Source organism: Sturnira hondurensis, unplaced genomic scaffold, assembly GCF_014824575.4.
Source record: "Sturnira hondurensis isolate 20B ecotype Veracruz unplaced genomic scaffold, ASM1482457v3 Scaffold0021354, whole genome shotgun sequence".
Lineage (NCBI taxonomy): Eukaryota > Metazoa > Chordata > Mammalia > Chiroptera > Phyllostomidae > Sturnira > Sturnira hondurensis.
In genome coordinates this window covers 34,879,463-34,940,410 of record NW_028093985.1, presented here as the reverse complement: position 1 = coordinate 34,940,410, position 60,948 = coordinate 34,879,463, and the positions used below count along the sequence as shown (strand labels likewise).

Here is a 60,948-nt window from a genome sequence, read left to right as displayed (position 1 = left end):
TGTGGCCTCCCCCCAAAGTGAGTGTGTTGGAAAATTTATACTGAGTCATTCCTGTTTTTATATACCATATCTCGTTCTTTAGGTCCTTGATCTTCTCAAAGCTAACTTAAAACTACTGATATTGTGCTCCCTCCCTAATATCGAAGGAGTAGAAAAAGTTTGGTCGTGCGTCACCTAGGAAGAAACCGGGGCAATAGAGTGCCGCGTGTGACTTCCCGTGGACGATACAGTAATTGCCCTCGGTTCGTGGGTAGGGGATTCTTAGTACCGCTCGCCAATTTCTTCCGGGTCAAAGCAGACGTCGCTTCCGGAGCAGCATGGCGGCCACGGAGGACGAGCGGCTGGTGGGGGACTGTGAGGGAGAACGTCTAGATTTTCTGCGGGATCGGCACGTGCGGTTCTTCCAGCGCTGTCTCCAGGTTTTGCCGGAGCGGTATTCTTCGCTTGAGACCAGCAGGTAACTGGTGACCACAGTCAGTAGGGCCGTCCCGGGCCCCGGGCCTCAGCGGCAAGGAGCCCTGGAGCCCCATGGCTAACTAGGCGCCCGCAGGGGGCTGCGACGCTGCCCACTCGGCACTGCTCGGTCCCTTTTCTCGCCGGCGGGCCTGTGGTCGCTCACTTCCCTCCGAAGTACGGCGGAAGGGTTTGGGAGCTGTAAGTCTAGGGGTTGGGAATCACCAGTTTCCGCCTTTTTCACTTCCTATTTTTCTTGTCAACTTTGAGCTTCCTTTTTACCCCGTCTTTCCGGCCTCATTACTTTCTAGTATAAACGGAAGAAGAGAAATTTGTCATCTTATTTTAAATAAACAGTCTCTCCTGTGTTTCCCTTTTCTAATTCATTGACTCTTTTTTTTAAAATCGAAGTAACATTGGTCAATAACATGCAGATGCCAGGTGTACAACATTATAATTCGATTTCTATATAAGCTATTGCGTGTTCATCACTGAAGTCGGTTTTTTCCCGTTATTATATATTGGAATCATTAATTCTTAATTGAGTGACGGTATTGTGTTTGATGTATAGGAGCAGAAGGGATCTTCTGGGGTTTGAGTAGAAATTAACTTTCCAGGAACTATAAATCTATAGAAGATTGGCAAAGGAATTATGTTGCGTGAAGCAGCCTGGTGTGTTTGCAAAATCCTTGTAAGTTGGAGGTGGCTGAGGAGTGTGATCTGGTAGAAGCTAAGAAACTATGAATTAATCATTCAGAGTAAAAGTCTGGGGATAAGAAAAGAACGAAAGGAGGAGGTAGTCTCTGCTTTGCATTGCTGTGTTGAGAAGTGAGGCTCCAAAGCTGCATGGGACTAGCTGGGAAGAAAAAGCAGATTGTTCTCTCCACCTTTTTTGAACTCGGAGTCTGTGGTGAATTTTGAACACTGCGCGACTGGATTCATTTTGGAAGTTTTATAGAATGCTTCTGCGTACTCGTTCAAGAAATATTTGTTATGTTAGGTGCTGGAGCACAGCTGACCAAGACAAGTAGTTTCAGTAGGGTCTATGCTCTGTTTAGGGCTCATGGGGGCATATAGGAAAGGCAGGTACCTAATCCACATTTCTTTAGAGATGCCTTTCCTAATCACCTTTTGCAGAAGACACCACTTCCAGTCACCACCCAAAATTGTATATTCATTAGCTTACTTTTTAATACTTTTTTTCCACAGTGGATCATAAACTTCACAAAGGCAGAGTCTCTGTCTACCTTGTTTGTTTCTGTGCCACTAGGGTTGCCCTGTCCAATGTGGTAGCCATAAGCCACATTTGGCTATTTAAGTTTGAGTTAGTTAAAATTGAATCAAATTTAAAACCCAGTTCTGTTTGCAGTAGCCACCACAGTACATCTGCTCTGTCACCACATTGACCAATGGCTTTTGTTTCTATTTCAGTATTTCCGTCATCTCAGAAAGTTTTATTGGACAGCACTGGGACATTGAACAGTATTTAGCATATTAAGTAAATATTTGTTGAATACTGTGAGCTGAGCCCTGAAAGATGAAAAATATTCTTGTTTAAAAAAATAAAGCATTATTTATATGCCTTTCTCTGTCCATAGATACTGATTGACTAGCACAGCCCATGCCTAGACTTAAGATTTCTATTTATAGAATGTCATTAAGCATTGTTACCTCAATAAATTCAATTTAAGAAAAAGTTCCAAAATTGTATGATATGGGATGTTAAGAAATATTTTAGTAAATCACATTTATATTTTATTGGGATTAATTTTATGTAGGTTAAAAATTTTTTTTCATTGTGTTGTGATTGTTGAACTTTGCTTATAGCTATTAATAGGTTTGCATTTTCAAAATGCAGATGTGTTTGGTCTATTCCTTAAATTTCAGCATGGACAAAATCACTAAAGGATGTTGGCAATAAACTATAATCCTGGTCACGGCACAAGTAAAACAGCAAAAATGTTTAAACAACTCATGTAATAATTGACTTAATAACATTAGTATAATTTTAGGACCAGGCACTACATATTAGATAATAGATATGTTGCATTAGCAAAGAGATATTATACCTTTTGTGTTTGTCACTTGAATAGAATTTTTAAAAACCACTTTTGGTTCCTTAAGGTTCAGGAACACATTTAAGATAATTTGTACCTATCAGTTTTTGTACTGATTTTTAAAAGTTTTTCAGTTTCCTAAATTACAGTCTTTACAGGATCCTTAGTTTACATTAAGTTCTTTTGTGGTGTATGTGATTCATAATTGACTTGAAGATACTTGTAAAGATGCTCCAACCTTTTAAGCAAAGATGATGGTCACAAAATTTCTACTAATACTAGAGTTTTAAGGAAATAGAGGGTTGACAAAAACATGATTCTTACCCAGTATCACAGTTCAATTCTACAGGCATTTATTGAGTGCCTACCGTGTGTCTGGGAATGGGGATATGGTATTAAACCAATGATTCAGGTGTTCCTGTGTTTCTTCCTTTTTACTGGTAGATATGAAACAGTTGATTCTTAAGAAGACTAATATTTGACTTTATTTTCTGACCCACCAGTTTAAAAAAATTATTTCATTTCCCCGTTTCCTTTAGACTGACTAATAGGAATAATTTTTACTTTTCTAATAGTGGCTTTATGGAAATTCAAATATATGTTGTTGTTTCACTTGAGGTTTTTCTTTATTAGCTTTGAAATGTGGTAGTTACTAGTTACCTCAAGGGAATAGTAAACCGTAGATTGTGAGCTTTGTCAGTTAACAGGTTTCTTATGGGTGGTTTAGAGAGGTTTTTTTGGTTTTGTTCTTGTTGCCATTTGTATTAAGTTAAGAGGAATTAAAGTAGGCTTTTTTCAATTGAGGAACAAAATATTGACCATTTTCTGTTATGTTATTTTTACAGATTCAACTGTTCAAGGAGAAGGGTGTAAATAGCTTTTATTTTACAAGATAATCTTTCTGCTTCTGAATCCTTCCATGTTCCCCTGTGTATCCTGTGTTGCAACTGTGGCTGCCAACCATCCCAAAACTATTCTGTCTTTTCATTCCCTCCCTTATCTGAAGAATATCACAATCTAGCAACGTATCTCTCAAAGTGTAGTGGTGATGGTGGGAGGCTCTTAATCAGTGACATCAGGATACTTACAAAATGCACATGCCTGGCCCTGCCCCCAGATCTACATTGGACGTCGTGTGAATTGGACGTCCTGGGAGTCTTCGTTATTATAAGCATCCCTGGTGGTTCTGATGTACAATGAAGACTGAGATTGTTTGCCCAGTAGGAGAAACAGATTGGAATAGTGCTGCCCAGCTCTAATGTGCATATAGAGTTACCTGGAATGTTTTGAAAATGTGGATTCTGATAGCATAGGTCCAGGTGGGTTCTGAGATACAGCAGTTCTAGGAAGCTCTCCAGTGATCATTGATGCTGCAGATCTCCTGATCACAGTTTGAGTTTGTTTGCACAGTAATTGTATTCACGGAGCATTCTGGAACCCCCTTCGTAGCTCAACCAGAAGAAAGATGGGCTTAGAGAAGGCTTCTTAGAAGAAGTAACCCTGGACCTAAATATTAAAGAATATTCAGGGTTTTTTGTGTATGTGTGTGTGCTGGTGCATTATAGGCAAATAGACAAAAACAGTAAAGTCAGGTAAGTGAATGTTGAGCAGAGAAACTTCAGTCAGTTCTCTAATAGTGGTTCAAAATGTAAGACAGGTATGGTAGGAAGTTAATCTGGAGAGGACTAGATCACAGACTTGTGTTCTAGACTTGGACCAGATCACAGAGGGCTTTGTGTACCAGGTCAGGAAATTTAAACTTATTATCATGTGAGTGATGGGAAGTAGGCAATCACTGGATCTTCCTAGTTAACTATGGATTTCAAAGTAAACATTGAATTTGAGTTTGGTCTTTATATTCAGTGGAGCAAGACCAGAACCAAGAGACCAACTAGGGAGCTGTTGCAGTAGTTCAAAAGCCAAGTCCTGGGGCAGTGGAAGTAGGGATAAAAGGAGGAATGAAGGAAAATGGAGGAGTCTCAGCATTAAAGGATTAAAACTGCCATCAGGTCTAGAGAAAAAGAGGAGAAGGGGCAGGTTTAGAAAGGAAGGTGAGGACTATAATGGCACTTATCATATAGCAACTAAGTTTTTTCCCCCCATAACTTAACCTACTTAAACTTAGTATGCTTGTTTTATTCACTTTTGTCGCAAAGTCTTGTCTGTAGTAGATGTTCAGTAAATGTTTTTTACTGAAAAATTACTTTGCATGTTAAATAACTCCCCCAAAAGACTGAACTTAAAAATATTTACTAGATGAGTCATCTATTTAAAAATACTACAGGTGAAGAATAAGGCTTAAAATTCTAGAATTTACTCAGTAGTTCATCAGCCATTCCATAATATTTATTTAGGCCTCTATCTGCTATGTATTTTAACTTCAGATTAATTCTAATGTGTCCTTTAAGGAAGGCTCTTCATTTCCACTGTTAATCATTTTATTGAGCATCTTTGTTCCTGTTTTTATAATGTAGCTGCTTGTTTTTAATTTTAGAAGTCTTGGCAATATAATTTAGCTATAGCCCCACCTGAGGTCCAGGCAGAAATGTAGTCTACTGTTAAAGACACTTGGAGATGCCATTAAAGACATTGTACTAGAAAAGGACAGAGGCTCTTACCCAAAGACCCAAAGTCTCTTACCCAAAGTTTGGGAATCTAGTCATCTCCCATAAGTCAGTGTTCTAGTATACTCCCAAATGGTCACTCACCTGCTCTATCTAGCCTAATAGTATCCTACTCACTCAGTGGCATAGGAAAATCCTATTAGTGTGCTAAATTGTTTTTTTCACTGTCCAGACTCATTTTCCTTTAAAAAAAGGTTTTTTGAAGTTCTATTTGATCTTAGTTCCTTTTTGTGCTTCTGCCCTTCTACCACCCCTTCCCCCCCAAACAATTTCTTCTTAAGCCTGAACATTTTGAGATCTTTTGGAGATGTCATTTATGATCCACTGGTGAAGCAAGTTGATGTAGGGACGAAAAATGTTACTTTTTCATCCATGGGATACCATACTTTTTATATGTATTGGTTATAGTAGAAGAGGCGGAAAGACCTGGCTTGCTATTGGATTTTCAGACTACACACTCAAGAGTTCAATTCTAGGGGAAAGAAGAAAGGAAGAGAACTGGCAGATGGTCTCCAAAGGAAAAATAACCTCACTAGCCTGGTTTTAGGTACATGCATGACAGGATTATTCCTCTGTATGCCTGCACAAGGGCAGGTTGCACAGCAGTCTGCATCCCAAGTAGCAGTCATCAGGGCATCATAAAATCCCCTGTTATTCCTCTCAGAGGCCCACACCCAAAAATTTCCCTGTATTTTCTGTGGCCTGTTTAATTTTCTTCCTCCCAAAGTCTTAGGACTACTTGAGAACTCTAGTGTGGTCAGAAAAAGAATACTTTCTAACCTACCCTAGGATAGGCCCCCAAAAACTTCTTGGTCCTGTCTGCTAGCCGGTGCTGAGAGCTTCACTTCTTAAACATAAGCTTTTGCTCTGTAGCTGTGATAATCCTATAACCCTTAGTCTCAACTGCTGTTGTAATGGGGTGTGGGTTTAATGAGGCTAAACCAAGAGGCCCCAAGGCCACCCACGCCCCCAAGCCTAGTTTGGAGGCTGGAAAAAGCAGCTTTGGGATTGAGAGTTATTTTGCATATCAGTAACAATAGACTAGCCTCCTGGCTAGCATGGAGCCTTGAACATGGGTGTGACTTTGACCCTGGACGTAACTGGGAGGCAGCTCTCCAGTTACAGTACCTGTGCCTGTGTGAGAGCTTGGAGATGGTTCCTCCATGCCATGGGCCATGCCTGCCAGGACTAACTGTGGAAGCCAAGGAAGGCAAAAAGTAAAGGAGTACTAGCAGGTGTAGCCAATTATTGGGGGAGTCAGAAATGAGGTTACAAGGGACGATCTGCACCACAGGGATTTAAACCTAGGCGCAGAAGCCCTGCAGGGGCTTACCCAAAGGGTTTTGGGAAGCAGAGAGGGTCCTCTCTTGACCACTCAGCTTAGGAAGCAGAAAAGCAAGATGTAGTAGCTGTGTGGAACTCTCTCTTAGCAGTTTGAAAAGATGCAGAAGGATTCCTAGGCTCACCAGGAGGATGTGGTTTTGGATTAAGAACTGGAGCCTAGCCCAGCTACCAGCTTCTATTTTCTTTTCCTGAGATATGGTACCTCTGACTGGCCTGGTTTGGCAAGGGGAGGCAGGACTGTGTGTTTGCTGGTGTTTTAAAGGGAGTTTGGGGTGTAACAGCGACATTCTGCCATTACTCTAAACCTGTGTAACTGTAAATAAATAGTTATTTTCTTTTTACCAAACTTTGGCATTGAGAGCCCCAATTCTACCCAGTGGCGAGTAGGGCAAAGAATCATAGTATAACAAGACCCGTACGGTGAGGGAGTTTGTTTCTGTAACACAATGAGTTGAAAATGCTAGACTTTTAGAAGTCTTTAATAATTAAATATGCAAAATTTTAAAATAGTGTATCATCAGATGACTGATTTCTGGTATTTGCCTTCATTCTCAGGAGCAAGTAAAATGAAAAACATCATTTACATAACACAAACAGATAATATGATTTTAAAGCATGGTTTCTCAACTTAAGCACTATTGACTTTTGGGGTCAGGTGCCTCTTTATTTAATGGGATTGACCTGTGCAACATAGGACATGTAGAAGCATCCCTGGCCTTTACCAACTAGGTGAAGCAACCTTCCCTATTTATGAGTCCAAAGTGCCTTTGGACCACTCACTGCCTTAGGGCATTAAGCCTTAATCCTCTTTTTAAATCTCCATTGAAAAGTTAAAGAATGCCTCAAGCATCCCTGCTTTATAAGATTTTAGGCCAGACCATTTGACGTGTTAATTTATCCATATTAGTCATAGGAATTACTAGAATATGGAAATGGGATAAACATGCTGAACTAAACAACATTCTGGAATGGATCTCAACATCAAAGGAATTATATATAACAAGTTCTTCATGTGAGAAACAATCACTAAGGTACTAGTTTTTATATGAAAGCATAATGTTCAGATTTCTGATTTGTGCACAGTCTTGGAGAGGGGGAATGAATATTGTCTTACAGTTTTTCCTTCCATCAAAGAATGGTTCTCTTTGCGAGAATTGAATTGAAATGCATTTGTATTTTTTAAAGTGTTCCTTTCTAAAATTCATTATAAGTTTTTTCTAAAGTCACAGTATTTGTTAACAAATTTGAATAATATCCCTTAAGAACTAAGCAGCAGCTATAAGCATAATTACTTTTGGCAAATTAGTGAAAATTGAGATTTTTATATAGTTTTCCAGGCTTTTGACTTTATTTGTGCTGAACAAGTGCAGGAAACTCTCTTTTTTAAAAATCTGCTTTTAGCCTTCAGGCTACTGATATACAGGCTTCAGTAAATTCAGATGAGTAGGATTGGTTTCTTAACCCCAAAATATCCCTTTTATAAAAATTGAAACAAAGGTTTGATTGTTATTACTAAATTATAAGAATATATTTGTGTTTTGGCTTTTGCAAAATGAGAGTTGTGTTTAACTTAATTGGAAAATTGAAGTGAGTTTATTATTATTCTGAGTTAGAAAGTCTTCAGTGATTTGATAGTAAAGATGGAATCTGGCTTTTTTTTTTTCTTTTAGGTTGACGATTGCATTTTTTGCTCTGTCTGGATTGGATATGTTGGATTCCTTAGATGTGGTGAACAAAGAGGATATAATAGAGTGGATTTACTCCCTGCAAGTCCTTCCCACAGAAGACAGTGAGTGAGTTTTTAGCATTTTATTTTTAGTGTGACTAGTTATACCTGGTGTAGCATGTGTTGGATGAGCATATCTTTGCATTTATTCATAAACTATTAATATATTTTTTTCGTCTGTATTTTTCTTGTAACAACACTCCCATTCTGTTTAAGTATTACACTTAGCAAGTCTAATCTGTAATCTTTTGGGAGAATAATTTAGAATTGTCTGGGACTAAAAGATTCGCAATAGTAGCACCATCCTCTGTTGTGCACTTTCAAGTTCATGACTGCTCGTTGATTACTTGTATTTGATTTATGTTTGACTAGTTTTGTAGCATTTGCTCATTTTTTTGTCTCTTCAGTAAAAACCTCTTTGTCATCAGAAAGTTTCCTTTCAGTCTCCTGGTCATCTTCCCTCTAATGTTTCGTTAGCATTTCTTAAATGATTTCTTAGAACTCAGTCTTACTCTTTGGTCATTTTTATACTTCTTAAAACTTTACAGATTTTGAGCAATTAAATAAATTCTTGAAATTTAGAAATTACCTGATGAACTAAATACACACAAGTTTTATAAACTACATTGTTCACTCTAGCAATTAAATAAATTCTTGAAATTTAGAAATTACCTGATCAACTAAATACACACAAGTTTTATAAACTACATTGTTCAAAAAACACTCAGCAAAGTGGAATGAAAGGAGCATTCCTCAATATAATAAATGCCATACATGAACGACTTACAGCCAACATCAAACTCAGTGGTCAAAAATTAAAACCTTTTCTCCTAAGATCAGGAACAAGACAAGGTTNCAAAATGAGAGTTGTGTTTAACTTAATTGGAAAATTGAAGTGAGTTTATTATTATTCTGAGTTAGAAAGTCTTCAGTGATTTGATAGTAAAGATGGAATCTGGCTTTTTTTTTTTCTTTTAGGTTGACGATTGCATTTTTTGCTCTGTCTGGATTGGATATGTTGGATTCCTTAGATGTGGTGAACAAAGAGGATATAATAGAGTGGATTTACTCCCTGCAAGTCCTTCCCACAGAAGACAGTGAGTGAGTTTTTAGCATTTTATTTTTAGTGTGACTAGTTATACCTGGTGTAGCATGTGTTGGATGAGCATATCTTTGCATTTATTCATAAACTATTAATATATTTTTTTCGTCTGTATTTTTCTTGTAACAACACTCCCATTCTGTTTAAGTATTACACTTAGCAAGTCTAATCTGTAATCTTTTGGGAGAATAATTTAGAATTGTCTGGGACTAAAAGATTCGCAATAGTAGCACCATCCTCTGTTGTGCACTTTCAAGTTCATGACTGCTCGTTGATTACTTGTATTTGATTTATGTTTGACTAGTTTTGTAGCATTTGCTCATTTTTTTGTCTCTTCAGTAAAAACCTCTTTGTCATCAGAAAGTTTCCTTTCAGTCTCCTGGTCATCTTCCCTCTAATGTTTTGTTAGCATTTCTTAAATGATTTCTTAGAACTCAGTCTTACTCTTGGGTCATTTTTATACTTCTTAAAACTTTACAGATTTTGAGCAATTAAATAAATTCTTGAAATTTAGAAATTACCTGATCAACTAAATACACACAAGTTTTATAAACTACATTGTTCACTCTATTAAGTGTAAAATACCTAACATCAGTTTAACTTACGAATGTTAGAAATTCTAACCTGGAAAAGATCAAGCTAATAAGCTCCCAGGAAATCACACAATTTTTATCAGCGGTTACCATATCTGTCTTTTTAAGAGTCAGCATTTATAAATTAACAGTGTTGTTCTTTGGTTGGAGTAATCAAATGTAAATCTCACCTAGGTGAACTTTGCAAAAATAAGCTAAAGCTTTATTTAGAAAAAAAGAGGTTTGATCTGTTGGACATAGTTTATGGCTTTCTACTTTGTTGTTATTTTGAAGTTCCCAGTGTGTTTTTTTTGTGACTTTTAAAGCCTGTGCCTGTGGATGAATTCTTATTAAAAATGAGAATTTTGCCCTGTCTGGTGTGACTCGGTGCATTGAGTGCCAGCCTGCAAACTGAAGTGTTGCTGGTTCAATTCCTGGTCGGGGTGCATGTCTGGATTATGGGCCAGGTCCCTAATTGGGGCGTGCAAGAGGCAACCAATCAATGTGTCTCTTGCACATTGATGTGTCTCTACCTTTCTTTCTCCCTCCCTTTCCCTCTCTCTAAACATAAATAAATAAATAATGAGCATTTGAACTAGGTTTATCAGAACTTAATGCATAAATATCTAATCACTTTTCACCAGCTACTTGAAGCAGCATATGTGATAAATCGCTTAGTGGTTGTAGATTCTAACATGTTGGCAAATAGGATTTATTGAATGTTTTGCTAAGAGTACTTGTCTTAAATGTACACAGAAGGGCTTTAATAAATTACAAGATATGGTCCTCATTCTTTAGGAGCTTATGAATGACATGAGGTCATGGTTCTAACCTGCAAATGGAGATAATTTGTATTTTCCCTTTGTACCAGGATTTTTCTTTCTTTACTAGCTTAAGTGGAAGTCTGGGATTTTTTTTTTAAGTTGGATATTAGACAGATGTCAAGATAGTATTAGGGATTCTGACTTTTGTTTTTATACTAAAAATCCAAACTATACACTGTAGTTTCTTAAAGAAATATATCTTATATAGTGCAGGTAGGATTTTTACACTGTTATATAGAAAAGCTGTTCTATAATTTTTTACCAAAAATACATAGGACAGTGAGTGGTCCAAAGGCACTTTGGACTCATAAATAGGGAAGGTTGCTTCACCTAGTTGGTAAAGGCCAGGGATGCTTCTACATGTCCTGTATTTTATTTAGAAAAATGTTATTGACATTCATTACTCACATAGAGTAGCCATTGTTCCTATAGAAAAGTATGAACTGTAATATCTTAGTGAGAGAACTCATACTATAGGCTACAATTACTAGAACACTGACTACTTACTTGCCATGCTTCCTATTTTTGTCTTTTCTTATTTTTTTCCCCTCCACTTTTAAGGATTGTTTGCTGGCTCTGTGATTGAGCTATTTTTGTCTGTCTTTAGTATGTGTTTACTTTCCCCTACCATTTTTTTAGTGAAAATGAGTTTTTACAACATCTTAATACCCATATTCTTTTTAATGGCTGCTTCCTTTTCTCATTATTTGATCTTTTGTTGTGAGAGATTTGCTGACTGTTTGAACTTTCATGTTAATTGTTTGCTACATACTCACTAGAATGGCTAAAATGAAAAAGGAGTGGGGAAAAAAGTGTTGATGAGGATGTAGCACAACTGGAACTCTCACACAATGCTGAAGGAGCTTCATAACTGTCATTTATAACTACCAAATGGCAGTATTTACTAAAGCTGAACGTAATGTACATTCTATGACTCAGCAGTTCTTCCCCCTGATATATAGCTGAGAGATACTATACGCCCTAAGATACTTCAAGGTACTAGAATGTTCATTGCAGAACTTTTCAGAAGAGCACAGAAGTAGGAACTGCACAAGCTCCTCGTCATTGGTGTAATTAATAAGTGATGTATTTGAATATTTCCATAATAGAATACTGTGCAGTAGAAGGAAAGAAAATTTTACAACTACATGCAAGGTTTGAATGAATGTCACACACGTTTTGAGAGAAGGAAGTACATAGTATATTACTCCATTTATATAAAACACAAAAATAGGCAGAACTAATCTCAACTTTTAAGGAGTGGCCAGAAGGAGGTAGGAGGGGGCCTTTGGTGCTGTCGTGTACTATTTTTTAAGCTGAATGCTGGTTTTGCAGGTGAGTTTACAGTACTTTGTAGAAGTTCATTGAGCTGTTTAGGTGCACTTTTCTGGTATTTATTATAGCTTGATGAAAGTTTTCGAATTTTTTTAGATTAGGGTTGGTACTCACCATCTCTTGAAACCCATCAGAATTCTCTTCTACATGTACTGTCATCTCCATGGACCCCATTGATTTGAAGCCCATTGCTAGTTTTTTGAAAAATTATTGCTGCTTAACTGTTGCTTAACATGTTTTTGCTTATTTCTTAATTGTAAACTTGCGAAGGACTGAAAAATGTGTTTGCCTTACATTTGTCTTTCCTCTCAGACATAAAGCATTGTTGCACATCAGCAGTTGATAGATTGTTAAATCACTTGTACCTTCTCCAACTCTACTGTTCATCCTTTCTGTATTTTCACAGTTAGCCTAGAGCATCCTCTGGCACCTCCAGTATTTCCTCATTCATAAGGCATTTGCAGACTGAGTAGAATATGCTTTCAGTGACTCATAGATCTTTGTGATAGCATATACAATCTTAAAAAACTATTGTTAGCCAAAAAGTTTATTTTTTTATGTAAAATAAAAGATACGTTTTTCATTTTTGCCAATAACATATAATGCTGATCTCAATTAATGTCTCGTTTTGATTGCTATCAACTCATCTGCCTGACTGTGGAGCATCATCCAATGAGAAATCTGCAGCACAGAACTTTGCAAACCACTTTCGACACATTTGATCAGTCTTAGCAACTTCTCAATACTCTGCACAAATCCTGTTTTGCATTTCAGTTGTTTTTTTACCTTTCTTGAAATAATAAAGCATAATATGCTGAACATGTTGCATATTTTCTTCCATCTGCAATATTAAAATGGCTAATTTTTGTCTACACAAAAATTCACCAATTTTGGTTTTTTTTTAAATACACACTGATATGACAGCTGTCACAATATAATCTAAAAAAATTGTTTGAAATGAAGTTAAAGACAACTGAGTGCTACTTAGAGCCACTAACAGGAAAAAACCAAATGAACATTTTGGCCAACCCAATAAAATATAAAATGAAACTCAGAGACCATAAAAGAAAATTTGACAGATTTAACTAAATATTTTAAATGTTTTGTAGTGAAAGATAAAAAGTTAGATAAATGACAGACTTGGAGGAAATTGTAATATATAGAATAGGCAAAATATTAATATTGTATATATTGCCTGCCACAAATCTATCTAGACTGGAGAATTCTTAAAGATTGAAAAGAAAAGGATATATCACTTTAGAAAACGACAAAATGTGTGAATAGGTAATTCACAAAAGAAGTACAGACAGTCAACAAATACATAAAGAGAGGAATATTTTTACTAAAAATTAGAGAGATATAATAGAAGCAGTGATGTTACATTATTTTTTAACTAACATTTCAATTTAGCAAAAAGTTTTAAAAGTTGGCAAGAATGTGGAGGAAAGAGCACTTTATTCCTTTTGTGGAAGTGAAAATTATTACAACCTTTTGAAGGCCATTTTAGTGGTACACTTTTTTACTGTATCCAACATATTCTTATGTGGGTTGAAAAATGGCACCAAAGACTATGTTGACCCAGAACCATAGAATATGACTTTATTTGGAGTAAGGGCCTTTTCACATGTAGTTAAGGTAATGATCTAGAGATTAGTAACTGGTGTCCTTATAAGAGAAAGAAGAGGGAGATTTGAGACACCAAAGAGAGTCAGAGAGCTGAGAGAGGTGTGAATGGATCCTCCCTCAAAGCTCCAGAAAAATACAACCCTGCCAACACCTTGATTTTAGACTGCAGGGTTCCAGAAGTGTGAGAGAAAAAATTGCTGTTGTTTGCAAGCCATCGGGTTTATGGTAATTTGTTCTTAGCCTGGGGAAGCTTATATATGTGTACAAAAATATATGCAGAAGACTGTTTTGGCATTATTTATTCCAGCAACGAATTAGAAGCAAAACAAGTGTTCACCAGAAGTGAAACACTTAAACTGTGGTCTAGTAAAGAATACTATGCAGTGGTAAAGTGATTGAGGTAGAACTGTATATGTACTGACATGAAATTGTTCACTGTACATGGGTAAATGATAAACACCAGCATATACAGAGACGTTTTGTTTTAATAAGTTGTAAATATAAATATATAGAAAAAACTCTGAAAGGATACATAGAAAATCTTTGTGGAGGGGAATGTAGATGGGGAGGCAAGAATAAGATACTTTAATTTTAGTCTTTATATCTGCATTGCTTGAATGTTGACAATAAATATCTTTCAGTATTTAAAAATTCAAATTAAAAAAGTCAGTTTAACTTCTCTTAAAAACACAACAAGAATAAACATTTAAAAACTAAACTTAAGGTTATATTAAGGTTATACATAAATATTGATATTTTGCTCGTGGCAGAGATAATGGTGTACATTATTTAATATTTTATAAATTTCAAAAGCATTGTCAAATACTTCATTAAATTTATTCTTCCCCTGATCTGCCTTTTCTAAAAGAGGAAAGTAAGGCAGTGTAATTAAGAGACCTGTCCCGAGGCCACACACATTAAGTGGTACAGCTAGACTGAAATCCCAGGCTTCTGACTCAAAAGTCCCAGTGCCGCTTTACTGATGAAATATATATGTCCCTAGTGGAGACCGTCATGTGTGGCACTTAAATACATTGTGAATAATTAATCAGAATTAACCCTGGCCTTTCATGTAACTCCAGAGTTATAAAGACCCCAGTGGTATCCTACTAATCAGTGTGTGGTCAGACCATTGAAGGGTTGGGACCCTTCTCATCAACCTCTGCAAGTATTTAGGAATCACAAGGGATCAGGAAATTGATGTGCTCCTTTCTCTGATTAAGAGCACAAGTAGAGAACTTTAGAGCTAGAATAGATCAGGGAATATTGTAGTCCATCATTTTACAAATGAGGATATTAAGGTCTAGAGAGATTAATCATTTGTTCACAATAATATAGCTAGTTAAGAATAGAGGCAGCCCTGGCTGTTGTAGCTCAGTGGTTTGAGCACCGGCCTGTGAAGCAAAGGGTCGCCTGTTCAATTCCCAGTCACAGGGCACATGTCTAGGTTGCAGGCCAGGTCCCCAGTAGGGGACACTTGAGAGGCAACCATACATTGATATTTCTCTCCCTCTCTTCTTCCCTTAGCCTCCAAAGATAAATAAATAAAGTCTTAATTTTTAAAAAAAGGTGAGATGCTTACGATTTTATTTTTAGTAGATTTTTTAGTCAGATTACTGCCATTTAAAAATAATATCCTTAAAATGTAAACAGTTTACTGTGGCTAAATCGAACATGTTTCAAGTTTTAAAAATTGTAGAGAAACTTTTGGAAGCATTATGATCAAGAATTTTTTTTGCAAAGATCTCACAGGGTTTGGTTTGTGTTCCCTACTGTCCCTAGTCGTGTTACAGGAAAAAAGCAGAGTTAAGCTGCCACCGTCAAATACAGGCATAAGACAAAGAATGGTTGGGAAGGAAAAAGGTCTTTAATAAAATGTTGCACAACTTGGGAAAATGGAGGACTCCCAGGCTCCACTCTTCTGCAAAACACATGCAAAACCTGTTTGTCCCCCAAAAGGCTGAAACCCAAAATCAAGCCCAGAAATCCCACTCCATCCTTATCTGTCTGCCCTTCTGGAGCCCAAGGCTGCTAAGCAGATAGCTCTCTGGCTTCAGGCTCCCTCCCTTGAATCCTCTGGTCTTGATCTGCAGCTTCCCATATGGTGGAGGGTCCAGAGCCTCTGCCAGCCTCTGTACCTGGCCATGCAGGGGCTCTGTCTGTGGATCCCAGAGGAAAAGAACAGCAAGTTTCTGCCCACCCTTCATTTAAATCTGGCCACAGCTGACCCCTCCTTTTTTCAGATTAGACTGGAAGGTCAGCACTGGCCCCTGCCCTCACGTTAACCTTTAGGTACACATGTTGATGCGACCTGTGGTTTCTCTTTAAATCAGGAATCAGAAGAGGATAGGAGGGATTTTCCTTCATCCCACTCTAGCCTTGTGCAGACTCCATGCAAGGGCCGCAGCCTCTAGCACCTCTGCCAAGGTTGGGGAAATCGGTCCTCAGATGCTGCCCTACATTAGTTACTGGGGCTATGTAACACTTGTGCACCTTTTACCAGGGACGCAGCCTCTCCTGTGCTGCCCCAGGAGCCTCCCCTTTGCCCAGCAATCTGACCATATCTCCCTGTGTCTATGAGTCTGATGGGCCACATCACAAATCTCTAGTTCTAAATTCTCAGTTTACTGTGGTGTTAGATGAAACACTGTTAAATCTCTAATCTCTATGAAAGGAAATCTTCCACCTGCCTTTTCCTTAATTGGTCTAAGTCCAGTTCTAAAAGTAATCTGTGAAATATAGAAAATGTTATTAAAAACATTTTTAAGCTATAGAATTTTGCATATACCTTGTCTGTATCTCCCTTGACATCCTGGAAAGGATTGTATAAGGTGTGTCCTTTTACTAGCAAATCTTCTGTTTTCTTTTTTTTTAAAGTATAATTTATTGATCATGCTATTACAGTTGTCCCAATTTTTCCTCATTTGCTGCCCTCTGTCCAGTACCCCCATTCCCTCCAGCAGTCCCACCCCTTAGTTCATGTCCTTGGGTCATGCCTGAGTTCTTTGGCTTCTCCATCTGCTATACTATTCTCAATGTCTCCCTGTCTATTTTGTACCTGCCAGTTATGCTTTTTAATCCCTGCACCTTTTCCTCCATATCACCCTTCCCCCTCCCAGCTGATAACCCTCCAAATGATCTCTGTATGTATGATTCTGTTCCTGTTCAGGGTGTTTGCTTAGGTGTTTTTTTTTTAGATTCAGTTGTTGATAGTTATGACTTTGTTGCCATTTTAATGTTCATAGCTTTGTTCTTCTTTTTCTCTTAATAAGTCCCTTTAACATTTTATGTAATAATGGCTTGGTGATGATGAACTCCTGTAGTTTTACCTTATCTGGGAAGCACCTTCTCTGCCTTTCCATTCATTCCAAATGATAGCTTTGCTGGCTAGAGTAATCTTGAACGTGGGTCCTTGCTTTTTATCACTTTGCCAGTCCCTTCTAGCCTGAAAAGTTTCTTTTGAGAAATCAGCTGAGTCTTATGGGAATTCCATTGTAGGTAAGTCTGCTTTTCTCTGGCTCCTTTTAAAATTTTCTCTTTATCTTTAACCTTTGGCATTTTATTTATGCTCAGGGTGAGGCAACCTGCTTCCCTTGTTGTGGCTCTGTGCAGGGGGAGGGTTCAGAAAGGGGCAGTGCCACTGCCTGCCCGGCTTCTGGAGGTTTGCCTGGCACTCACCCTGTTTCCAGTCACTTCATTTACCCTCTGTATGTGACTGGTGGCCTCTCAGCTGTTGCCCTGGTTCTAAATCCCAGAGGAATTCGGTCTGCGTAAATTCTAAGTCCATGTAGGCCCTTTAAGCAGAGTCTCCTGAAAATCCAGCAGATTATTCTGTTGTTCCAACCCACACTGGTTTTTACAGCTAGAAGTCATGGGGATTTATCTTCCTGATGCTGGAATCCTGGACTGTGTAGTCTGAACTGGGGCTGGGATCCTTCGCTCCTGAGATTTCCCTCCCAATTTTTATCTGCCACATGTGAATATGAAACTGCTTGTTTCACTGCCTTCCATGTCTCTTTGCCGTCTCTGCCCCTCAGACCCATCTGGATGAATGTGGCTTCTTGAAATCCTTGGTTGTTGGACTTCCATACAGTTCTACTTCTGACTGTTCTGGGTGTTACTTGCTTTGAGGTGTGATTATATATTTTTCTATAGTTGTGCAAGGAGGCAAAGGATGTTTACCTACATCTCAGTCTTGACAGGAATTCTGAAATCTTGTGTTTCTCATGACCCATGAAGAATTATTTCTAGTCATAAAATATAAATATCAAATTTTACATAGAAAGTATTATTCACTTGAATTGTTTGGTTAGTGCAAAAATGGAACTTTTAAAATTGGGATTAGGAAGTTAGGAACATGACCAAATAAGGTTTTGAGTTATATTTAAGCAGCATGACCACCATCAATAGTGTGATGGTACTTTAGCCTAAGAGTTGTTTATTAGAAGCCCTTTAGTATACTTTTCAATGTGTTTTTATTTTATCTTTAGCAATAACATTTTCTCTTAAAAGAGGGGAAATATACTTTGTTATGAAAAGCAATTTCACTAATTAAAGTAAATCTTTTAAAACTCTCATTAACTTTTTATATTCTATAGGTTTATAACTTTTATTTTTTAAAGAATCTAGATGTACTGTCTTTACAGTGCTTGATATGTAGTTGGTTATTATGAACTTAATAGTAAAGCTTTTTTTAAAAAAATGAGATATGACCCAATTTATTAGGCAGGAGTTAGCTTTGTAGCTTAATTGTCTTTCATGTATAGGCATGCAAATAAAGGGATTGTTTTTCCTTATAGTTGATAGCTAAACATGGTGTATTCTCTAACAACACATCCTTCTCCCTACTCAGCATATACACATATATACATGTTACATCCACATTCATATTCCCAGTTTTGCTGCTGCTTCTTCCCATTTACCCAATTTTATTTTCTGAAGTAATATGGATTTTTACAATATATTACGCTGTAAACTACTTCTGCGTAATAAAAGAAGCTTGTTTGACTTTATGGCTGTACCATGGTGGAGGATCCATCCATCCAATTAGTAGTTCTCAGTTCTGTGTATCACACAGTGATTATTTTCTCTTTTTACTTGTGATTACCAGGCCCAACTCTTAGGGCTTTTATGTGGGCCTGGGTTAGGACCCAAGAGACATCTGTATTTTTTTTCCCAACTCTACGATTGAGTCTGTTAGGCTGTCAGAACTCTTTCAGGGTTTGTTTTTTGTTTGGTTGGTCGGTTTTTGTTTTTTTCTATTACTGAATAGGAACACTAGGTGGTGCCATGTAATAATCTCCCAAGAAGTTTAAACTGTACCCTGAGTATGCATCCAGTTGTAAATTTGGAATGAATGGCAAGTTTATACTAAACAGTTGGTCAGTAACAAAAAAGGATCTAGAATCCTAACTTGTCATCCAGTGTCTGTTTTGTCTATTCTGTTCTGGGCTTTGATGATAAGTACCCTTTGCTTAATTATAAATATAATGCCCATATTTTAGTATCTTTTACTCTTGACTGTATACATTTCCTCATGTTGCTATATACTTCCCCCTAATTATTACTTTAATAGCAGTCTAGTGTTCCTTTTGAGGAGATGCAGTATGTTATATTTAGTCTGTCCAACAATCCCTGTGTGGTACACAGTCAGAATTGAGAACCACTGATTTGGTAGAAAGTTTTAAATTTGTGAGTAAGGTTTCCTAAATTGTTCAAAGAGTTAATGTATAAGCTACTATTCTGTGTATGTCAGGGTATATAAAGCTGAATCAAGCACAGAACCCAAGTTAAAGGATAGAAGAGTGGCTGGAGCCCCAGGTTGGTCAGGCCTGAGTGGGCCCGAGGTGGCCGTGAGCAGAGTTAGACCAAGATGGCAATGCAGGCGGTTCATCTTGAGTCGCCAGCTTTCCTAGTTTGTCTCAACTATGCTCTGAGCACAGAGAAGGAGCAGGTGATGGGACTCCGTATAGGGGCGTTGGATGATGACACAAGGAATAACTCTAAATTGACATGTGCCAGAAGTAAAATAAGCACAGTTGCTGAAAAGGTTGACACTGTCAGAATTGTTCATATTCATTCTGTCATCAACTTGCCATGTTCTGATAAGAGGAAGGATCAAGTCTAAATTTTTCCAGAGCAGCTATCTACAACCTCAACAGAGGTGGGGTATTGGCTGAACTAACAGGTCATCCCATGAAAATTGTGAACTGATACCATTCCCATCCTCATATAACTGTTTGGCCTTCACATGTTGATGTTTGCACACAAGCCATGTACCAGGTGATGGATCAAGGCTGTGTAGGACTTTTTTTTCCTGTTTCATAGAAGATAAAAACACAAAAATTGGCTGGGTAATCTACACTTACCTTCAATCCATTCAGGCTCAAAAGAACTCAGAGTGTGAGAGAACTGAAATCCCAATCCATATTGTCCCTCATGTAACCATTGGGAAAGTGTGCCTTGAATCAATAGTTGAGCCGCCCAAGATCTTGTGCCAAGAGGAGCAGGATGCATGTAAAAGGATTCACAGTCTTAAAGATCCATAGTAACCATATCCACAGTAACCAAGATCCATAATGGCTCAGTGTTTACCAAGAATCTTCACAGTCAGATGTCAGCAGTCAGTGGGCCTGTCCTACAGTAGCTGGAGGACAGACTGGAGCAAAACCAACAGCATTTACAGGAGTTGCAACGAGAAAAGGAAGAGCTTATGCAAGAACTTTCTTCTCTAGAATAAAGTGGAAGACAAACTGGGGGGAAATGAAAGTATCCATGTATAAAATTAAATAAGCTAGGTCAATTTTAAGAAAAAGTTGGAAGGACTCACATTACCTGACTTTAAGACTTAACTGTAAGGCAAGAGTAATCAAGATGGCATAGTACATGGCCAGCGGATTTTTGACAAAGGTGCAAAAGCAATTCAATGGAGGAAGGATAGTCTTTTCAACAGATGATGCTGGAGTAATTGGACACACAAAGGCAAAAACATTAACTGACATAAAATGTACGCCTTATATCAAAATTAACTAAAAATGTGTCATGGACTTAGATGTAAGATGTAAAACTATAAAAATTTTAGAAATAGCTCTAGCTGGTGAGGCTCAGTGGATTGAGTGCTAGCCTGCAAACCAAAAGTCGCTAGTTCAGTTCCTAGTCAGAGCATATGACTGGGTTACCAGCCAGGTAAGAGGCAACTGATTAATGTATTTTTTGCACACTGATGTTTCTTTCCCTCTCTTTCTCCCTTCCTTCCCCTCTCTCTAAAATAAATAAATAGATAAAATCTTTAATAAATAAAAATTTACTAAAAATTTAGAAGTAAAATTATGGACAAATTTTTATTGTCTTGGGCTAGGCAAAAAGTTCTCAGCCTTCACCCCAAAGCACAGTTCTAAAAAGAAAAGTTGATATGTTGGACTTTATCAAAATGAAAAACTGTTCTGCAGAAAATTTAAGAGGAGCAAATTATTGAGAGAATTATCTGCAAACCATATCTACAATATATAACAATCTACAATATGTAACAGTAAAAACCAACAATCTAATTAGAAAATGAGCAAAGTACATAAATAGATATTTCACTGAAGAGAATAGCAAGTAAGCACAAGAAAAGATGTAAGTTAAACATACATATACTATATGACCCAGCTGTTTAACTCCTAGACGTTTATCACAGAGAAGTAAAAACCTGTGTTGGCAAGAAAACTTGTACACAAATGTTCTTACCGCCTTTGTTTGTAATAGCCCCAAACAGGAAGCAACCCACATCTCCTACAGTTGAGTTAAACCAACCATGGAATATTATTCAATGAAAACAAATACTCATACAACTTGGATGGACCTCAAAGGTATCATGATGAATTTTTTTTAAAAGCGTAACACTCTTGAAATGACAAAATTATAGAAATACAGTACAGATTAATGGTTGCCAGGCACAGGGACTGAAGGGGTAGAGAATGTGTGTGACTATTAAGGGATTGCACAAGGAGTTCCTTTGTGCTGGTGGAACAGTTCTGTGTCTTGATTGTGGTGTTAATTAAATGAATTTGTATCTGTGCTAAAAATTGCATAGGCCTACACACACCCACAAATAAATGCATGTAAAATCGAAATAAGTTCTCCAGTCTAGTAAGGAGTATTGTACCGCTTTCAGTATGTTGGTTTTGAAGTAGTACTATACTTACATAGGATCTTATTACTGGGGGATACTGGATGAAGGGTACATGGGACTCATTGTACTATTTGCAGCTACCTGTAAGAATATAATTACTGCAAAATAAAGTTATATGTATTAAAATAGTACAAGAGTAAAAGCTAGTTATTATGAATTAGTCATGTACCAGTCATAAGATATGACTTGTGAAGCTAGTTCCTGAAAGCCTATTTTTAAATAAACTTGATTTTTTTAATAGTTACACATGTCCAGCCTGTTGATACTACATTTCTACCTGATACATCAATCATGCTGATTTTTTAATTCAGGGTGTGACCATTTTTTATTTTACATTAAAAAAATTTACTCCAGCTTTATTGAGGTATCACTGATATGACATGTAAGTTTAAGGGGTACAACATGATGATTTGATACAGGTATATTTTGTGAAATGATTACTACATAAGATTAGTTAACACCTCTTTCTCCTCACAAAGTTACCCTTTGTTGTGTCTGTGTGCTGATAACATTTACGACCTACTCTCTCAATAACTTTCAAGTATGCAATGCTGCAGTACTGTTAACTGTAGTAATATGCTATACATTAGATCCCTAGAACTTAAAAACACTTCTTCCCCCCCAGCCCCTAAAAACCACTGTGTACTATTTTTATGGTTTCAGCTTTTTTGTATTTCACATATAAGTGAGAAGAGTATTTGTCTTTCTCTGTATGACTTCTTTCACTTAGCATAATGCCCTCAAGGCACATTCATACTATTGAAAAAGGCAGGATTTCCTTTTATTGATGGCTGAATGATACTCCTCTGTGTATGTGTATGGCATTTTCTTTATCCATTCATCTGTTGATGGTTAAATGTTTTTAAAAGATGTTATTGATTGTGCTATTACAATTGTCCTATTTTTTCTCCCCTTTATTCCCCTCTGCCCTGTACCACCTCCCTGCCCCATCAGCATTCCCCCAACTTAGTGCATATCCATGGGTTGTACATATAAGTTCTTTGGCTTCTACATTTTCCATACTATTCATAACCTCCCCCTGTTTATTTTGTACCTGCCATTTATGCTTCTTATTCCCTGTACCTTTTCTTTTGTTCTCCCTCCTCCCTTTCCCCACTAATAACCTTCCTTGTGATCTCCATTTCTGTGATTCTGTTCCTGTTCTAATTGTTTGCTTTTTTGTTTTTGATTTCTTAGGTTCAGTTGTTGATAGTTTTGAGTTTGTTGTTATTTTACTGTTCATATTTTTTATCTTTTTCTTAGATAACTCACTTTAACATTTGATATAATAATAGCTTGGTGATGACGAACTCCTTTCACTTGACCTTATCTAGGAAGCACTTTATCTGCCCTTCCATTCTAAATGGATTATGCTTTGCTGGGTAGCATAATCTTAGACGTAGGTCCTTGCCTTTCATGACTTGGAATACTTCTTTCCAGCCCCTTCTTGCCTCTAAGATTTCTTTTGCAAAATCAGCTGACAGTCTAATGGGAACTCCTTTGTAGGTAACTATCTCCTTTTCTCCTGCTGCTTTTAAGATTCTCTCCTTATCTTTAGTCTTCGGTAATTTAACTATGATGTGTCTTGGTGTGTTCCCCTTTGGGTCCAAATTGTTTGGGAATCTCTGAGCTTCCTGGACTTGCATGTTTATTTCCTTTGCCAGATTGGGGACGTTTTATTATTTTTTTCAAATAAGTTTTCCATTTCTTGCTCTTCCTCTTCTTTTTCTGGCACCCCTATGATTTGGATGTTGGAACGTTTAAAGTTGTCGCAGAGGTTCCTAAGCTTCTCCTCGTTTTTTTTTTTTTTTTAATTCTTGTTTATTCATTCTGTTCCAGTTGAATATTTATTTCTTCCTTCTGATCCAAATCATTGATTTGAGTCCCAGTTTCCTTCCCTTCACTTTTGGTTCCCTGTATATTTCCTTTATTTTTACTATTCACAGCCTTCACTTTTCCTCCATTTTGAGACCATAGTCAACCATTTCTATAAGCATCCTGATTACCAGTGTTTTGAACTGTGCATCTGATAGGTTGGCTATCTCTTCATCCCTTAGTTCCCATTTTTGGAGTTTTGATCTGTTCTTTCATTTAGGCCTTTTTTTTTCCTTTTGTCTCAGCGATCTTGTTGCGTAGTAAGGGGCAGAGCCTTAGGTATTCACCAGAGCAGTGCAACCATGTACTGTGTTGTAGCTCTGTATGTGGCGGGAGGGGTCCAAGAGGGAACATGCTGCTTACTCAGCTGTTGGCTGGCTTTCAGTTACTTCCCCTGCTACTCCCAAGCAAAGTGGGCCCTTCTCGTACTGATTCCTGGGTAGGTGGTTTTGTGTACACTCCAGGACCCTGTGGGTCTCTCCAACAAAGTGTCCTGTGAGTTTGGGAGTTTCTCCTGCCATTGCAACCCTCACAGATTTTTATACTCAGAGGTTTTGAGGCTTTATTTCCCCATACTGGAACTCTGGGTTGTGCAGTCTGTCTTACTTCCCAGTTGTTACTCCCAGTTTATCCACATGCAAATGTGGGACTGCCAGGTCCCCCAGCCACTGCCTTCCCATGAGTCCTTTCCGCCCTGGCTGCGCATCTCCACTCCTCCTACCAGTCTGGATGAATGTTTTTCCTTTAACTTCTTACTTGTTGGACTTCTGTACAGTTCGATTTTCTAGCAGTTCTGATTATTTTTTATTTTTAAATTTGTTGTTGCAATGTTAAGAAAGAAGAACAAAGTAGGAGGGATCACAATACCTGATGTCAAACTGTATTACAAGGCCACTGTAATCAAAACAGCCTGGTACTGGCATAAAAACAGGCACATAGACCAATGGAACAGAATAGAGAACCCAGAAATAAACCCAAATCTCTACAGTCAATTAATATTCGACAAAGGGGGCAGTATCATAAAATGGGGTAAAGATAGCCTCTTCAACAAATGGTGTTGGGAGAACTGGACAGCTACATGCAAAAAAATGAAACTCGAGCACCAACTTACATCATACACCAAAATAAATTCAAGGTGGATAAAAGACTTAAATATAAGCCATGACACCATTAAAGTCCTAGAGGAGAACATTGGCAGGAAAATCTCAGATATTTCACGCAGCAACATTTTTACTGATATGTCCCCTAGAGCAAGGACTATAAAGGAAAGAATAAACAAATGGGATCTCATCAAAATAAAAAGCTTCTGCGCAGCTAAAGAAAACAGCATTAAAATAAAAAGACAACCAACTGTATGGGAAAACATATTTGCCAATGATACCTCAGACAAAGGTTTAATCTCCAAAATATACAAAGAACTCACACGACTTCACTCTAAGAAGACAACTAACCCAATTAAAAAATGGGGAAAGGACTTGAACAGACACTTCTGCAAGGAGGACATACAGAGGATCCAGAGACACATGAAAAGATGCTCAATATCACTAGCTATCAGAGAGATGCAAATTAAAACTACAATGAGATACCACTTTACACCGGTGAGAATGGCTATCATAAACAAAGCAATAAACAACAAATGTTGGAGAGGGTGTGGGGAAAAGGGGACTCTGGTCCACTGTTGGTGGGATTGCAGACTGGTACAACCATTATGGAAAACAGTATGGAATTTTCTCAGAAAACTAAAATTGGACTTGCCTTTTGACCCAGCAATTCCACTGCTGGGATTGTATCCTAAGAACCCTAAAACACCAATCCCAAAGAACCTATGCACCCCAATGTTCATAGCAGCACAATTTACAATAGCCAAGAGTTGGAAGCAACCTAGGTGCCCGTCAGTAAATGAATGGATCAAAAAACTATGGTACATATACACAATGGAATTTTATGCTGCAGAAAGAAAGAAGGAGCTCCTACCTTTTGCAACAACATGGATGGAACTGGAAAGCATTATGCTGAGTGAAATAAGCCAGGTGTTGAAGGACAAATACCATATGATCTCACCTCTAACAGGAAGCTAAACAACAAAACAAACAAGCAAGCAAAATATAACCAAAGACACTGAAATAGAGAACAGGCTGACAGTGACCAGAGGGGAGAGGGGAGGGAATTTCAGGGGAAATAAGGGAGGGATTTAGAGGAACCTATATAAAGGATACATGGACAACAACTGAGAAGGGTGGAAATGGGAGGGAGGGGGGAGGATGGGGGGTGGGATGGGATGGGAGTAATAGACAGAAAACTGTACTTGAAAAATAATTAAATAAAAAAAATTAAAAAAAAGAAAATCCAGATAATGTATGAGCTTTAGTCAACAATAATGTGTCCATACCATTTTATTAATTGTAACAAACAGCATACTAATGAAGACGTCTATCATAGAGGAAGTTAAGTGTGGGGGAACTCTCTGTATTATCTCTACAATTTTTCTGTAAATCTAAAACTATTCTAGGTAAAGAGTCTATAATTAAAATGTTATTTGAAATCAAAAAAAAAATTTGTTGTTGTGTTTTTGGCTGTGCAAGGAGGCAAAGTGTTATTAAACCTATGCCTCCATCTTTGCCAGAAGTCTCCTGTTGATGGATATTTAAGTTGTGTCCTTTTCTGGTTACTGTTAATAACGCTACAGTGAACATGAGAGTACAGATATCTCTTTGAGGTAGTGACATTGTTTGCTTTGGATAAATATCCAGAAGTGGGATTGCTGGATCATATAGTGGTTCTATTTTTAATTTTTTGAGGACCCTCCATACTGTTTTCCATAGTGTCTGTACCACTTTACATTTCCACTAACAGTGCAGAAGAGTTCACTTTTCATTATAACTGTATTAAGTTTCTAGTTATATCTTAAAAATGAAAACTTTTAGACAGAAAAAAAATTCAGTAAAATTTTTAATGAGTAGAGACTAAATGGGAACTTATTGTGTTCTATATACTTCAAAGCAAAATGGGTTATTGGACTCATAATGAGGTCTGTCCAGTGCTAAACTACAAAGTACATATATTTTATGACTATAGATTAGTTTATACCTTTAGCTTGCTCCCCTGTGAAGAAGCTATGAGTTAAAGTAAAAAGAAACTCGATGGGATAAGGATTCTAGGTCCTTTCGTGTTACTAACAGTTACCTTGAACACGTCACTTGTGAGCTTCTGCTTTCCTTCTATAAAATGAGAGACTAAAGATGTTGATCAGATAAGAAAAATATGAAAACTTTTTATACACAGTGAGGTCGGTTGTAAAATAAAAGTACATGGTAGAAAATCATTATTTTGTCCTGATTTGTTTGGAAATCAAATGAGCAAATTTCCATAAAGCTCCTTGAACAGACCTGGCACATGGTAAGCATTCAACATTAGCTACTATGAAAATGGAGGTAGTGATGACAAAGCTTTGGGACTAAAATACTCTGTTTCTGAAAGTTGTAATTGAACTGCTTTAGCATCTGTACAAAAAAGTAAAGGATACTTTAAATAAGTCTATGTTTTTATTTTCTAGGATCAAATCTAAATCGCTGTGGTTTCAGAGGCTCTTCATACCTGGGTATTCCATTCAATCCATCAAAGGTCAGGATCTGGAGAAAGGAGGAGGGAAGTGGGGAGATTTCAGTGAGAAAGAGTACTAAGAAAGAATGCTAGAAGAACCAGGCTTCCATGTTTCAATACAGCTACATACTGTCTAATGTATATTACAAACTGGAACTCTTTAAGTGAAAGCTATGCCACCTTACTTCTTGGGAGAATGCAAAATACACATACACAAAAATTATGTCTCTCTTATGTCCTTTGTGTGTTTGTAAATTATTGGTGATTTCCTGGAGAAAATGAAATTAAATCACTCAAGTGCTTGGTAACTTGCAGTCTAAGAAGCCCATGCACTTATATGCAATTAGAGAAGGACTTTACAAATGGTTCTCATTTCTTAGTTAAAAAAACAACACCAAAAAAAAACTTACAACAGCAGTAGCGAAAGACCTAAGTAATAATGAATTTGTTGACCTTCGTGGCAATAGGCAGGATATCTTCAAGGTTTTATCCAGAGGCTTTGGTACCAGCACACACAGGTGTAGAAAGCAGTGAGTCCTAACACAGTAAGGAGCTTTTTTCTTTAAAGAAGCAGACCCAGAACACTTTGTAGTGTTTCATCTGTGCACAAAATACCAATTTTTTCTACAGTGGCAAGAAAAACTTCATCATTTTGTCAAGAGGTTTCACAAAATAGAAACTTTGATGAGATGGATTTGCTTCTACAATGGTTACAAGCTATTATCTGGTGACATTTAGTGAGTCAAGGTTTATATCCAGTTGCAATCTGAAGGCAAACAGCATGCTGCCAGTTTTTCTGCTTCAAATTTTAGGAGTAAATAGTAATTTTGGAGAAGGAGACATGATTTGATAGAGGTACTGTTTAAACTTTTTTCCTCTGCCTTAAGCTGTAGACCGATTTGCCTATCTATGTCACAGTCGTGAATTTGCCATGGCATTTTCAATCTTGTGTGCCCATTGCTTTTAGCAGGGAATCTGAAAACACAGGATTTGTAAAATACAAATACATGTAAAATTGATGTTTGTTTTTCTCAGATAGCTATACAAATTAGAATAGTAAATTACCTATTTACTGAAATTATTTAATAAAATAAGTTTTTATTTAATTTTACTAATTGAGATTGTATTAATTTTAAATTCAGAATCCTGGAACAGCCCATCCTTATGACAGTGGCCACATAGCAATGACCTACACTGGCCTTTCATGCTTAGTTATTCTTGGAGATGACCTAAGCCGAGTAAATAAAGAAGCTTGCTTAGCAGGTTTGAGAGCCCTTCAGCTGGAAGATGGGAGGTATGGGTCATTCCTTCTTACTTTTTGAAAGAAAAGTTTTTTTAAACTGAAAAAAAAAATGAATCTATTGCTATACTAGAACTTTAAAGTTTATCATAAAGTCTCATTAATCTGAACTTTTATTCCTTTGGTGCTAGGAGGAGAACAGCATAAGCATTGAATATTATATTCCAGTATAGGTAGTTTTCTTGATATTTTTAAAGGACAGAAGAGGAAGTTAATGAGTTTATTAATATTTGATGGTTTGTGTGGTGTATCTAACTAAAGAAGAATTTTCCTGGAGTTTTAAGGTGACACTTTTTAAACCCAGGAAGTGATAAAGCAGCAGTGTTGCTGTCTAAAGAAAAGACTGCAGACAAATTCTGCTATGTTATTATTTCTCTGTCACATGTACTGTTATCTCTATTTTCCTGATGGTATTTTTAAAATGCTGCTCTTGATGAGAAAATTAACATCAACATATAAGATAAATTGCCATTGATTAGAAATATTATAATATTAAATATTTACCTCAGCAGGCACGTGTGGCTAATTTCTCAGTACTTCAACATAGTCTTTGTGTACTGCTATCTTATCTTTGTTTATAAAGGGAGGAATACATAAGAGATACAGTCTATTACCTGTCTGAAACTAATTAAGTAGGAAAAAAATTAAGTTAAAACACTATGATCAATTAATGGTTATTTATATATAGTTAGAAGAAATTTCACATAGCAAAACCTGGTACTTTTTTTTTTTTTTTTTTTGCCATTGTGCCATAGCTGTTTCAGGCTGAGAACAAAACTTTGGTGGCATCTGGGAGAAGTAACTGTGGTAGTATGTAAAGCTACCCAGAAATCAGAACTTTAGAATAATGATTGAGAGATTATTTTAGATTATTCAAGTTAATAGTTCTTTATTGAATAATGCAAGTAGTATATGGTTTTTAATCCATATTAGGTTTTTAAATTTGTATTTGTGATAGAATAAAATTATAAAACAGTATTATTAGTAAATCTCGTTGTTGTTATTTTCAGTTTTTGTGCAGTACCCGAAGGCAGTGAAAATGACATGCGATTTGTATACTGCGCTTCCTGTGTTTGCTATATGCTGAACAACTGGTCTGGCATGGATATGAAAAAAGCCATCAACTATATTAGAAGAAGTATGGTGAGTTATGTTGCTAAATTGACTTTTTTAATGTTGTTACTGGTATATCAGGGCTGCAGTTTAATGCATGCCTCATCTCTTCGAGCAAGAATATGGAAATAAGAGCAACAAGATTGCTTTTTGGGTACGTCATGTATCCGCATAGCCATGTAGAAATAATCTTCAAGGACAGATTGACTCTTTGACCATTAAAATTTAAATGTGATCTGATGGTATCTAAAGAAACAATGTTGTTTTCAGAAGATTTGTCTGCCTTAGAAGCAGTAAAAAAATAGTTAAATCTCAAAGGCAACTATTGATAGTCTATCCTAGCTGGCACCTGTGGGGAGCCTTAGCCAATCATAAGGGAAAATTATGGCATCCTTGGTGAGATTACTCATATATTGTGTGTGAGGTGTGAGTTCCTTAAGCCATTTTGATTTGCAAGACCCAAGTGTAACCAGGTTGACTGGACTGACAATAGATTTTTTTAATCACTTTTGGTTTCTTAGTCATTTGTTTTAGTCTAAGGTTTATTTTAAGGAGAATACCAACTATATTATTTTTTCATAGAATACAATTTAATCTTTTTATTGATAGTTATAAGAAAATCAGTCTCAGCTAGAATTATCTTTTGCTCTACTGTTTAGTCCAATATAAAAATGGAGAAATTGAAGTGTTGCTTCCCAGATTTAGTGTTTCCCAAATAAGAAATTTTTTACTTTTATAAATTAGAGTATTTAAGGCTGTTAATTTAACTTTTTTACTAGTCAGAATTTTAAAATGAAGATACAAATTCTTAGAGAAATGAAATTATTTTTAAATATGCATGTAAATCGGGGTTTATAGAAGGTATAGATAGCATAAATTTTTAAAAGCCTTTGGAGGTGGAAAGAACAAACCTCTAAAGGAGTTTTAAAAGGAAAAGAGATTTATGTTATGTACAAGGGTGGGTGATATGAATTTTGGCATGAATACTAAAGAAGTAATACCATAGTCTTGGTGCATTGTACCAGTGATGTTAACTTGGATCACTTGGTTAAGTTGGTGTATGCCAGATTTTTCTTTGTACAATTAGCATTTTTCCCTTTGTAATTATTCAGCATCTCACTGTGGGATATTTGGAGACTATAACTTTTAACTGCTAGTTAATACTAGCACTAGTATTATGCATTAATGATTTTCCAGTTCTATCATTCCTTCTGTAATAATCAATTGAAATTCTGTTATGAAAAGTTTTTCCTTTGCCCCTGTCTATCTACACTTCACTATGGATTCTAGATTCTTGTTGTATTCAAGGTTATTATCTGTTACCATTATTTATTTTGCTGCTCACATTGTCCCGGATTTAGCCAGTGAGAAACCTTTCAGCAGGCTCTTTCCCCTTTTGACATGCCTGCTTCATTATTTAAGCATCTCCTTGCTTTCTGGCACAAGATATTTCCAGGTTCATCGTTTACTTTCCTAGCCTCAGCCCTGGACTTGGTTATTTCTTCAGGGAGCACTGGTTTTTCTTATTGGAGGGTGTTGTTTAGAAACCAGGATTTGGGCACTGGGTGTGCTGATCGGTATGGGGATATTATTGCTTCTAGCCCCTTCCTTCCCCAGCAGGCAAAACTAGAAAATGTATGTATGTATGTATGTATGTGTGTATGTATGTATCTACACAGATACCGCCTTACAGATATCTGTATCTATTTCTATATATACTTCCATATTAAAAGCCAGGAGTCCATATTGATGCCTCAGATTTCAGTCCAACATCACAAAGTCCATTTTAATCTTTCTTTTTTCATTTTAACTCCCTTCTCTGACACTGATAAACAGGGCTCCATTATCCAGAATGATTTTTTGTTTTAAAGCCTGAGGTTATATATTCAAAATATATTTAAGAAAGACTTAGCCCCAGTTGGTGTGGCTCAGTTGGTTGGAGCATTCTCCTGTAAACTGAAAGGTCACAGATTCAATTCCTGGTCAGGACACATACCTGGGCTGTGTTTCTGTCCCAGGTTGGGGTATGTATGAGAAGCAATCAATCACTGTTTCTCTCTCACATCGATGTTTCTCTCCCTCTCTCTCCATCCTTCCCCAATCTCTAAAATCAATAAGCATGTCCTCAGCTGAGAATTGGAACAAAGAGAAAAAAGGCTTAGTTTCCTTCTTTTATTTCCCCCTTTAGTATTCTGTTATTTATTGGAAAAAACAATTAAGTTTGTTTCTGTTTGGGTTTCTTTTAGGACATCCCCCACCCCCACATACACACACATACACTTTGTTGATTTTATATATTTCTGTGAAATATTAACCTGGTTTTGAAAGTCAGAACTATACAGAAAGGTATATCCAGAGATTGTAACGCTTGGGGGCCTCCTGTCCTGTCAGTATTCTACCCCCATTTTTAACCATGTTATTTACCACCTTACTCCCATCCACTCTGTGGGCAACCGTTCTTACTAATTTTTACGTTGTTTTTCCTGTACTTTTTGATGAGCAGATACATATATTTTTATTTCTCCTTCAATTTCTTACCAAAAGGTCCTGTACCATAAATACCATTTTGAAATTTGCTCTTTCACTTAACAGTATAACTTGAAAATTATTCCATATCAGGTCATGGAGATTTTCCTCTTTTTTTTTTTACAATAATAGTATTCCATTGTGTACAAGTGCCATAGTTTTTTTTTTTCAACTATTCTGCGTATAGAATACATATTTTCCAAGTACAATGTTGAAATTAATAACCTGCATATATACTTATGTATTATTGAAGATACATCTTTAGAGTAAATGCCTAGTAGTTGCATTACTTGATCAAGAGACAAATGCATGTGTAATATTATTAGATGTTGCCTATTTTCTCTCCAAAAAGTATGGGCCAATGTATGTTCCATAAGTTTAGAACAGTGCCCATTTCCATATAGCCTCACAGGTGAAATATGTTTTCTTATTTTGATTTTTACCAATCTGTTGGGTGAAAAATGATATCTCAATGTATTATTAATTTGCATTTATTTTATTAGGGGTAAGAGTGACCACTTTCTTAACTCCAGGCCTATATAAAACAAAGCCATAAGCCAGATTTGCCTGCGTTCCTGGTTTGGTGACCCCTGCTTCTAGTCCATTATTTGGCTTTTTGCTGTAGGTATTCTAAATTTGTATATGTTCTTTCTTTGCTTATCTTTCATACCAACCACTTTCTCTTTGACCCTTGTTTACTTCTTTATCTCAAGAGAATTTTTATTGTCTTGTTTGTTCTCAGTCTTTCTTTAATATCTCTTATAGAGTTTTCATTTGAGACTATTATTCTTTAGGCATTCTGTAATTTAGTCTTTATTTCTCAGCTTACTTGGTCTTTTTCTTCTTTTTATTTCCTGAAATCATTAATTCTCCATTTCTTTTTACTGATTTTTTTTTTGTTTTTCATTTAGAATTTTGTTTTTGTATTTCCAGTTGCTTGTTTGAGGACATGTAATTGAGTTTGGGGTGCTGTATGAGTTTTCTTCTGCTTTATCACTGTTTGGGGGAGGTAGAAGCAGATTTTCATATACTAAGGTGTTTTCATTTAAATTGCTGTGCCTTTAATTTAATTACTCTGCATAGACTTGTCTTTTCTTGTTTACTCATTTAGTGTATTATTTTTCCTTACGACAGTTTTTAGTTTGCCAATTTTCCAGTGCAGACAAAGTTTGATTTCTTTTTTATTGTATATAACCATTTATTTTTAAAGTGTGTTTTATTGATTATGCTATCACAGTTGTTCCATTCTTTTTTTTTTCTTGTCTTTCTCCTCTCTGCCTAGTACCCTCATTCTCTCCAGCAATTCCCTGCCCACCTTAGTTCATGTCTATAGGTCATACATACAAGTTCTTTGGCTTCTCCATCACTTATACTGTTCTTAACCTCCCCCATTCTCCACATCACCAGCCCACTGACAACCCTACAAATGATCTGCATATCTATGATTCTGTTCCTATTCTAGTTGTTTGCTGTTTGTTTTGGTTTTTTTTTTAGATTTGTTGATAGTTGTGTTTGTTGTCATTTTACCGTTCATAGTTTTGGTCATCTTCTTTTTCTTAGATAAGTTCCTTTAGCATTTCATATAATAAAGGCTTGGTGATGGTGAACTCCTTTAACTTGACTGTACATACCTGGGAAGCACTTTATCTGCCCTTCTATTCTAAATGATAGCTTTGCTGGATAAAGTAATCTTGCTTTTCATGACTTTGAATACTTCTTTCCAGCCTCTTCTTGCCTCCAAGGTTTCTTTTGAAAAATCAGTTGGTAGTCATATGGGAATACCTTTGTAGGTGACTGTCTCCTTTTCTCTTACTGCTTTGAAGATTCTCTCCTTATTTCTAATCTTGGATAATGTAATTATGATGTGCCTTGGTGTGTGCTTCCTTGTGTCCAACTTCTTTGGGACTCTGAGCTTCCTGGACTTGCTGGAAGTCTGTTTCCTTGGCCACTTTGGGTAAATTCTCCTTCATTATTTTTTCAAATAAGTTTTTCATTTCTTGCTCTTTTTCTCTGTCTGGCACCCCTGTAATTTGGATATTGGAATGTTTAAAGTTGTCCCAGAGGTTCCTAAGCCTCTCTTCATTATTTTGAATTCTTGTTTCTTTATTCTTTTGTGGTTGAATGTTTATTTCTTCCTTCTGGTCAAAATCATTGATTTGAGTCCCAGTTTCCTTCTCTACACTGTTTGTTCCCAATACATTTTCACTTTGCATAGCCTTCACTTTTTCCTCTATTTTGCAACCATACTCTACCATTTCTATGAGCATCCTGATAACCAGTGTTTGAACTCTGCATCTGGTAGGTTGACTATCTCCATTTTGCTTAGTTCTTTTTCTTGATTTTTGATCTGTTCTTTCATTTGGGCCATATTTCTGTGTCCCAGCACACCTATTACATTGTAAGGGGCAGAGCCTTAGGTGTTTACCAGGGTGGGTCAATTGACCTCTCGCTTTGGGGGAGGAATCAGAGAGGGAACAATGCTGGTTGCTCTGAGCTCTTGCCTGGCTTTCAAGAGACTTGCAGTTTCTTCTGCCACCACAAGCTCCACAGGTTTTTACAGCCAGAGGTTCTGAGGCTTTATTTTGCCTAGGCTGGAACCCTGGGTTGCGTGGTCTGTCTCACTCCCCACTTGTTCCTCCCAGTTTATCCACACATGAATCTGGTACCACCTGGTCTGCCAACTGCCTTGCAGTGGGTTGTCTCTGCCCCTCCTACCAGTCTGGGAAAAATTTTCTTCTTTAACTTCTTGGTTGTTGGACTTCAGTACAGTTAGATTTTTTGGCAGTTCTGGTTGTTTTTGTTTTTAAAATTGTTGTTTCCTTTTTTTGGTTGTGTGAGTACACGAAGTATATGCCTTCATCTGGTTCGAAACTTCCAAAGTCTGACATCGTTAATGAATGTTGGTTTTTTTGTTGTTGTTGTTTTCTATTTTAATGTTGGCAAGGTTGTGAGTTCTATGATATTCTGGTGGGAGAGAGGTTTTCTTATTTCCCAGCTCTCTGAATTTTGCCCTTTTGAGTTTCCCGTTGCACGCTGCCACCTTGACTTGCACTCTCTTAACTCCCTTCCCTAAAGTCAGTGTTCAGAAGTCTTTCAGTTCAGGCAGTTCTCTCTTGGCATGGTAGTGCCAGTCTGTAATAATATTCATGCAAGCTGAAATGATACAGAGTGATCTTTAGCACCAACTGGCAAAGTTACAGTTGTTTTGTGACCTTAATTTTTTTCTAAAACACTGAAAACTTTTTTACTGTCATTTATAAATGTATAGAGAATTTTTAATGGCAAAACCAATATTTATTTAGTACACTATAATTTAAAACATTAGCAAGATTGAGAAGTAAAATGTTTTCTTTGTAAAAACATTCATCAAGAGTACTTTAGATGGTGCTTTGCTTCTTGTCATGTGGCTTACAGTGTGGAGTGGAGCAATCATCTTTTCTGTCTTGGTAAATGATCATGCTGCTTTATAAGTTTTTATCAGCTTCCAACATTTTATCCTTTGCATTTTCATTTTTGTGCTATATCTTTTAAGAGTTTTTTTATGTGAAGTTGTTTGCCATTATCACTTTTTAGAATATCTTTATTCTCTTCATCACAACCACTTTCTTCACCCGTGTAGATGTTTGGCCTTTACTTAGTTGTTCTGACTGTAGCACTGTCAGCATTCCCACTGTGTTTGATTTGTTTCACTTCCAGTGGTATTGCTTTTCTTTTCTTTACTGCACTTTCATCTTTGTAGCCATTGTCATAACCTCTTTTGGCTGTGCCATTTTATAAATTGTCATGTGGGTTTATCACTAGGAGAAAGGGACAACACAACCAACCACCCACTTGTTGTCTCTGCATGAACTGAATAACATGTGCAGTGACAAACTACTAACAGACTTAGAAAAGAGTGATGTGATTGGTCACTTGTCATGATGCAAATTTATTATTTATGTACTGATTTGTGGACTGAGGAGCTAGCAGGAAGTTTGTATTTTATGTAGTTGCTGATAGTTAGTGTACTGTGGTTTAGTGAAATTTGAGTCATATTGTGTTATTTAAGCCATGACACCTCAAATCTGTGCATACGGGAACTGTGCAAAGCAAGGACTGCCTGTATTTCACACTTAGGGTGAAGTGTGTCTTTCAGGTGGCAAGTTTAGATCCATCTCAGACCTGCCGCTAGCTCCCCTCCTTGGTCTTTTTCGTGATTTTTCAGGTTGCTCTTGCTCTCTGCAAACTTGTCAAGAGTGTGAGAGATGGCTTGCTGGGATTTGATGTTTATTTTTCTATAAACAGGTGATTTGAAACTTGAGCATGTCTTGCAGCTTTGTTGAGGTTTCATTTTTACATAGTTGTATTGTTTTGATTTGTTAGGATATGGGGGGAATTAAATTTTAGGCAGTCACCATTATCCTGAGCTACTCAAAAGCCTCAAAATAGATTTGTTTTGTGTTTATAATGTGTTTTTAGTATAAAATCCTTGCATCTTCCTTAAACACATATATTCTTACAAGTGGGAGAGGAATGAGAGTTGAGTCTTTTTATCAGGTAGAAACGAATACGAGTAAGGTGCCATCGTTGAACAATCTACTGTCAGAATGTGCTTAATGTATGCATTTAGTAATTTGGTGTGGTGAATAAGGCAAGAGCAGGTACTTGAAAATTCCTTTATCTACTACTTTGTGGAAAAGATGTAAAGGAGAAATAAAATTAGATCAACAAAAATTAGTATAATGAAAATTTAATTTAGTACTATTTCCCTATTAAACCAAACAATGTTTTTCTTTTTCAGTCCTATGACAATGGGTTGGCACAGGGAGCTGGACTTGAATCTCATGGTAAGGCATCTTAAAGTAAATAAACATGTAGTTTCTTTAAATAACATCATGTTCTCTTCCACATGGAGGACCCCAGAAGTTTGTCTCAGCCCTTGTTCAGCCTGACCATCTTCTTTCCCACTTCTCTCTTGTGACACTATTTTGCTAGTTTGAACCTCTTCTAGGTCAGTAATCATTTATGAACTATTCAAACCAAAGTTTTCATACAATATTTTCTAGTAACCTTCTCAAATGTTAGCTGCACAACAGTATCTCAGGGTGATGTCTTTTTTTTTTTGAGGTTTTATTTATTTATTTTTAGAGAGGGGGAAGGGAGGGAGAAAGGGAGAGAAACATTGACGTGTGAGAGAAACTTTGATCAGTTGCCTTTTGCACACCCCAGCTGGGGACCTGGCCCACAACCCAGTCATGTGCCCTGACTAGGAATCGAACCAGCGACCCCTTGCTTTGTAGGATGACACTTAACTAACTGAGCCACACCTGTCAGGGTCTTCGGATAATTTCTTAAGATATTGTTAGAAAATAGCAAGTTTCCTTCTTTGGCATAACACTAAAAGGCTAGATGCAGAATATTAAACATGAATCAGTGAATTTGTGAAAAGAATTAAAAAGTTTTATTTACCTTCCTTAATGTAATTATCCTAAATCATAGTCATGAAATATTCTGTTGCATAACATGTGTTCAGTATATTGATACAATCTCTCCTTTCACATTTTTCCCACTTTTTGCACAACCAAAATAGATAATAGTCACTTTGTCAGCACATCAGTAGCCTAAACTCTTTCATATTGAATATTTCCTCATAGAAGTAAATAAGCTTTCATGCTCCCTTTTTAAAAAGGCCAAATCAAGCAGGCTCTCAGAGTGAACTCCTTGTTTCATCTTCATCGCAGCAGTTTCCTTTGTGCTCCCCTGTTGTGCCACCCCTCTCCCTCCCTATGTGAGATACAGTGGAAAGACCAGTCAGTATTCAGGTCTCGTCCCTGACACTAGCTGTGTGATCTCGGCTCCTCACTTAGTATCCTAAAGGCTGCTTTGTGAACAAGTAGAAAAATTTGTATTTTTTTAAAGATTGTTGTTAGAATTATAAGAGAGATGGGGTAAAGTGTATCATAAACTACAGAACATGTATTAAAAGATATTTTTAATATATATTCCTCGATTTCATACCCTTGGAACCTTGTCCTATCAGGTATCTTTTCTGTCTCTCACATCTTACTCCCCCTTTCCATGTAGGTATTTGTAGAGTGTGTCACTAAGGGCTGCATAGAAGGCTGTCTTGGATTTCCTCTGAGGCCACACTGTAATTAGGACACAGTTAATTCTTGTGTGTGCGGCGTCTGTCTGAGATTAGCAGTGGGGCAAGCTGGAAATAGCAGTTATGGCACTGGGCATCACCACTTGGTAAGGAAGGATACACTTGTCATTACACAAAGAGAAAATCTGGCATTTGTAAGAATTTCTGAGAAGATAGGGTCTTCTGCTCACTCTTGTAAAGGATGTTAATGGGCATACTGGCCAAGGAGAGCTGGGAAGGTTACCAGTATAGGAGACATGTGAGACGGACACTGTTGTTCCCAAGAAATTGGGATTACATTCTTTGGGATGTGAAACAGAGAGAACTGCTCAAACATGATACTCTCTAAGGGATTCTGTCAGGAAAAACTCTTGCTGAGTCACACAAGCAGTGATTTTGGGTCAGTATGATTTGCCTAGGATTGTACCTATCAAGATCATCAGTGATGGACTGTGGTTTGTGCCAAAAAACTTGCATTCTTCTTTTATCTCTAAATTCAGCTTGGTAGGTTGGAGGCCTAAAACCCCAGAGGAGGGTTCCCTAACCATGATGCTCCAGTTTATTGATGTACCACAATGGGTCCTGGGTGTGCCAAGCTATTGCTCCCTTAGCTTTTGGGACAGCCAGGCAGGACCTGGGTGTCTAGAGACCCTGGTAAGGTGGCCTCTGACCAGGAGCAGCCACCTCAGGACACTTTGGTATGTCCTACAAATATCAGATATTCTTGTTCTTTTGTGTGCTCTGAGATTAGATTAAGTCCTTCCAGTTGGTCATCCTGTGAAGTCATTGTGTACTCCCTTTTTCTTTCTGTTAACCTTTTTAGAATGGTGGTCCAAATACACTGTTTGCCCTTCTGCAAAAATAGATTGCTTTTTAAATTTTTCCTATGAGCCTTCAGCAACTTGGGGTTTCTCTTTTAAAGTCATGAATAATCTTTATTTCAAATCCAGTGTCTCTTTCTCATTCCTGTCTTCTCTGTATTGAAGCATTTGAAACTGTTAACCTCTCCCCCTTTTTCCTTGGAATACCACATTCTTCTTTTCCTGCTTCCTGACAAGTTGTTTCTGGTTCCTTCACCATTTTTGTTTCTCATTCTGATCTCTTTACTTCAGTCCAACTTTCTTCTTTTCTTTTTGTTGTATTTTCCAGTACCATTTAATGCCCTTATTTCCCCTTTCCCCCCTACCAGCTTTCTTTTCTTTGGGTAGTTCCATCTTTCTAAATCTCAGGGCTCTTGTACTTGCTCTTCTTTGTGAAGAATCCTGCATCCCCAACACTAACATACATCTGGCTGTATTTCACATCCCTTTAGATCTGGGTTCGTATGATATTTTTGGATAAGACCCCTATTAAAATTGCAAACCATCCACATACACACCCTATTTAGAATCACAAACCAACCACATATACACACCCTGTCCCTTATCCCCCTTTCTGGCTTTATTTTTTTCCATGTCACTTACTTATATTTTAGCTGGTTGTTCACTGTCTCCTCACCTGACGTAAGCTTCATAAGAACAGAGATTTGGGCCCTTTCTATCCACTGCTGTGTCCCCCACACCAATAACGCGTGTGGCACACAGTTGAATGAACAAGCACGTGGTTCTTTATCAATTAGCCCTGTGTTGATGTCACCCAAACTGTGTTTCCAAACGCGATACTGCTGCTGAGCTGCACAGTGCCCTTTCTGCCTGCCTGCCTGCCTGCTAGGCATAGCTCCTTTGGTCACTTCAGCCTCCCAAGCTGTGCATATTTAAACCATTGTTCTCCTCTTCTCTTCCTCCTAAGCCCGTTCTTATTATTCAGGAAGGTGGAACTACTACTACTACTACGAGATCTACTGATTTTTCAGAGAAGCCAGAAATCCAGAATTTCGGATGTTTTATCTCTTGTTCTGTTACTTTGTGTGTGTTTTTAATTTGCCAGTCATACCATTTGTCCCCCATAAAAAACTAGTTTATAATGTTTGATCCACAGACTGAAGGGAAAATAATTTTTCTTTTTTAGCCGCTGCTGTGCCAGCTACCATTTAGTCTCATTTAATCCTCATTCCAGCCCTCTGAGGGTAGTGATCTTTGTATTAGATTCAATCAGAAAAGCAAAGTCACTATGAATATTAAAGAACAGGAATTATTACAGGAATAAGATTTTACACAGTTGCAGATGAAGATGGAGAAGGAGTAAGGGCCTGAAATAAGTAGTTGTTGGATTGGGGAAAAGCCACTGACAAGCCGTTCTGGAGCACTGACGCAGGTGGGCAAGTGAGGCTTTGCGGGGGAACCTGGAAAGCCAGGTCCATCCAGCTGCCAGAATGGCGGAGTCTGTGGAGGGCTGTTGCTCCTGCATTCGTTTATGAACCCGGAGTCACAGGGGCAGAAAGTAAGAAAAATTTGTATTCAAGGTATGTGGGAGTGTAAGGTCAAGCAAGAATCAACCAGCACCTCTGCCTTTGTCTCTTACCACCCCTAGAAACAACCAGGGCAGTGGCTGCTGCTTCACTTCCTTCCACCTTACAAATTTTACCCAGATTTCTCTAACTTCAGGCCATACAGGAAGTTCTAGCTTAGACAAGTTATATAGTACAAAACCTCTGCAATAATTATTGTCATTTACTCAGAGACCTTAAATTATTATAGGCTGAAGAGTGTATAATGTATTCTCCAAGTGTTCTTACATGTCTTTTCACCTCTGGACTTTGCTAATACTCTTCTTTTTTTGTCTGAAATGCTTCCCCTCCACCTGCTTTTCCTTATTTCCCTTTCCTTAATCTTTACAGTTTTTCCTGTCTTTTCTATGCCTGGTTCCAGTGTCACATTCTCTGAAAACTTTTTATCATCTGTTGTCATTCCCCTGCCCCAGCCCTAAGCAGTTTCTCCTTTTTCTCCGTTTCCATAATCCTTGGTTCATACCATTTTCATGACACTTACCTTGGTTTACTTGATTTTCTCTGCTTAAACTGATCATACCTTGTTCATGTCTTATTCCATATGCCCTTGTATGTCATAATGTTCAGTGAGTATTTAATGAATTGGTTATCCTATGTTCTACTTTGTATCTCAAAGCTGAGAAGGCTAAATTTGTGGTGTGTGCCTCTGCTATAGTTCAGTAATAATCAAGTTTCTTATTGTGCTTTTCTTCCTTATTCTGCAGTCTAAATGTTATTTAACACATTTTTTTGTTGTTCTTTGTTAGTTTTTAATTCACGCATTCTTCTCCAACTACTGCCTAGCCTGGAGCCTGTTTGTTATGAAAACTGAACAGGCATGTCACACTCTTCTAGACCCTGGTCATGTGATAATTCTGTTTACCCTAGTGATTCTCTTACGATGGTGTAATTCGTGTGCTTTGTAAGAATTCGATTTCCCTGCTTTTCTAGGATTAAAACTGTTTGTTTTCTCAGAATGCATAATAAAAAAGTAAAAGTTCAGATAAATTAATTAGATTCCATTATTCTTAAAATATCCCTACTCTTTAATCCAGAAGAGAAATAATAGTAAACTTTCTTTGGCCTGATTTCATCAAAGTAGTCAACTTCTTTGAATTTACCTCATTTGACCCTTTTCATGCGATGTTCAAGTACAAAACTGTATGCTTATTTATGTACCTAATTATTTATCTCTCTACTTTGTGTTTGTTGACTGACCATTTTAAGTTATATGTTTCAGAGCACATCGATTATTTGGTATATACAAATAAATACCACTAAGAGAATGCTTAAAATTGAGCTGTACTACCTAATGGAAGCAATAAGTTATCTTTTAACTCTGTTACACTTTTAAAATGTAAGTAAATCAGCACAAAGAAGCAGAGTCAGGAACACTGTTAGCCTACACCTGGAGGGACTGGAAAAGATTTTTTAAAGAGAACATCGATTGTCCCTTCCTGTGATGTTTTATGACTGAGATATGGTACATACATTAATTATCCATATCACTGAAGAATATTACTTTAAGTGGCAAACTTTTAGTAATTTCAGAAGGAAATCTTTCTTATTTGTATGTGCCTTAATATTTTTACTTTTAATGCCTCTGAGAAGGGAGGCTATTTTTTTCCATTCTCTCTTTTTTTATTGTTTATGCTATTAACGTTGTCCCACTTTGTACCCCATTTCTCCCCTGCATCCAGCCCACCCCTGCTTTGCATAATCAATCCCCTCACCATTGTCCATGTTCATGGGTTCTTCATATATGTTCTTTAACTAATCACTTCACTTTTTTTTAATCAGTCCCCACCTCACCCTCCCCACTTACAGCCGTGTCAGTTTGTTTCATGTTTCTGTGCCTCTGGTTCTACTTTGCTCATTAGTTTATTTTGTTTATTAGATTCCTCTTATATATGAGATCATATGGTATTTGTCTTTCACCAACTGGCTTTTTTCACTTAGCATAATAGTCTCCAGTTTCACCCATGGTGTTGTAAATGTAGAAATTCCTTCTTTCTTTCTGCTGTGTAGTATTTCATTGCATAGAAGTACCACAGTTTTTCTATCTACTCATCCACTGATGGACACTTAGGCTGTTTCCTAATCTTGGCTATTGTAAATAGCACTGCTATGAACATAGGGGTGCGTAACTTCTTTTGAATTGGTGTTTCAGGATTCTTCAGGTGTATTCCCAGTAGTGGAACTGCTGGGTGAAAAGGCAGTTCCATTTTTAGTTTTTTTGAGAAAATTCCATACTGTTTTCCATAGTGGCTGAACCAGTTAGAATTTCCACCAAGAGTGTACTAGGGTTTCCCTTTCTTCCGCATTCTCACCAGCACTTGTTTGTTGATTTATTAATGATAGCCTTTTTGGCAGGTATGAGGTGATATCTTATTGTGGTTTTAATTTGCATCTCTGGGATAGCTAATGAGGTTGAGCATTTTTTCATGTGTGTGGGACATCTGTATGTCCCACTGAAAAATGTCCCACACACATGAATAGACACTCCTCCTTGGAGAAGTGTCTATTGAAGTCCTTTGCCCATTTTTTAAGTGGATTATTTGTCTTCCTGGTGTTGAGTTGTACAGATTCTTTATACATATATTTTGGAGATCAAGCCCTTGTCCGTTGTATCACTGGCATATACGTTCTCCCATACAGTCAGTTCCCTTTTCATTTTGATGATGTTTTCTTTAGCTATGCAGAAGGTTTTTAATTTGATGTTGTCCCATTTGTTTATTTTTTCCTTTATTTCCCTTGCCCTGGGAGATATATCAGCAAAAATATTGCTATGTGAGATATATGAAATTTTACTGCCTATGTTTTCCTCTAGGATTTTTATGGTATCACCACTTATATTTAAATACTTGTCCATTTTTAGTTTATTCTGGTGTATGGTGGAAGTCAGTGATCTAGTTTCGTTTTTTTGCGTGTACTGCCCAGTTCTCCCAACACCATTTATTGAAGAGACTCTCTTTACTCTATTTTATGCTCTTGCCTCCTTTGTCAAATGTTATTTGACCGTAAAGATATAGGTTTAGTTTATTTTGGGGCTCTGTTCTGTTCCATTGATCTGTATGTCTGTTCTTATGCCAGTATCAGACTGTTTTGATTACAGTGCTTTGTAGTATAGTTTTATACCAGGTATTGTGATCACTCCAACTTTGTTCTTCTTTCTCGTGATTGCCAAGGCTATCTGGGGTCTCTTGGTTTTGTGTAAACTTTGGAATATTTGTTCTAAATCTGTGACATATGACATTAGTATCCTTAGTAAGAATTGTGTTGAATCTATAGATTGCTTTGGGTAGTATAAACATTGTAATGATGTCACTTCTTCCAATTCATGAGCATGGTATATGTTTCCACTTATTTGTATCTTCCTCAGTTTCTTTCTTCAGCATCCTGTAGTTTTCTGAGTACAGTTCTTTTAGTGTGGCTCAGTTGATTGGGTATGTCCCACAAATGTAGAATAGAGGAAGACTGTTTTCCTACCTTCAACCAAGGCATACTGAACGCAATTCAACCTTTTCTTGATGAATTCAGATCATTACTGTGAGAAACAATTTTTGTACTTTAATATAATGATGTAATATTCTTGAAGTTTTTGAAAGGTTTTAGGAATCGTTGATCTAATCTTATTTAGCTCCCAAGATGTTCTATTTGAGTTCTTGTGCCTGCTGTTGTAGCATATTCCTTAATTTATTTACTGTTGAGATGTTACTGTGTTTTCTTGTTGTTTTATGCCTAACATACTGCTTTTATTCTAGGCTTTTGAAACTAGTTTTGTAGAATTCTGTGTGAAACAAGAACCTCTTAGGGATAAATTTCAGTAAATGTATTTTAGCTTAAGTATAGACTCTGTATTTACTCTTTATGACCACTCAGAGCCCAAACTTCAGGAGTTAATATTTTCAAAATCAGGTGATTTAGGCAAAGTAAAAAGTATTTTTACTTTGAATTGTATGAGTTTGCTTTAAAGAATCCTAACAAGTAATTTGGATAGTAACAATTAAATGCTTCATTTTACTTTTTGGTAGTTAGTTTTAAAGACGACGTACTATGACAGGCTTTATATTTAATGATCATATAATACCTGAAGTTATGTCTAAGTTTTCATGAAAGAAAAGTTGAAACTAGTGGGTTATTGAAGAAGAGATAAGATATGGTTGCTTAATAGAAGTTATTTCTATTCTTAATAGAAATAAAAACAAATAAAAATAATGTTTTTATTTTCTCTTTTAATTCACTCATGACTAGCATAAATCTCCCAACTAATTGGGAAAAATTCTAAAGATGTAGTTCTTACTGACAGTAATCCATTCGATTTGATAGCTGCCTTAAGTTCTCTATAGTGAGTGCTCACTTTTCCTTTTACAGAGAACACATCCAAGATTTGTAACAGCAGAAGGAAAGTTACAGTGTCTCTTTGTTACAGGATGAGGAATATTAGGAACTATCATCTACTTAAATAGCTGAAATAAATAAAAATTACTAAATGAAAATGTAGTAAATCAAAAATATAAGTATTTTTAAATTGTTTGGAAATGACAGAAAATAGTGTCAATGGAAAGTGTTGTTTCCTTTCTTTATGGAAAAGTACTGACTTTTTGTTTTCTAGGAAAGTAATTAGCTTTGTGGGCATTTTGGTTTTTTATTGCTACTTTAACATTTTTACTGCAAACTTGGGGGTATAAAACAACATGAATTTATTTTCTTATGGTTCTGGAGGCCAGAAGTCTGAACCTCACCATGGCTGGTTACTTCTGGAGGGCGCAGGGAAGAATCTGTTCCTTTGCCTCATCCAGCTTCTGTGGCTGCCAACATTCCTTGACTGGTTGCTGCATCACTCCAGTCCCTACTTCCATAGTCATATTGCCCCTTCTTTCTGTAGTTTAATCTCCTCTGCCCTCCTTTTATAAGGACCCTTGTGGTTATATTTAGGGCCCACCCAGGTGATCCAGGATAATCTCTCCTTCTCAAGATCCTAAACTTAATCACATTTGCAAAGTTCTTCTGTTATATATGTGGTAACACGAGCATGTTCCAGGGATGAGGACCTGGGTATCGCTGGAGGGGCCTTATTTGTTCTACAGTAGTGAGTATGGATACTCACTTTCCATCTACTTCCAGCTATAGTTTTCTTTTCTTCTACCCACACATACTCTTCCTCCTCCCTCACTCAAACTTTTTTCCCTTAAATTTCTTAAGCTGACTAGGCATCACATCTGTATACCAGCTTCTAGCTTGTATATGTTATATGTGAAAATTAGCCTGTAGCTTCAGACAGATGGAAGCTCAATTCATAACAAATAGACTATCTTTAAGGAGATTAAAATCAGATTCAGGTGGTGGAGTCCTGTACGGGGAATAGTAGTTTGTCCTGCATTTTAGTTTCCACTCTGCCATTAACTGTTTAATTTTGAACAAGTTCTTAGTCTCCCCAAGCCTTACTTACTTTCGTAAGTAAAATCTTTTTTACAGTTTTAAATTATTTTCAATTATTTTCTTTTTCATCAAATTAATATTAAAAACTTCAGTGCTGGTGACTATTTAAAATTATTATTGTCTTTTAAATTTAAATTATTTTTATATATTTTCTAGAGTTATTTAACCACTTTTTCCTCCAACCATTTTATATCATTTTGCTAGGTGTCTGTTTCAAAGTATAATGTATGGTTTTGATTAACAGGAGGATCCACTTTTTGCGGCATTGCATCACTGTGTCTCATGGGTAAACTAGAAGAAGTTTTTTCAGAAAAGGAATTGAACAGGATAAAGAGATGGTGTATAATGAGGCAACAAAATGGTTATCATGGAAGACCAAATAAGCCTGTAGACACCTGTTACTCTTTTTGGGTTGGAGCAACTCTAAAGGTAAGAGAAATAATAAAAATTAAAAACCTATACTCTATGTTAATACCAACTGTGCTTAGTGGGTTTGGTATTGGTACTGTTCATCAAATAATTGTTAAGTTTAGGCTACTGCTTTTCCTGTTGCTCTGGCAAAGGTAGTATCTGTATGGTTTTTTGGTAGAATTCAGTTATCTGTTGTACTACCTGAAAATGTCATTCTTATAAAATTAAAGTGGCCCAAAACCTAGTTAAGAAAGTAGGTGTAAGATTATAAAAAAACTTGTTACTAAAACTGATAAGTAGTTCATTTAGAGCAAGGATCTCTCTGAACATACCAGTAAAGATTTTATAGGAAGATATTCATCTTAAAAGATAAATTATGGGTCTGTTTCTTCAATCATTTAAGGTTTTCTGTTTTTTATTAATTTATTTGTGTAAACCTTCTGAAATGTATTGGTTGATATGTTTATGCATCCTCTCCCATCTCTACTACATTTTGATTTACCTAATTCTAAAAGGTTATTTAGCTACTAAATACCTACATGTTTTCTTTTTCTTAAAATTGCCTTCACCTTTAGAAAGCATCACTTAGTTCTGACATCCTGGAATCTATTCTGAATTCTAACTACTGTAGTTCATCTTCTATGTTCATCTTGTATAGTTTCCTAATTTTTTCTCTTAGACAAAATTCATACACATGTTGAAATAAATTTGGAAAGCAGAATGATTTAAAATGAAGGCAAGAGCCTCCCTCTCTCCTGCACCATTTTTAATTTTTTTTAATTATGGAAAATGTCAGTATATCGAGAAGTAGAAGGATCAGTATATAATGAATCCCTGTATATCCTAGATGAAACTGCCTCAGCAGTTTCATCCCTGAGCCAGCCTTCCTTCATCCACACTCATACCCACTTCTCTCCCCTCTATTTATTATATTTTAAGGCAAATCCCAGATACTGCTTTTATATTACTTGGAAGTGTTTCAGTATACTTGCTGAAGAAAAATACGGTTTTTGAAGAAAAAAAAAGAACTGCAGTATTATTATCATATCTAAAGAATTAGCCATGAGCTTCTGACTTCTGGCCAAGATGGAGGTGTAGGTAAACACACTGTGCCTCCTCACACAACCAGAAGTACAACAACAAATTTAAAAACAACAACAAAAAAAACCAGCCAGACCTGAAAGAAAATCAAACTGTATGGAAGTTCGACAACCAGGGAGTTAAAGAAGGAACGTTCATCCAGACTGGTAGGAGGGGCAGAGATGGGCAGTTGGGGGGAGAGGACTTGCAGCAAGGCTGCAGCTGGAGGACCCAGCAAAGCAGTGGATTGCAGACCAGGTTCAATAGGTCCCACATTCGTGTGCAGTTAAACCGGGAGGAATAATTGGCAAGCAAGACAGACCACACAACCCAGAGTTCCAGTGTGGGCAAATAAAGCCTCAAAACCTCTGAGTGTAAAGACCTGTGGGGGTTGCAGTAGCAGGAGAAACTCTCAGACTCACAGGAGAATTTGTTGGAGAGACCCACAGGGTCCTAGAATGTACACAAGCCCACCCAGGAATTGGCACCAGAGGGGCCCAATTTGATTGTGGGCAGTGGGGGAAGTGACTGAAATTCCAAAGAGAGGGAAACAAGTGGCATTGTTCCCTCTTGAATCCCGCCCCCAGAAACAGCCACAGTGCAGTGATGTGTGTTGCCCTGCCCTGGTGAATACCTAAGGCTCCACCCCTTACTATATAACAGGTGCACCGAGACAAAAAGAAATTGGACCAAATGAAAGGACAGATCAAAGCTCCAGAAAAAGTACAACTAAGCAATGAAGAGGTAGCCAACCTATCATATGCACAGTTCAAAACACCGGAAGTCAGGATGCTCACAGAATTGGTTGAATATGGTCGCAAATTAGAAGAAAAAATGAAGGCTATGCTAAGTGAAATAAAGGAAAATGTACAGGGAACCAACAGTTACAGGAAGGAAACCAGGACTCAAATCAATGGAGTGGACCAGAAGGAAGAAAGAAACATCCAGTCAGAAAACAATGAAGAAATAAGAATTCAAAAAAATGAGAAGAGGCTTAGGAACCTTCAGGACATCTTTAAACATTCCAGTATCTGAATCCTAGGGGTCCCAGAAGGAGAAAGGAAGAACAACAAATTGAAAACTTACTTGAACAAATAATGGAGAACTTCCCCAATCTGACAAAAGGAAATAGAATTCCAGGAAGCTCAGAGAGTCCCAAAGAAGTTGGAACCAAGGAGGAACACACCAAGGCACATCAAAATTACACTACTCAAGGTTAAAGAGAAGGAGAAAAATCTGAAAAGCAGCAAGAGAAAAGGAAACAGTTACCCTTAAAGGAGTTCCCATAAGACTGTCAGCTGATTTCTCAAAAGAAACCTTGGAGTCAAGAAGGGGCTGGAAGGAAGTATTCCAAATCATCAAAAGCAAGGACCTACATCCAAAATTATGCTACCCAGTAGTTAAGATTATGTAACCACTTGTAAGTGTACAATTCATGGCATTAATTACATTCGCAATGATTTGTAACCATTATCTCTATCTATACCCAGAAGTTTTGTGTCATCCTCAATATAAGCACTGTACTCATTAAACAGTAACTCTCTCCATTCTTTCCTCCTTCCAGCCCCTGGTAACTTCTGTCCTACTTTCTGTCTCTCTGAATTTGCCTATTCTTGGTGTGTCATATAAATGGGATTATATAATATGTGTTCTTCTGTGTCTAGTTTATTTCACTTAGCATAAATGTTCTGAGAGTCCATCCATGTTGTATCACATATCAAAATATTCTTTTTTATGGCTGAGTAATATCTTTTGTTTATGTATTTATCTGTTGATAGACATTTGAACCATTCCCACCTTTTGGGTATTGTGGATAAGATGGCTACATAGTCAGTAATACTGTGATATCTATATATGGCCTTAGGTGGGTACTTGACAAGTATGATCATTTTATAAAGTATATAAATGTCTAGTCACTATGTTGTACATGTGGAACTAAAATTATATGTCAATTGTAATCAAAAAAATAAATTTAAACAAAGAAAAGGTGGCTTTGAACATTTAGGTACAAATTTCTATTCAAGTCCTTGCTTTCATTTCTTCTGGATGTTTACCTAGAAATGGAATTTCTGGATCGTACAGTCAGTTTATGTTTAACTTTTTGAGGAACCTCCAAACTTTTCCACAGCAGCTACTTCATTTTACATTCTCACTAGCAGTGTGCGTGGATTCAAGTTTCTCTACAACCTCATGAACACTTGCACATTTTTAAATCAGGTTGTTTTCTTGTTGCTGGATTTTACACATTCTTTATATATTCTGGATATTGATTCTTTATCAAGATAAATGATTTGCAGATACTTTCTCCCATTTCTTGGTTGTCTTTTTACTCTGTTGATAATGTCCTTTGATGCACAAAAGTTTTTTAGTATGATGAAGTTTAATTTACCTATTTTTTCTTTTGTTGCTTATACTCTTGTTTGTCATATCCATGAAATCATTGCCAAATCCAGTGTCAAGCATATTTATCACAATGCTTTCTTCTAACAGTTTTATAGGTATAGCTCTTGAGTTTGAGGCTTAAATCTATTTTAGTAAATTTTTGTATATGGTATAGAGTAAGGGGCCAGCTTCATCATTTTACATGTCGACATTCAGCTTTCTCAATACCATTGGTTGAAAAGTTAACTCCTAGGTCCGTCTGATGGGACCTTGATAATCTTTGACTTTAAAGGCGACCACTTTTATTTAAATCTTTTTTAAAAACTAATTCTTATTGATAACTTAATATAATATGCTGTTTTCTTAACTCATCACCTTTAGGCATTACCTTTGATTCCCAACTATGAAAAATGAAAAGTTAGCCTTCCTTTCTTTAGGGAGTTACAACTAGTTTTTTCGGGATTTGGGGGAGAGTGTTAGTTTTTTAGTTCTGAGCCTTTCTCCTCTTTCACCTTATAATTTGGTCAGTTTGCCTTTACTTTTGTAATGTCAAATTCAGTAACATTATATTTTGTACAGTAATAATAAAATATTTTATGCTTAGCCTGTAGGTTGATTCTAAAATTTAAAAACTAGTAATCACTTAGTATGATTAGGTAAATATTATTTTTTGCTGAACTAAGTATAGTGTTAAAATGATTTCTTTTTATGTAATGATCCATGTGCTACTTGATGGAAAGTATTTCCAACATCAGGATTCTGAAGATTCTTCCCATATATACTTTTTTCAATTATATTTTATTGTTTATGCTACTGCAGTTGCCACATTTCTTCCCCTTTGCCCCACTCCACCCAGCCTCCCTCCGCACTCTCAGGCAATCCCTCAACTTTTGTTTATGTCCACTGGCCAAGCATATATGTCCTTTGGCTACAGTATTCCTTATGCTGTACTTTACAACCCCATGACTATTCCATAACTACCAACTTGTACTTCTAAATCCCTTCACCTTTTTCACCCATTCACCCAAATTCCATACCATCTGGCATTGAAACATGCTCTGTATCTATGATTCTATTTCTGTTCTGCTCGCTTGTTTATTTTGTTTTGTAGATTTGATTGTTGATAGGTATACAGAATCTGGCACAAACAATGCCTCTCTTTATTACAAAATCTGTTATTACAAAATCATATGCATGTAAGTCTAACATAATATCACACTCATGCATGCCATATGACATTTTAGGTGAAATGTCTAAATTAAAACTATAAATTACTGCACCCATATTACCACCCTAACAGCCACACTCAAGCAGGTGTTACTTCTGCTGACCCAGTATATTTATTGCCATTTTATTGTTCATATTTTCAGTATTCTTTTTGAAGAAGACCCTTTAACATTTCGTATAATACTGGTTTGGTGGTGATGAACTCCTATAGCCTTTTTTTTTTATCTGGGAAGCTTTTTATTTGTCTTTTAATTCTAAATAATAGCTGTACTGGGTAGAAGTAGTCTTGGTTGTAGGTTCTTGCTTTCTGTCACATTGAATATTTCTTGCTGATTCCTTCTAGTCTGCAGTTTCTTTTGAGAAATCGGATGACAGTCGTATAGGAACTCCCCTGTGGGTAACTTAACTGCTTTTCTCTTGCTGCTTGTAAGATTCTATCTTTGTCTTTAACCTTTGCCCTTTTAATTATGCTCTGTCTTGTTGTGAGCCTCTTTGGGTTCATCTTATTTGGAACTCTATGTTTCCTGGATATGTATGTCTTCTTCCTTCACCAAGTTAGGGAAATTTTGTCATAATTTTTTCAAGTAGGTTTCCAATTTCTATTGTCCCTCTTCTCTTTCCAGTACCCCCATGATGCGAAAGTTGTGATGTTTGAAGTTGTCCCAGAGACTCCTTATACTATCCTCATTTTTTTGGATTCTTTTATCTTCTTGTTGTTCTGATTGGTTGTTTTTTGCCTCCCTATATTCCAATAGCTGATTTGATTCTTGGCTTCATCCATTCTTACTGTTGAATCCCTATAAACTGTTCTTTATTACAATTAGTGTACCCTTTGTTTCTGACTGGATCTTTTTATGCTGTCTAGGGCCTCACTAAGTCCATTGAGCATCATTATAATCAGTGTTTTGAACTCTGTATCTAGTCGGTTGCTTATCTCTATTTTGTTTAGTTCTTTTTCTGGAGTTTTGCTCTGTTCTTTCGTTCGGGCCGGCCATGTTTCTTTGGCTCCTCATTTTGGCAGCCTCTCTGTGTTTGTTTTTATGTATTAAGTAGGGTTGCTACATTTCCCAGGCTCAGTAGAGTGGTCTGATGTAGTAGGTGTCCTTTAGGGTTCTGTGGCACTGCCTCTCCTATTACCCAAGCTGTTTACTCAAGATTAGCCCACCATGTGGGCTGTGTACACCCTCCTCTTGTATTTGAACTTTGATTGTTCTTGGCAATCACATCCAAGGTGAGCCACCACCTGGTTTGTATCCAGGGTCACAAAGTATAAGCTACAAAGCAGTCTGCAGATGGCTTTACTTGTGCTGGCCTTCCAGGTGCCCAGGTGAGGCCAAGCCATGAACCAAGGCCAGCTGCTACTAGTGCCAGGCCTGGGGTATCTTAGAGGTACAGGGCTCACCAAAGCCAGATGCTTCTTGGCATGGGCCAAGACAAGCCATTTATATGGAAAAGCTACTGAAAACTGCTTGGACAGGCCTGAAAGTTGTCTGGGGCCAGGACCCCAGGAAATCTCCAGGGTGGGACAGTGATAGCCAGGTTAATAGAATTTCAGATGTGGTACCCACTTTCTGACTCTGTGAGGGGAGGGCTCAAAAAAGGAACAATGGCCTCTGCCAGCACTTCCATCTGGGAGAAAGCTTCCTCCCAGCTCTCATCCTGATGCCAGACAATTCAGGTCCTCCTCATATGTCTCCGATGCCTTTCAATCTGCTACCTTGCACTGGAGCTCAGAAGGAGTAAGTCCAAATAAGTCCATGTGAGGCCCTTTTAAGAGAAATTGCCTGGGATTTCAGCAGTTTCTGTGTCACAGTCTCAATCCTCACTGGTTTTTATAGCCAGACTTTATGGAGACTTTTTTCTTGGCACTGGAACCTGGTATGGGACCAGGACTCCCATCACTCCTGAGATATCCCTCCTGATTTTTATCTGCTACACATGGGTATGGAATCAGCCCATTCTGCATCTTTGCCCCTCCTACTAGTCTCTGTGATTTCTTCTTTAATTCCATATTTGTAGGAACTCCATGTAGCTCAGTTTCTGGTGGTACTGGATGATGATTGTTCTACAGTTTAGTTGTAGTGGTTGATGTGGTTGTTTAAGAGTTAAACCGTGTTTACCTACACTGCCATCTTGACCAGAAGTCCTTCCATATATTATATATTCTATTAATTAAATCAAAATGAGTAAGTTTGTTTCTTATTTGTACCATAACTTTTTATTAGTTTTTTTAGCTTTGAATTATCTTCTGTGCCCCTCTGAGTCAGTAACAAACTTTCAATGCTTTGCATCTTAGAGAAATTTCTTGAACTCCCTTGCCTACCGCTCACCATCCCTTTGTTTTTACATTTGAATTAACCTTCATTTTTTCTATTTAATGGGATGTAAGAGAGAACAAATAATACATGTCCTAAATCTGTAAGCTGCACAGTTTTTATGCTAAAGTTATATCTGTGTCACCTTTTATTTTTCATAATTAAAGAACTATACATTGTTTTACTCTGCAACAGAACTGTCTCTAGCATCTGGTTAATAATTTTTGGTGCTCTTTTTTGAGATATTTTTAGTTCTGGCTGCTATGAGTTTGCAACTTATTAGCTCAGAAGCTTATCATAAGATTTAAAATACGGTAGATAAAATTGTACCTTTTTAAATGACTGAAGAAGTTGAATATATTGGGAAATAGCTGTGTCTTGAACCTAGCTAAAAGTGATACAAAGAGATTACATGGGCATGGTTCAAAAGAAGGAAATAGCGAGTGGGTCAAGAAATCAGGACAGTAGATTTGATTAGATAATAAAAAGATAATGTGGTCAGCTACTTTTTAGTGCTCAAGTCACCAGAGGCTTGCTCTGAGAGCCTTAACTAGGAAAAAGCATAGTTAAATGATATATATCAGAAAATTGAGCCCATGGTCGATATGAAAGTTTATGCCAGTAAATTTTTATATCATGTCATTTCAGCTTCTGAAAATTTTTCAATACACTAACTTTGAGAAAAATAGAAATTACATCTTATCAACTCAAGATCGCCTCGTAGGGGGATTTGCCAAGTGGCCTGATAGTCATCCAGGTAATTTTTTTTTTGTATGAATCCAGAACAGTTTTTCGTTTATTTCTTGACTAAACCTTCAAGCCTCTTTGTCAGAAATGGCATATGATGGAAAATTCAGCCACAGTTGTAAACTTACATTAAACAGTGTGTTTTTAAAAAGGTAAATTGTTAAGTTTATGGGACTTGGGGTATTGAAAGTATAAAGGAAGGGTTTGATCATCTAGATGTATTGGTATACTTTACATTTTCCCAAATATTTTAGTTAGCAATGTTTTAGTTCATTTGAGACAATAAGGCAAATAGTCTAAATAAGCACTGTTCAAATTAGAAAATCACAAAACCCTTAGGATTATCGCTATCACTTGAGCTACGTAGAATAAATTGCTCTTAATCCAAAAAAGAAATTTTTCAAATATTATTAAATCAAAAATCTCATATTCTGAATAAGGTATCCTTCACTGTCCAGACTTTGTTCTTTGGTTTTTTGGCACATTGGAGTTATTTTTTTAGGTGAATACTTTGCTGTCTGAATTTTCACCATTCACTATCTCAAACTCAGGAACCCACCCAGTCTGTTCAGACAATATAATATTCTATGCTTTCCAAACACAGGAATGATGAAGATATAAAGAGCAAAGGATTCTTATATTTCATAAGTACTTTTAAGTGATTTCTTTAGAAATATTGAAACAGCTGTATTAATAATGACATTTCTTCAAAATATGTGGATAATGCAACTATTTCCCAAACCTAAACAGAACTTATTACAGGCTGCATACTCTCGTATAAAACTGCCTGCTGAGTAACTATGCAGATGCCATCTACAAGCCATTTAGACTGTGCCTACCAACAGAACTCATTATCTCCATGCTCTACCTGGCCCCAAAACATGCATGGCATTGGACCCAAGTTCAAGCCTAGGATTCAGCAGAAGTCTTACTGTGTCTTCCTGCCTCTAGTCTAGTCCCCCTCATAATGACACTTTGTGTGCATGTCTGTGTATGTGCTCAAATGAGAGGAGAGGGACCAAAGCTTTTTTCAGATTCTCAAAGGGATCTTTGATGCAAAAAAAAAAAAAAATTAAGAACCTCTAATCTAAACTCTTCTATTAAATCTATTTTAAAAAGTCAAAGACTTTCACAGCACTCATAGTCAGTTCTTTGGCATTGCACAAAAGAAGGCCCACCTGGTATTTGGTGCCTCTCCCACCTCTACATCATTTTCAGGCCCCCTCCCCCTTATGTTTTTACCTCCAGCAAAATGAATCTATTTATAGCTCCAAAAAAACNTAATGACACTTTGTGTGCATGTCTGTGTATGTGCTCAAATGAGAGGAGAGGGACCAAAGCTTTTTTCAGATTCTCAAAGGGATCTTTGATGCAAAAAAAAAAAAAAAATTAAGAACCTGTAATCTAAACTCTTCTATTAAATCTATTTTAAAAAGTCAAAGACTTTCACAGCACTCATAGTCAGTTCTTTGGCATTGCACACAAGAAGGCCCACCTGGTATTTGGTGCCTCTCCCACCTCTACATCATTTTCAGGCCCCCTTCCCCTTATGTTTTTACCTCCAGCAAAATGAATCTATTTATAGCTCCAAAAAAACAATTGAGAATTTGTTAAAAATAATTCAGAACACTGATATGTTTGATAAGCAAGTTGGCAAATTATTACCTATAAATATATGGAATTAGAGTCAAGGAATGATCATTTTTTGCATTAGCACAATAGAATTGTGGTTTTTATTATTACTCTAGAACTCCTTCAGGTCATCTCATAGAACTGCTATGGTCAGAATTTTTACTTGAATCAGAATATAAATAGGGACTCATGAAATCATACTTTTGTACTTGAAATGAGCAAGAATATTTCCTTACATCCATACCTAATTTGTATTTTCATTCAAAATATTCTTTAGAAAAAGTGTGCAATGCTTTTAATTTCTAAAGCAAAATAATAGTTAAAGATTTTTGGTATGTATAACACATAACCATAGATATGTTAGAAAAGTGACTCAAGAAAATAATTATTTTGGTCTGCATGCCATTGTTCTCAGTCACTGCATGATACTATTTTAACAAATATTGGGAATAGGGTGGGAAATGACAGTCTCTTGGAAAGCATTCCTTATACAAGCATACTTAAAATACATTTTGAGTATTTACAGTAGCTTTTTTAAAAGAAAATTCTTGAAGCTGTTTTCTTGGGAGCTCAGTTTCTAACTTTAACATTTGTGTGAATACTTGGATGTCATACTCTCTGTGGGTATGTTACACTTTCTTCAGAGCCAGTGCACTACAGAGCATAGAAAATCTTTGTGTGATAAGTTGAACTCATGTGGATGGACCTGTTCCTAGAGTCTTTATTCATAAAAATAATTTTAACAGGTCTTTAAAATTAGCTGATTCTTGGTCCTAATAAATCTAGTGGCATTTTTGATACAAAGAGGTTTTATATACTTTATAGAGGAAATAGTGGTTTTTAGGGGGGAAAAACCCATTCAACATGTAAAGTGTCTGAATACGTTACCACTTACTGATAAGGAGTTTTGTTTTTTAACTATTTGAGATTTGAAGCAATTAACTGCTGGTTCATTGGATTTTACAAAAATCCTTTTAAGAAAAGTGTAAGTTAATTTTTATATTAACTGGAAAGTATAAGGCTCTATTTTATGTTACTCTGGATGTATTTTATTTCTCTTTCTACTGCAAAAGTTTCTTCATTTCTAGATAGTAAAATTTAATGTTGCTTTGTGTCTTTTATAACTTTAGAATAGCTGCAAGGAGCATATAATAGTTCAGGGAAATTAAATTTTGTGTGTGTGTGATTTGAAAATTAAAGGAAAATAAGCCAGAAGAAACCCAAGCATTCTCTGAAAAGACAAAGAAGGGCCTCCATTAGTGAAATAACTTTTTCACAAATAAGACTGTGTAAGCACAACTATTGGTTTTTCCTGTTTTGAAAAGTAAATGATACTAGTGTAAGTAAAACTTTTTTTAAAATTCTTTTGAAAAGTTTGACTTAGATGTTTTGAACTTTAATATTTAATAGCTCTTGAGGTCATAAATGATGGCCAGATCAAAAATAGAAAAAAAAATTTTTACTGCTACAAAACCTGTGTTCTGTAGTGTTTCTGTAACTGTGGAATAACACATAAGGCCTACCATGTGATTTCAGTGGTCACTTGAATGGAAGAGGGTTGCTGACCCCTGAAGAACACTAGTGAGGACAGTGTAGAAGAATTGTTATTCTATAAGCACTCACATTATTAAAGCCAAGTAGAATGTAAGCTTGTTTTTATTGTCAAGTCAGATATTTTTAGAATGACTGACATCATCCTAAATTGGAAAATTAAGTATGGTACAGCATTCCAGAATAGATTGTTTTGCTTAAGTGCCTTTCATGTAACACAATATTAAAGTAGTATATAGCTTAGGAACTTTAAGAAATAAGGATAAGGGTACTGCTACCTGGATTCAGAGGTTTGTTTCTTTTCATTTTTAAGAAAAAAAATTTCCTTTTATGATAATAAAGTTAAACTCGTTTCCATATTCTATAGTAAGCAAATGGGAAAACCCACTGAAGTGAGTAGTCTTTTATATTAGTGCTACTATTCTTTTTTGTCTTTGAATCACAAAGAATGTTGGGGTATTTCTTCTTCAGTTAGGAACTGAATGTTAATGTTATTGTCTGAATCAAATAACATCTGATTTCAATTACCTGGTTATTTGAAAATTAGTGTTTGAGACTTTGTGAAAGCAAATATGTCAAAAACTATATTTAGAATTTTTCCAAATTTATTTCTAATGTAGTAATGGGCCGATAGACAGTAGCTAAAATATTTTGTAGCATCTACAAATCAGAATGCCTATTGTGATTAAAAAATGGTTCATTTTCAGATGCTTTGCATGCATACTTTGGGATTTGTGGCCTGTCGTTGATGGAGGAACGTGGAATTTGTAAAGTCCATCCTGCCCTGAATATAAGCACACGGACCTCTGAACGCCTTCGTGATCTCCATCAGAGCTGGCGAGCCAAGGACTCGAAACAGTGCTCAGAGAATGTACACATCTCCACGTGACTGACTTTAGGTGGGGAGTGGGGGGATTTGTAGCATAACTTAGCTCAAGGTTAAAAGCCATGTATAACCAAGTGTGCTCTTTTTTTAAGAGTTAGAGTCTCACAATCAAATCTTGTGCTGATGTCACTTTGGGTATGGTCTTGAGCCAGTATTTGTAGTGGGTTTCAGGGAAATCTTTGAATTTTGAACTACAGTGGACTATCTTGTGGTTCTTAAGTGTTTATACTATATTTCTAAGAAGTTCTTTTGAGAAAAATTAACTGTATGTATGTAGGCTATCTTTTTTAAAACTCTTCCTTACAAATTGTATTACATTGTAAAATGGACCCAAATCTTAAAACAAGTTTACAGTTCATGTAGCATTGATAATCTTTGAGTGGATAATCAGTGATCATTTGGAAAGCTCGAGTGTTCATGGTAGAAAATTGCTTTAATCGTTAAGTATCTGAGATTATTCTTTGAAAGCAAATGATCCTATAATTTTTTAAAAGAGTGACTTAATTTGTCTTATTCTTACATGTGTGCTAGTTAAACTTGTATGCCCTACTTAAGTGAAGTTAACTTCATAGCAAGAATGAACAGGCATAACTAATACAGTTGTTTCCTAAAGGGAGATTGTTTTAAGAAGACTATGTAACTGAGTGGAAAGTAATTTAACTGTATGTGATAGTGAATGGAAAAGTTTTGTGTTGTGCAGGTCATTTATGTAGATGTTGCTGGGCTGAATAACAGTTACATTTGATTTTAATCTCAAATTATTAGTTGCTTTCTTTTCTTTATGGGTAGAAAACAGTATTATCTGGAAGAAAAGATGTTTAGTGGTTTTGTTTGTTTTTCTGAGATGTGTGGTATTATAAATTATACTTGTACTTTTATAACTGAGTTCTTTTTAGCCACTTAGATTTTTTTTAATTTGTTGACCCATTTTAGCTGCTCTGATGTCAACTAATGATTTTCTAATTTTTTCAACTTAAATAAGTAAAAATGTAATTAAAAAGCAGGACACTAAAGTAAATTTAATGGTTTAATTCCATACATGGTCATTTATATTTTTTATTTCAGGTAAGTGGGAAGCATTAAAGACTGGGGTTTTACTTACGTTCTTTTGTTTTCTTCATTTTGTGAGCTTGCTAACTACAAGTGAGGTAGTATAAAAAGTCATCCTGTTAGTTATCAGTTTATCAGCAAGTCACATCAATCACTATTGCTTGATGATGTTCAAAGATACAAAACTAGTACTGAAATGGAGAAGGAAAATGCTTCACTAAAGGAGCTCGGTTTTAAGTTAAGATCTTGGTGATGATAAATGTTGAATTATGTGTTCTCCAAGTGTCAGCATAAAAACTAAATTACTAATATCAATGTTCAGGTATAGTAATATTTAACATTTTATTTTCATCTCTTTCCTAAATTGGAGAAAAATAACCTTAAATAATGGTCCTTCCCAAACAAAGGGAAAACTACTTTATACTTGGAGAAAGGATTAGTTTTAAACCTCAGGTTGCCAGTCATTTTTTAAATTAATCTTGATTGTATTTTTTCCATTACCATTTAGTCCCCTTATACCCCCTTACTCTCCAGCAATCACCACACTGTTGTCCATGTCCATGAGTCCTTTTTCCTTTTCGTTCAGTCCCTCCACCTCTAACCTCCCCACCCCCAGCTATCATCCTGCTTCCCATCTATGGATCTGTCCCCATTTTCCATGTTAGTTTATTTCCTTCACTAAATTAGGGAAGTTTTCTTTCACTATTTTTTTCAGATAGATTTCTGGTTTCTTGCTTTTTCTCTTCTTCTGGCATTCTTATGAGGCAAATGTTGGACCTCTTAAAGTTGTCCCAGAGGCTGTTTATAATCCTCATTTTGGGAGATTTTTTTTTCTTGTTGTTCTGCATTGTTGGTTTTTTTTAACCTTCTTAAAGATTTTATTTGTTTATATTTAGAGGGGAAGGGAAGGAGAGAAGGAGAGAAGTATCAATGTATGGTTGCCTCTCGTGAGTCCCCTGCTGGGAACTGGCCTGCGACCCAGGCATGTGCCCTGGCTGGGAATTGAACCGTTGATGGTGTGGTTCACAGGCCCGTGCTCAATCCACTGAGCTACACCAGCCAGGGCTGCATTGTTGTTTTTTGCTTCCATATGTTCCAAGTTATTGATTTTGTTCTCAGCTTCATCCATTCTGCTGCTGTTTTCCTGTAAATTGTTCTTTATTTCAATTAGTTTATCCTTTGTTATGACTGGGTTTTGTTTTTTGGTTTTTGGTTTTTTATGCTACAGAGGTCCTCATTAAGTTCCTTGATGAGGAACTTATAAACTACTGAACTCTGCATCTGATAGATTGCTTATCTCCATTTCATTTAGCTCTTTTTCTGGAGTTTTTATCTGTTCTTTCATTTGAGTCATGTTTCTTTGTCTCCTCATTTTGGCAGCCTCCCTTTGTTTATGTGTATTAGGTAGAGCTGCTTTGTTCAGTGT

The 60,948-nt window shown here is 36.6% G+C and overlaps 1 protein-coding gene and 1 pseudogene across 1 annotated transcript; both read left to right on the top strand.

Moving 5' to 3' along the window:
- The first annotated feature begins 284 nt into the window (after positions 1–284).
- On the top strand, positions 285–59,573 carry PGGT1B (protein geranylgeranyltransferase type I subunit beta). Its single transcript, XM_037032197.1, has 9 exons — positions 285–457; positions 8,149–8,267; positions 27,265–27,332; positions 28,454–28,605; positions 29,622–29,754; positions 37,031–37,076; positions 46,486–46,670; positions 54,305–54,413; positions 58,294–59,573. Exons 1-9 carry the CDS (start codon positions 318–320, stop codon positions 58,473–58,475), a joined length of 1,134 nt encoding a protein of 377 aa, XP_036888092.1. The 5' UTR covers positions 285–317; the 3' UTR covers positions 58,476–59,573.
- On the top strand, positions 19,536–20,421 carry LOC118977424 (lys-63-specific deubiquitinase BRCC36-like; annotated as a pseudogene).
- Positions 59,574–60,948: the final 1,375 nt, after the last annotated feature.

Coding starts and splice junctions, on each gene's coding strand:
- PGGT1B (XM_037032197.1), top strand. CDS start 318: ATGGCGGCCACGGAGGACGAGCGGCTGGTGGGGGACTGTGAGGGAGAA. Junction 29,755..37,030: donor ACTATATTAGAAGAAGTATG/GTGAGTTATGTT, acceptor TTTCTTTTTCAG/TCCTATGACAATGGGTTGGC. Junction 37,077..46,485: donor AGCTGGACTTGAATCTCATG/GTAAGGCATCTT, acceptor TTTGATTAACAG/GAGGATCCACTTTTTGCGGC.